General features: G+C 35.3%; 2 protein-coding genes across 4 annotated transcripts; one reads left to right on the plus strand and one right to left on the minus strand.

The window, feature by feature from the left end:
• The first annotated feature begins 21,876 nt into the window (after window positions 1–21,876).
• LOC136222116 (4-hydroxy-3-methylbut-2-en-1-yl diphosphate synthase (ferredoxin), chloroplastic) lies at window positions 21,877–27,926 on the plus strand. Of its 3 annotated transcripts, none has more exons than XM_066009604.1 (20): window positions 21,877–22,076; window positions 22,285–22,521; window positions 23,111–23,268; window positions 23,634–23,740; window positions 23,821–23,921; window positions 24,003–24,079; window positions 24,192–24,311; window positions 24,424–24,654; window positions 24,936–25,052; window positions 25,145–25,219; window positions 25,311–25,388; window positions 25,491–25,550; window positions 25,640–25,702; window positions 25,856–26,000; window positions 26,111–26,249; window positions 26,718–26,795; window positions 26,880–27,039; window positions 27,141–27,239; window positions 27,333–27,437; window positions 27,642–27,926. In XM_066009604.1, the coding sequence occupies exons 2-20, from the start codon at window positions 22,314–22,316 to the stop codon at window positions 27,741–27,743; spliced, it is 2,223 nt and encodes a 740-aa protein (XP_065865676.1). In that variant the 5' UTR covers window positions 21,877–22,076; window positions 22,285–22,313; the 3' UTR covers window positions 27,744–27,926. The 3 variants fall into 3 exon arrangements, with proteins under 3 accessions (XP_065865676.1, XP_065865677.1, XP_065865678.1); XM_066009605.1 differs by having other exon boundaries at window positions 22,289–22,521; XM_066009606.1 differs by having other exon boundaries at window positions 22,295–22,521.
• A 16,042-nt stretch (window positions 27,927–43,968) lies between these two features.
• LOC136221612 (vegetative cell wall protein gp1-like) lies at window positions 43,969–44,914 on the minus strand. Its single transcript, XM_066008998.1, has one exon. It carries the CDS (start codon window positions 44,745–44,747, stop codon window positions 44,208–44,210), a length of 540 nt encoding a protein of 179 aa, XP_065865070.1. The 5' UTR covers window positions 44,748–44,914; the 3' UTR covers window positions 43,969–44,207.
• Between the last annotated feature and the right edge of the window lie 18,107 nt (window positions 44,915–63,021).

Consider the following 63,021-nt stretch of genomic DNA (forward strand, 5'->3'; position numbering starts at 1 on the left):
TTGTTACCCAGGTTCTATACCTCTCGCTATCTTATCCATGTTTTATTTTTTATTTGTCTTTTTTTTCCAAACTGATAGCTTCAATTGAAGAAATCCGACAGGAATAGAAGATGCATGAACAACTAAAACCGGAAAACACAAAAGTGTCAAAAATTACAAGAAATTCTTATGTTTCTCAAGGTAATTATTCGATTTTTTTTCATATGTTGTAGTTATTTTTATTCTCAATTGTGTTGTTGTTTTCTTTTTATTAAACAATAGTTGTTATAGTTTCATTTTTCAAAGATGAAATTCCATTTCTGTCGTTACCCAGGTTCCATACCTCTCGCTACCTTATCCATGTTTTCTTTTTTATTTGTCTTTTTTTTTCAAAATGACTAAAATAAAGATTTTGTAAATTTGTATTCTTTTTTAGTATATGTTGCTAGGTGTTATCGTTTCGATTGCTAACTCTTAACTAAAATTTAGATTTTCGGCTTTATATGAACTCAATTTTTGGCTTTCTTAATTGTGCTGTTGTTTTATTTTTATTAAACAATTGTTGTTATAGTTTCATCTTTCAGAGATGAAATTCCATTTCTGTCGTTATCCAGATTCCATACCTCTCGCTACCTTATCCATGTTTTCTTTTTTATTTATTTATTTTCAAAATGACTAAAATAAAGATTTTGTATATTTTACATTCTTTTTTAGTATATGTTCCTTGGTGTTATCGTTTTGATTGTTAACTCTAACTAAAATTTAGATTTTCGGCTTTTTATGAACTCAATTTTTAGTTTTAATTGAAGTTAGATTAATTTTTCTAATTCGGAACATGTTGAAATCCACTCATTTTTTTAGTTTGAGTTTAGCTAATTGATATGAATTTTATTTTTTATTTTTATGCATTTTGGTATAAATAGATATAAACTTTCACACGATAGTTGTTCATTGAAGTTTGAGACATATTAAATAAAATATTAAAGAGATATTGGAATATAATACTTACAATGAAGTTTATTTGAATATAAATTATGTTATATTATTATCTATACTATATATAATAGCGGAAGCAGAGAGAAATTATGAGAAGTGTTTTAGAGACGTTTTTGATGAGTTGTCAACGTAGTAAAAAATCAAAATTAAAAAGATTTTATTAATTAAAAATAACAGATTTATATTTATAATATATTAAACAATTACTATCCCATTAATGAAAATAATAAAAGAAAGTAAAAGTTACAAATAGATGAAAAGACACAAAGCAAAGAAAATCCAAAAATCACAAATAAACTTCTATATAAAGCATGATAGATAATATTCCATCATTATATTCATTGGCCATGATAGATAGTATTATATTTCTGAAGGTAATTATTCGATTTTTCTTTCATATGTTGCAGTTATTTTGTTCTCAATTGTGTTGTTGTTTTATTTTTATTATACAATAATTGTTATAGTTTCATCTTTCAGATCCATTTCTGTCGTTACCCAGATTTTATACTTCTCGCTACCTTATCCATGTTTTCTTTATTATTTGTCTTTTTTTTTCAAACTGATAACTCCAATTGAAGAAATCTAATAGAAATAGAAGATGCATGGACAACTAAAATTGGGAAACACAAAAGTGTCAAAAATTACAAGAAATTCTTATGTTTCTCAAGGTAATTATTCGATTTTTTTTCATATGTTGTAGTTATTTTTGTTCTCAATTGTGTTGTTTTATTTTTATTAAACAATAGTTGTTATAGTTTCATCTTTCAGATATGAAATTCCATTCTGTCGTCACTCAAGTTCCATATCTATCACTCCATGTTTTCTTTTTTATTTGTTTGTTTTTTCAAAATGATTAAAATAAATTTTTTGTATATTTGTATTCTATTTTAGTATTTTTTTTTATTTTTATGCATTTTGGAAAAATAGATATAAAGTTTCGCAAAATAGTTGTTCATTGAAGTTGTAGACATATTGAATAAAATATTAAAGAGGTATTGTAATATTATACTTACAATAAAGTTTATTTCAATTATAAATTATGTTATATTATTATTATCATCATCAAAAAGTTATTTTTTTTTCAGTTCTCTAGATAGAGATTGTAAGCGTCTAATACACTTGATAAGATATTTATTCTTAAAAAATTTGGATTATGCTAGATACGAATTCAAAATAAAGGTAAATAAAAATAAATTTTGATGCTCAAAATCCTAAAAATGTACATTAATTATGAGATATTGAGATAATTGCTTCTGCAATATTGGCTTATATAGTTTTTAACTATTATATTGTGCTTTGTACAAAATTGTTAGTATTTCAAGAGTTTTTAATATATGAAAATGAAATATGATCATATGACAAGTTGTTGAAAAATATTAATTAAAAATATTATTATCTGAATCTCTTCAAATTCTCAAATGTAGAGCATAATGATTCTAATTAATAGAATTAATTTCAGATATTAATTATAAACGGTTTTTTTTGTACTGGGTGGTTCCAATTGCGATTTAATTCTATTTAACTACAATTAATTTATGGACTTAATACTTCATTAAGAAAAAATAAAAAAAATTAATTAATGGGCAAAAAATATTTCACTCTCCTCTTTATATGCTTATATATTTACATTCTCTGTTATTTTTTTTAAAAAAAAAAGAGGAATATAGTTCTCTCTTAATTATCTTTTTTATCCTTTCATTTTTATTTTCTATTCTTTTGTTTGTTTTTCTTGCTTACGAAATTCAAGAATATATAATTATTAAAAAATATTAATGAAGTCAAATAAGTGATATATGCGAGCGTGACTGATATTCTATATAGTGAAATAATGAAAAATAAATTAATTGAATGTCTTGATGAGATATTACGAGATGAAAATAGAAGAAATCATCACCTTAAGCTGGTTCAATTGGATATATTGAGTTATTGTAGCAGAATGAATAATTGAATTTAAATACTTGGTGATCATAAAATTCCATCCAAGTAAAATAATTGGGTAAATAATTATAAGATCCCTGTGTTTTTGCCTAATACACTACTTAGTCCATGTGTTTTTAGAAATAATTATATAGTCCATCAGTTTTTGTTTTTGTTAACTCTTTAGTCCTTATGCTTGGGTCAATGGTCAAACTATACTAAATAAATTTTAAAATACCAAAATTACCCTTTACTTTATGTTTTAATAATAAAACATCTATTTTTCCTATTTTATATTTTTTTTCTCTTTTTTCTACATAATCACAATCTCTCCAATATAAAGTAATTGATTTATTAATTTTTATACATTTATAAAATTTTAATTTAATAATGTAAAATTTATTGACTAAAAAAATGAATGAAAAATATTTCAAAAATTATTAAAATAGGAGTAAGACTATCATTGTAAAAAGTTTTTATAATTCTAATAAATTTTACAAATGAAGAAAAAAATATGATTTTTAAAAAATTTATAATAATATTTAATGTTAGTTTAAAGATATTATATTAAAAAATAGAGAAAAAAAAATTCTTACCAAAAAAAAATAATAAAGAAAAAAATAATTACAATTTAAGAAAACTAATTATAAATTTTTTCAAGTATATTAATTTTGGTGTACATGTAGTTCAAAAACTTCATTAAAACTTATTAGATTAAATTTAAAACTAAAAGATAAATTTTGTTATGTATATAACTAGGGGCAATTTTGGACTTTCATTTACAAAACAAATAGAAGGACTAAAGAATTGATTAAGATAAACTTAAGGACCTTATAATAATATAATGGACATACTAGCGTGTTAAGTAAAAACATAAGGACCTTATAATTATTTACCCAAAATAATTACCATCAAGATGAATTTGTGACTAATTCTTATCAATTTCATTTTTTTATATGTAACATATTGAATTTCTTCATGTGCAATATTAGAAAAGTATGGATTATAATAGTTTATAGCATAATATATTGATGTTGCTTCCATTTTAACATAGATTGTAATTCTTTTCTATCGTAGATATAATATTTCATTTTAATTGTAGTTTAATTCAATATTTGTTTAACATACATTGTAATTATTTTATATCGTAAATATAATATTTAATTTTAATTACAGATTATATTCTAATATATTTCTTAATTAATCTCCTATTTTATTATTATTGGTTATAAAAAATATGAAAATGTATTAAAATTACTAAAAAAAATACAAATCATTAAATTTTGTAAAAATAAATAAATCATTCACCTTTAATTAAAATTCTATAAGAAAATTAAACAATCATTTTCAAAATTAATTTAATATTTGAATTATCAATAAAAAATATATATTAATTTCAAATATATATAATATAAAAAATGATGACTAGTGCAGAACTCTTGATCGGAATCCTTCCCTGAGGGGGGCGTCGTTGGGTTCGACAGGGGGAAGCTCCGATGCCAAAGTCAGTATATGAGAAGAGAATAAACTGTATTGACAAAGTAGGGTTTAAGGAGAGCGTAAAGTGTGTACCTCAATAGCTTGGGATGCAAGCTATTTATAGTTATGTAATTGTAACTCCCAGTTAGGGGTGTTCATCGGTCGGTTCGGTTTGATAACCGAACCGAACCGAAATAACCGAAAACCAAATAACCTTAAAAATAAAAACCGAACCTAACCGAATAATAATGAATAACCGAACCGAACTGAATAATTCGGTCGGTTCAGTTCGGTTATTCGGTTTTCAAACTATTTATATAAAAAAAATTATTTATCTGAGATTGAAATTCATTCTGACCAGAAAACTAAATTAGCTCGTGTTGGAGTGAAACAATTGTGTGTAACTCACTCTTATATAAACTTAATTTAATCTGATAGGTTCTAAGTAACTATTAATTAAAAAAAATACATCTATAGGGTCTGCCTTTCAAAAGATTATATAGGTTGATTATATAATATATATATATATATATATATAGGTTTAACCATTAATTTTATAACTTATTTAGTTTTGAAAGAATATAAGTATCTGCCCATAAAATAAAACATAAAAAAATGATAAAATTTTATTACTAACCATTTCCTACAATAACCATTATACTATTTTCAAAAATTATAAATTTAATTACCAAATATCTGATTGGTGAATAGAGGTATTACATGACTTATTTTATATTTTAAAATACAGTTATCATAATTTCTAATTAAAATTAATTAATTTCGGTCGGTTCGGTTAATTCGGTAATTTTAGTTCAAAAACCGAACCGACCGAAATATTAGAAAAAATAAAACCAAACCCGAACCTAATAGACCGAAAAACCGAAATTCATCGGTTCGGTCGGTTATTTCGGTCCGGTTCGGTTCGGTTTTTGAACACCCCTACTCCCAGTAACCAGAAAGTCTCCATTAATGTCTCATTAATGGCGGTTACTAATCTCATTCAAGTATGGCCGTTAGCTCATTAATGAATTATTAATTGCCTTTATTGGGAATCGGCTCAACCGCTCGACGGGCGGATCGAGGCATGATGGCGAATCTCCCGTAGGTTTGACTACGGATAGCGTGTGGTGGAATCTATATGATCCGCCACTTGGATGACTTGCTTGATACGCCATTGCTTTCCGGATCGTCCGAATACGCAGTCGTTTTGGAAAATATCCTCTTTGATCCTGTAAATAATATCTCGATGTTATCACTCGTGCATCGCACGGGTTTTCGACTAGTATCAAATAATAAGTAAAACAAACTTTTAAATAAATTCTTTTATTTGATAACCATAACAGAAAACTTTTATTATTTCTGAAAACATATATATATATATATATATATATATATATATATATATATATATAACTGTATTTTAAAATATTAATTTAAAAATAATTTTTAATATTAATATCAATCGGGTCGGGCCGGGCCGATGAACGGCCCGACTCTACACTGTGCTGCTGCCTAACGGCAACAGCAAGCAGCAGATGCGTTGCTACCATTGCGGCAGCAGCCATCTGCCGCAAGGCAACAACCCGAATGAATGATTCGGATTGCTACCTCGCGGTAGCAACCCGAATTCATTTATTTATTTTTTAAATAATATATATATATATATTTGCTTTTAAAACGGTTTTAAAAACAATTTTCAGAATATCAGAAAACTTTCAAAGATTTTCTGTTTTATTTTTAGAATCAATAAAACCATCTTTTATTGATCTAACTATAAAACCTCAAGTTTTGTTACAATGATTATCAACCAAATTAATTAGGAACTCTTGCATAATCAATTTTAATTAACAAATTAATTAAAACTTATTTATCTTTAGATTAATTAATCAAAACAATTTTATTAATTAACCTAACAATAAATATTTATTCAATCTGATTGAAAAACCTTTTAATTTTCATATATGAAATAACGAATTTAACGCAGTCTCTGATACCACTAAAGGAAAATAGGAAAACGTTTGGCAGCGGAAATATAAAATTTTTAACCTGTTTCCTTTAAACCAAGATCCGTTAATCGTTATTTCATATAAAGAGGGATAGAAGGAAATACCTTTCTGAAGAACTATCTACTGTTGCTAGCAAAGTGCCCTCAACTCTAGATCTGAGTTCACGAGTACAAGATAAAAATACAAGATCAAATCAATTAGAATTCAACCAATGAATAGCAACCAAAATAGATTGCCTCTAATTAATCAACATAAGATCAAGGATAAAGAGAAAGAGATAGAATCAATTGAATGTAAGCAAGCGGTGGAAATCTCGTCCTCAACAGTGGGGGTCGAAATTTCTCTCTCCTCGGAAGGACTAGGGTTGGCCGAAATTCTCAGTAGCAGGGGGTATATATAGCCTCTCGTATCTAAACCCTAGTTAGATAGAATTAGGTTATTGAATAAGAGTTATATTCGGAATAATACTCTTATTATTATTATTATTATTATCTATAATTATATCTAAATATAAAGATAATAATAACTTATTAATAGGATAATAATTAGAAGCAATTTAATCTCAATAAACCTCCTAACTTATTTATCCTATAATTAATTTAGTTCATAATTATAATCTAATTATAATTGTCCGAAATTAAATTAATTCCTTATGTGTCCCTACATATGAAAATCGCCCCCCTCTATAATTGGGCCTTAGTGGACTGAGTTGGGCTTCCGTCAATTAATTAACATCTGTTTCTCTTTTGGGTTCCAAGTCTTATGTGTGACCCATTAGGTTCTTATTGCTTCTAGCCGTATACAACCATTAAATTAATTTCTCAAAATTACATTCAATCTTTATATAATGGAATGAGTATGCGAACTGTGATTGGCAGATCCGAAACATTCCCCCAAAGCTATAAGAAGACATGTTGATTCCGTCGTTGATCTTTCCGTATTAGTTCCAGTATAATTCGATCCTTTATCAACTACATCCTTGAACATAATCTTATGACTATGGATTATGTCAAGTCACATATAGCGAGACGTTCGTTTTACTTGTACAGGCCGAGTTAACTCCAATTCGATAGGTTAAGTGAAATCTCCATTTCAAGTCTTAAGCTATCACCTTGCAAAGATTTAGAGTCAAGTCTTCCACAAGCGATCCTTGGACGTATCTCCCATTTATCAGGAGTGACAAATGCTCAATCCAGTGTTAACTATCCTACAATTACTTCCTGTGATACCCAACGTCTGCCGTACACACCCCAGAGTCATCCATGTTATGGATCGTGTTACAACAGAATAAAAGCATCACATTCCATAATCCAAAATCACTAATTAACATTCCTTTGAGTCTTAGGATTACTTATACCTATTAATACCAATGAGATGAACATGCGACAAGGATAAATCTACCCATCCTGTTATTCAAGTCGGGCCCCCAATCCTAATGAACCCTTTCATTGGATCCATGTAACTGTCCAGATATCTACATATCTAAAGCTTGTGAGATCAGCTCTCTGTCTCGACATAAAACATTGTTACATGCAAGTCTTAACAGTGTTATGTCAATCCTTATTCAAAACATATCACTTGACTTTGGGTGGTTTTAAGTTTATTAGTTTATTATAATGTTTTGTCTCACTTTATGCTTGTATGAACACTTTATAATCACTTTAAATAAACTTAGGGATTTCCTTTTATTTAGACTTATTTAATTCTTTAAAAGTGGTTGCCTTTATACAGTTATGAAACTATATCTTATTAAAACAAATGACATAAAGAACAATTCATTTACAGTAGGTTTATATCATGGAACAATTGTCTATAGGACACTAAACCCCAACAAAGTTCAGTGGCCATACCGTTAAGAATTGAAGTTCAATGACCACAATGTTCAAATGGGTAAAGTTCAGTAGCCATGGGTGTAACTTACCCTAAAATATTATGTGTCCTGAAACCGGGGGAGGTAATGTATACCTGCATTAGAATATTGTTAATCATGAGACCATTGTGTATATTCCACTTAGGTCTAACTGACCCTTAAAAACGAACTTAATAAGTTATAGTTTTGTTGTTTGAAGTAAATCGAATCATGTACGAGATGCTATATTTGTATTTTATTCTTGATTGTTGATTGTATGATTAATCAAATATAAGATGCATGAAATTAATTTTATATATATATATATATATATCTATAAATATAGGTAATTATGTTTATTGAGTAGGCAGTTCACTCATTGCCACGTTGAAAATTGCGGGCTAAGTTCAAAAGATTCATGTTTGCTTATTTTTTCAGTTTCATTCAGGTTGGCCAATACAAGGGTCTCATTCCCATTAACAATTTCATGAACATTTATTATGATTTAATATATTGTTAAAATGAATTATTTTATTTAGATTAAGTGAATTTTATTGATCAATTAAATTGTTTGGTTGGTTATTTAGCTTTTTGATTATGAATTTTCGATACACAAATAAAGAACAAGAAGACTCTATTTAGGTATACGTTGCTATTTGTATGTAATTTAATTACTTAGATTTCTTTGTGTTTTTAACGTCACCCGGGAAGAGGTTACAATATACATCACAAAAATTTCATTAAAAAATTTTCTGATTAATTTTGAAACCTTAAAACATAAATTCTTTACTTATAAGTTAGAGTATTTTGTACTTTTTATATAGGGTTAAGGTGCAAAAATACCCCTAACGTTTTAGGTCAGGAGCAATTTTACCCCTAACGTCTAAAATGGTGCAATTTTGCCCCTAACGTTTGTAGCCAAGAGCAATTTTACCCCTAACGTTTGTAATTTGGGTCAATTTCAGACACTATTATAAAACACATATATTTTTATTCATTATTTTGCACCAATTGCATATCAATTCATTCTAAAAAAAAGATTTCATGTTTTTTTGTAATTTAATAATAGAATTGGAGATTAATATTTATAAATTCGGTGAATTTTTTGAATTTTTTTGTCTAATTCGTACAAAAAACAGTATATTTTTTTATTTTTTTTTACATCCCAACATATGTTTATGATTTGTTACTGATAAAATGACGTATATGTGAAATGTAGATGATAAAATTCATGACCAAGAAGACAATTTGATGAATTATTTCTGAAATTGACCCAATTTATCAACGTTAGGGGCAAAATTGCTCTTGGCTACAAACGTTAGGGGTAAAATTGCACCATTTTAGACGTTAGGGGTAAAATTGCTCCTCACCCAAAACATTAGGGGTATTTTTACACCTTAACCCTTTTATATATATACCTTTAATGATGTAAAATACGAAAAGAAACCAAACTATTAAAGAATTGATTAAGAAAGAACATGCATACACATGTAACATATAAAAATAAAAATAGAAACAATAAATTATTTACCCTTATAAAAATTACAAGTTATACATATCATTACGGCATTAGTATAGTATGTATATTCAAACTGGATAATAATAATAATAATAATAATCCAATTAAGATTGAATTGGGTAGTTAAAGGTTTCAAGTCGTTTAAACTAGATATCGAGTTTGAATTCTAGCATATGCAAAAAGCTTTAATTGGAAGAGAATCCGTCTGAAGGGTGCCTGACGAATCTCAAACCGATAAATCGAATAAACTATCAAATAATAATAATAATGATAAAATGTGTTTTGTAGCTTTCTCAACTTACTTAGGGCCCGTTTGGATACTTACTGTTTACTATTCATGTTTGTTGTTTGCCTTTCAAAAAGACTACTCTTACAAAAAGCAGAGATTCTTTACTTTTGTAAAAGCTACTTTTCGGCTCTAAAAGGCAAACAGAAAGTGTTTAACCAAACACATAAAACTTTGCATTTTAAAGTGAAAATGCAAACATAAGCTGAAAAGTAGGTAACCAAACATCATTTTAAAGTGTCTTGATAACTCCCTCAATTTGTAACAACTTTCCTTCCGGTGTACCACACCATTAAAATCTAACCAAAAGTGAACAATGTTATTACATAATTAATAAAGATAGGGCTTTTCGTGGTGAAGAAAATAATAATAAACTCTCTTTCTTCTTTCCTATATGTCAATTTGTTTGATTTTTTCGATGCACATACAACATACCGTTCATATGTATTTTACTTCTTTGCAATTGAATAACTAATTGACTATATTGTAAGCAAATTATGATGATTATAAAAATATTTTAATTAAGTTGATGGAGCTATCACCACATTTTGAAAGTTTAAGATAATCAATTTTTTGGATAAATTTATGAGTTGTTAATGTATTAAACCCAATTTAATTTATATAATCTTTCAATCTCTATAATTAAGATAAATTACACTGTCTAGTGACCTTTACTCTAACTAAATTATGATCATTAAATTTTAAAATATAATATAAAAGTTATTTAATTTTAATTTTTTTAATATTATTATCACTAAATTTTAATTAATGATTCAAAAATGATTGATGATAATGTTAAAATAAAAAAATTCAAGATTTAATGATATTTTAATTAATTTTAATTTTTTATTTTAAATTTATGTATTTTTTTTGTTAGAATTGAGAAAATAAATATTTAGAGAGAATAAGAGAAGGAAATCGTAATTTTAGAATTTTAAATTTTAAGGTCATTAATAGTTATTTTTAACTATCAATTCAAATTTAATGGTAATAATATAAAGTGTGAAATTTAGTGATTTTACTATTAAGTCTTAAGCTTTAGTAGTTATATCATATTGTTTTTTTTTTTTTTTTATAGTTGGAGTAAAATTGAATGGTTATATGTGTAATTTACCCATATTTTATGGGCCTCCCTTGCATAATGGCGGCTATGAATATGCTAATAGCCAACGTGGAAAATAAAATAGATTAAAATATTGTTAGAAATATAATACTATAAAAGAGTGACAGAGCTAGCCAGCCAAGTGAGACTCTAAAGTAAGACTCAAATTCAATCTATCTCACCAATTTCTACTTCTCAATTATACCCTTTCTATTTTACTTTTTTTTTTTTTAACAAATTAGAGGTAACTTGTATTGAAAATACAGTTTCAGGAGTTCCTTTGGTTCCCGAAGTCTCGGAAGTCCTGGATTAGAGATGGGGATCGTAATACCAAATACTTCCATCTCTCTACCCTCATCAGAAGGCAGAGAAATAGAATTGAGGCCATTAAGGATTCTAATGGTGATTGGGTTTATGAAGATGAGGTTATTCGGAACTTAGCCCTGGATTTCTACAGAGAGCTGTTCAAAGAGGAACCTGTTCTTTTGGAGAGGGCTCACTCTATTGCTACATTTCCTTTAATCAGTGAGGATTGTAGTCAAGAGGCCTTTCAACCTATTTCCCGAAAGGAGATTGACCAAGCTATCTTCAGCATTGGGGCTTCTAAAGCTCCTAGGATTGATGGTCTTCCGGCGGGCTTTTACCATAAGCATTGGGATGTAGTGAAGGAAGGCATCTATAATTTTGTCTTGGGGGTGTTCAGTGGTTCGAAGGATATTGAGCTGGTTAATAGAACCCTCCTGGTTCTGATTCCTAAGATTGATAAGCCTTCTTCCTTTTTGCATATGAGACCTATCAGTCTTTGTAATGTTCTTTACAAAACTGTTACAAAGATTGTGGCTAATAGAATCCGTGGCATTCTTCCTGCGATCATTTGTCAGAATCAGGGTAGCTTTGTGCCTGGTAGACAAATGATGGATAATGTGGTGATCGCCCAAGAGATGGTCCACACGATGAAGATTAGGAAGGGGAGGAAAGGCATTGTGGCTCTGAAGCTGGATTTAGAGAAGGCCTATGATCGAATTAATTGGGATTTCTTGATGGAGAGCCTTGAGAGAGCTAGAATCCCGGACAGCTGGAGAAGTTTAATTAAGGTATGTATTTCTTCTCCTGTGTTTCAAGTTATGGTCAATGGGGATATGTCGGAGGAATTTTCCCCGGGCAGAGGAATCCGTCAGGGGGATCCTATGAGCCCTTTCCTTTTTGTTATTGCTATGGAGAGGCTCTCTCACCTGATTCAGGATGCGATTGATAATGGGAGTTTCCACCCTGTGGCGATCAACAGCTTCTGTCCCCAGGTGACTCACTTATTCTTTGCAGATGATGTCCTTATCTTTCTTGAGGGTAATGAGGAGCAGTTGAGAGTCATTATGGATATTCTGGATTGTTTTTATTCGGCCTCTGGGCAGAAGCTTAATATCCAGAAATCTAGGATGATGTGCTCTAAGAATATGAATCAGAGAGTCTGTAAGAGATTAAGTGATCTCTCAGGTATTCCTCTTACTGATTCTCTTGGGAAGTATCTGGGCGTTCCCCTCCATAGTGAGCGTGTGTCTAAAGGCTCCTTCAAAGAGACTTTGGATAAAGCTAATTCGAAGTGTGCCACTTGGAAAGCCAAGACTCTGTCTCTCGCTGGCCGCCTCACGTTAATTCAATCTGTTAATTGTGCTGCTCCCAATCACATCATGCAGGCTTGTAAGCTTCCGGATCCTATGCTTAATGACCTTGACAAGATTAACCGTAGGTTCCTGTGGGGGGAAGCTGCGGAGGGCAGGAAGATCCATCTTGTGCCTTGGAGTGAGGTTTGCCAGCCTAAAGATTCTGGGGGTCTGGGTATTAGGAAAGCAAATGACAATAATAAAGTTTTATTAATGAAACTCCTTTGGCGTATGTGGCAAAACCCCTCCTCTCTTTGGGTTCGCCTCCTTTGTGGTAAGTATCGGAAAGACAAAATCTTTGGGGGCCCGAAAGAGAGAGTTGCTAATTGTTCCTTCCTCTGGAAAGGACTTAGTGCTGTGTTTGATGAGTTCTGCTCGGGAGTTGGCCTGGAGGTGGGGAATGGTAAGTCCATTAGTTTCTGGTTTGATAACTGGATTGGGGATAAACCGTTAATTGAGGTGTGTTCTTCCCCCCCGCCTAGTGATATACGCAACTGGAGGATTGCCGATGTGGTTGACTCGGAAGGGGACTGGATCTGGTCAAAGTTTGATACTTTCTTTAGCCTTGAGACTCTCCTTAGAATGCGGGGAGTGAAGGTGAGTAATCAAGAGGAAGACTTGGATAGGCACTGTTGGGCGCTGACTAACAATGGAGTTTATTCTTGCAAATCGGCCTTTGAAGCTTTCTCTCTCTTTAGATCTGATCCTCCCTCGGATGTGTGGAAGTCGATTTGGACCCTTAAAGTTCCTTTCCGTATTAGGAGTTTCCTGTGGCTGGGCGTTAAGGACAGGCTTCTTACTAATTCGGATAGGCACAGAAGGCAATTGGCTGATTCTGGAGCTTGCAGTAGATGCAGAGGCCATGTTGAGACTTTGTGCCATGCTCTTAGAGATTGCTCTAATAGTAAAGAGGTTTGGAGGAAAATTCTCCCACACCATATTTTCTCTTCCTTCATGGCACATTCTGAGGTCGACTGGTTCTCTGATGGTGTTAGAGGAAAGTTGCTTCCATACATGGAGCATGGTGACATTTTCTTTGCTATTATCTGTCACCAAGTTTGGAAATGGAGAAACGAGGAAATTTTTGGAGATAAAACTGTTTTTATGACAAACTTAGCTGATTTCTTCTCGAAAAAACTTTTCTCTATTATCGATAGTTTCAAAGGAGAGTCCCTTGCCAGAGCCTCTCAGTGTTGTGATGTCCATCTCGTGGGATGGAGCAGGCCAAGAGAGGGGGTTGTGAAGCTGAATACTGATGGTTCCTGTCTCAGTAACGGTAAGATTGCGGCTGGAGGTGTGCTTAGAGATGTAGGGGGCGTCTGGCTTTCTGGGTTCTCCCAGAATTTAGGGTTGGGTTCTTCCTTTTCTGCGGAGCTCTGGGCTATTCTTACTGGAATCAATCTTGCTAAAAGGCTGGGTGTTAAGAGGCTCTCTGTGGAGTCTGATAATTTGGAAGCAATCAAAATGATTTCTGAGAATCATTCTATGGGTCTTAACAGTCGCAACCTCATCAAAGCTATTATAAGGCTTTGCTCCTCCTTTGAGTTCGTAGAGTTCAGACACATTTTTAGAGAGCAGAATCGTGTTGCTGATTGCTTGGCGGCGGCGGGCCATGAAGGGACGTTAGGCGTTACTACCCTTCCTGTTTCCCCTAGTTTCATCTCTCATCTTCTCTTAGAAGATAGGATTGGGGTTAGCTTTCCTAGGCTAATTCCTGGGTAGTTTGTTGTTGTTCGTTTTTCTTTTCCTTTTCTACCAAAAAAAAAAAAAAAAATACAGTTTCAATAATTACAGTTTCATATTGTATATAGGTTGTGTCACGTATGAAAAAACAAACAAAAATATCTCTATTACAATACTTACTTCTAGTGTAATATATACAACTAAAGTTACAAATGGAGTGGAGTGAAGATGGAGAAATGGAGTGGGTTGAAGATGGAGATTGTTTCTCCATTCTCGTCTCCGCCTAAATATAGAATGTTCATTTTTATCTCCATTTATAAAATAGGAAAAACATTCGCATCCCTATGTACATAATCCACGTCAAGAGAAAATTTATTGTTTGAAGATCCGAAATCAGGAGAAATAAGATCCAAATGTGTGTTCTTCGTACGAGAGCAAGGAGTGAGAGTCATCAAGTGTTTGAGGCTACTTACTATCTTTAAATATGTTTCTTACAAAACAAACCTTAGTTGGATCCCCAATAGAGGATACTTTGATGTTCAAATCAGTTTTGATCTTAAAACGAAAGTAAGAAAAGAAAACGATTCTGGACTTAGAGAGAGAGAAAGGGAGTAAATATTCAAGAATACCTTATTCTAGAGAGTTTGACCCTTTTATATATAGGAGTGGAGACTCTTAGTTCAAATAGGAGAACACTAACTTTGCGTCCATTAAGGAAAGGAGACCGATAAAGTTGATATTTCTTAATGGGTGGCGCTATTTACGCTGGTTGTTTTAGGCTCATAATTAGGAGAGATTATTACTTTGATAGGATAAGAAATGAAGCTTTTGGAAGTTCGGGTCGGACATCCGGCTCAACATGAAGGGAAGATCCAAGTTGCTCAAGACTGAATCTCAATATTTACTTATATTATCAGAAGCTCCCCATACTCCAGGGATTTGGATGGAAGTTGGGTTATTTTGTATGAAATGGAAGAATTGAGAGGTGTAGAGATTAAATTTCAATCACAATATGGAGTATTAAGGCCTTAAAATGGAGTATTACTGAGGGACTCATCAAAAGTTGCAGCTTGGAGCTCGAGAGATGGAAGACGACGTTTAAGTTTGGGGCTCATCTCGACGAGTTGCATCCCAATCTCGATGAGATGGCCCCCTTTCTAGAGAGACTAAACTCTCCAGAACTTATGATTTTGGGGAGATCCTTGTGATCTAGCCGATATACACTGTCAATGTTTATTTTTATTGTAATTTTGTCCAAGATAACTAATGTTCGAAATGATCTAGGTCTAGATCTAGGGACGACAACGGATAGGGTACCCGCGGGTAGTGCCAATCCCAAACTCTTACCCGTTTATTTTTCAATTATCTGTACCCGTCCTATTACCCTAACAGGTATATCTTTTATATCTCATACCTGTTCCATTTAATTCACGGGTACCCATACCCTTACCCGTTAAAAATCAATACATAAAACAAAAAATTTACAAATTTAACAAAGTATAAATTTAATAAATCATCCATCTAAAAATTAAATAAATTGAACCTTAATCAATAAAAATAAAATAGCTTAATAATACCAGTTGAAGAACAAAAGATTGTGGTTTGAATCCAACATCTTACATCTAAAAGATAATAATATTTTTTAATATATAAGAGATTTATGACGGGTAACATGTATCGGGTACCCTATGGGGTATTTCCATACCCGTCTCGTACCCATCACGGGTAATAGTTTTGATTCCATACCCCTTTATACAGGGTACGGGTAGTCCCATTAGAGTCGGATAGTGTCGGGTACCCGCGGATATATTACCCGTTGCCATCCCTATCTAGATCCTATTTGTAGAGAGAGTGTTATTCCTAAATACAATGAGTATATAGAACTTGGTCAAGATGTTGTGAATCTAGATGAATACATGAAATTTATGTACTAAGATTTGGAGCCATATTGTACTAAAAGAAAAAAATTTGAAACGTCTGCGATTCAATATCGAAGGCTCGACCCTTTAGTAACTCCTCAAGAAGACTCATAGCCTAAAGCATGAATGAGGAACTCTCTAATTTCCTAAAAAGGATAAATGGATTAAAAAAAATTGAAAGAAGAAATGGCTTCAATGAAAGTCAACCATGATTGAAAACTGGTTGATTTACCAAAGGGTAGAAGGAAAATTGGGAATAAGTGGGTTCTCGATATAAATCGAAAGGCCAATGGCACAATTGAAAGGTACAAAGCTCATTTGGTAGGTAAGGGCTATATGTAACAGGAATGGATAAACTTCGAAGATACCTTTTATCATGTTGTGAGATTTATGTCTATAACACTCATACTAGCCTGGCAAGTTTAGACTTAGAGCTACATCAAATTGATGTAAATACTAAATTTTCTAAATGGAGAATTGGATGAGAAAATCTACATAGAACAACCTATATGTTTGGTCAAAAAATGTCATGAACTAAAGGTTTGGAAATTGATTAAATCGATCTATTGCCTTAAATAGTCTTCAAGGCAATGGTATATTCGATTTGATAATGAGATTATATCGAATAACTTCAATCTGATTGAACAAGACAATGTGTATATACCAAGCTCTCTTAAAATAAGTTTGTAATTTTGTCGTTATATATTGAGGACATCCTCATAGTGGGAAATGACGTGACTTATGTAAATAAATCCAAAGCTTGGCTCAACTCATGTTTTGAGATGAAAGATATGTGTGAAGTTGTATATATTCTTAGAGTCAAGATCACAAGAGATTGTTCAAGAAATTCTTGGCCTTGTCTCAATAGACTTATATCAATAAAGTTCTTAAGTGATTCAATATGCGAAACTGTAAACCCATTGGTAGCTCAATGAGTAAGGATTTCAAACTTAGATATGACATGTGCCCACAAACACAACAAAAGATGGAATAGATAAAAAGGTTCCTTATGCTAGTTCTATAAGTACTCTTATGAATGTTATATTGTGTACTAAACCTAATGTCTGTCATGACATTGGTAAGGTGAGTAGTTATCTGTCCAACCCTAGACAAGCACACTAGACTACTATAAAGAGAATCATTAAGTATCTCAAAGGAACTGCAGATTATTCTTTGTGTTATCAAGGAAAATATCTCTTACTAAGAGGATACACAAATGCTGATTGGACAGGAGGCTTGGATGAAAGGAAGTCCACATCAGGCTACGTTTTCTCCTTTGGAAATAGGGCCATATCATGGAGCAGTAAGAAAAAATTGTATAGCCTTATCCACCATGGAAGCCAGGTATGTATCATACTCGTATGAAGTTGAGGAGGCTCTTTTGTTGAATAGATTATTGGATCACCTAAACTTTACTATTGCACATACTCCAATAGTAATCAATAGTGATAGTCAATTTGTTATTGCTTTTGCTAAAGACCAAATATTCCATAGCAAATCCAAACACATAAATATTAAGTATCACTTTGTTAGAGATTTAATTATACGGAAAAAAACTTAGTATGAAATATGTTTCAACTCATGACTTGGTAACTGATCCTCTAACAACCAGAGGGATGTTTATGTAAAATGTGTTAGATCCCATGATTTATGTAGGATCTAAACATACTTTTATTTAATGTAATTTTGTGAACATGATTATTCAATAAAGTATTTGAATTAATTATATGTGAATATTATATATTAACCTTTACTGTTATAAATTATTATCTATATCGGACAAAGGAGCAATTTACTCACACAAATGTTTACCTTTATCACGGTGACAAAGATAAGTATGTGGTTGTTTTTTTAACAAACGAGTGCTTGTTTAATAATGGAGGTCATCTTGTTAAACTATAAAGCTAGCTTCATTGAAATACAAGACTACCATATACATGTACAAAGACACTTGTATATATGAGATTACGTGTAAACTACAAGGCCAATCTGAGTCATGACTTGGACTTTTTTGTCCTTATAGACGAAGGTAGTCCATCAATGGAGTGGACTAAGGTTATATGTTCTGGCCATATGAACCAATGGTTTCATATGGTCTTATTTAAGTAAATACATACAGTTTCAAATGGATGGAAATGAACATTATATCATATGTTTCATGCCATGTTTACTTGGCAACCACAAGATGAAAAATGAATGATCTCAATCTTTTCCTAGTGTGAGACTCACTTTGTGAAACTATGGTTTTTTGATATATTATTCTCAAGACCCTTAACTAGTTTTGGAAGTATATTTTAATGTGGATACCTTATACAGATGTTCTCATTAGCTAGGTGATAATTTAGCCCTAAAAGAGGCCAACTAGACAAACAAATTATGATGGAAAGAACATAGTAAGAGGGAAGGATTTCATATATTCACATATTCAATGTTCTATGTTTCACATTCTAGATAGTTATTCTCAGGGGCATAATTGCGATAATAGAAATATGTAGAGATAAAATTGATTATAATGAATGTGATGTGAAGTCTAAGATAAAACATACAATTATTCTATAACACATGTTCATAAAAAATACTATATATCTTCAACGAGTGTATATTACTTGTTTTGATACATGTTATACAAGAGATAATATATCTCCTACAAGTATACAGTACTAGAGCTCTCGATAGTATGCCGAGCTCCCAAACTATTTGCGAGTATGAACAAGATGAGGTAAGGGATATGTTTTCATTACTTGCAAGTGAGAGATGTAGGAATTAATTGGGTCAAGTTGGATGATTAGTTATCCGCCCATAATAGGAATGAGCCAAACATGATTATATTATGATTAAGTTTAAGTTTAATCTAGGTAAATTACATATGTAGTGTACAACTTGTACCTTATACCACACTTGATGTACAACTTTCAATTTTGCACACTAATATACACCACTTTATGGGTACTCCCACTAAAGTGCACAATAGGGAAAAATAACTGGTCAACACAAGTCAAACTTCCATGTCATCCATTTTCAATTCATCCCTTATGAAAAATGTGACCCACTAATAACTAAATTATTTTTATACCAATTAAAATTATCTTCTTCATCCTTCTATCTCCATCATTATTTTTTCTCTCCTTTAATTTTGTTTCTTCATCTCATTTCTCTCTCTCCCTCCCATCCTTATTCTCTCTAAATTGCATTTATCCTAAATCTTGTTTCTAATAATCAAAGTTGCGTTGAGTAGTGATTGTGTGGTAGCGCATAACAGTTCCAAGCGGGACATTGTGTGCTGTGCTAAGCAGATGGACAATTCCAACTATTCCATTCCTGAAATTGAATGTAGATGCATTAGTGGTCGAAGATGGACGACGATATGTGATGGGGTACATGGAGTTTTTTTTGATATAAAGACGACTCTCAAAGGCAGGTTCTACTACTTAAAGGTTGAGTCTGACAGTAAGATGGTAATGGATGCTATAAATAATACTATTTCTTCTAATAATTAAGCATACTGATTTTGGCACTTTAAGCATCATGATGAGTTCAATGTTAAGAGTTGTTATAAACTTTGGGCCTATATTATTCTTCCTATAATATCCGTTAGTGTAAATTATAGAATCTCAAGATTTCGCTCAAAGTTAGAAATCTAGTGAAGAGCTTGTATTGGGATCCTATCTACGGTTGACATTCTCATAAAAGGTATGTAAACGTTAATCACTAATGTTTTTTCTATGGAATTAATGATGAATCTATTATTCATGCTCGATTTGATTGTTGGTTTGCAATGCCAATTTGGAACAAATTGTGCATGGTTCCTTTGTCTACCTCTGAGTTTGCTCTTTTCGATTGGATGCTTTGGGTTTTTTCAAAAATTTAGTTTGGATAAACGTTGCCTCTGGGCGATGGTGATTTGAAGTTTGTGGTATAGAAAAAATAGTATGGTTTGTGAAGGGAAGTTTATTTTCGGAGGAAGTGATATTCACATTGACGTGTAATTCTCTTCGTGATTGACAAGATGCTCAATTGGGCAGTTTGAACGTGTGCGGGCAAAACAGTTTAGTTTCTGGTGTAGTTTGTGGTTCAAGGTCTTGGTTGTGTCTTCCTTGTCCTCGTATAAAAGTTAATGTTGATGCATCGATTATTGAGAGATCTGGTTTATAAGGCGTGTGAGCTGTGATCAGAGACATCAAATGTGTTTTCGGTGGTGCTTTCTCCAGGTTTTTTTTGTAATTATAATCCTAGAGAAGGGGAGCTATAAGCATTAGGGAGGCTCTGAGTTGGATAAAAGATAAATGGATTGATGGGGTGATTATGGAATTGGACGTGACTACAGTTATCAGCCATATTCATCAACATTCCTTTCGTTATGCTTACATTTTGATTATCGATAATGGCGTTTCTGTCATGTATATCATTCAAATAATAATGTCATTTAATAGTTTTAATAATACATATATATTTTTACGGTTTTGATATATGCAGCCCTTAGGGTTGTATATAAGCATTAAATACAATGGAATATTCTCTTGTATTTCCAATATGTATATTTATTATACATTGAATTTCTAAATACACAAAAACTCATTTAATACAATTATATATTCTTTTAAATTTTCTATATCTACATTTATTATACATTCAACTTCTAATGTTTTTAGAAAAGTGCAGATTTACCCGTAACTATGAATTTATACAATTTTACCCCTAACAATGTCAATTAAGTTCAATTTTATCCTTACACAACAGAAAATTTGAACTAACTGATTTGTCAGTTATTTGACTATCACATCAGATATTCCAAAGAAGTTCGTCGATGAAATAAAGCAGTTATTTGTAACTTTTATCTGACAGATTTAAATATTATCATTTCGACAGGTTATTTGCAACTGTGTTAGTAACAGAATAGATATTTTAGACATAATTGATGTTTGGAAGGTCTTATGCGACAATTAAATAACGAGTTAAGTAACAGTGAAACAATATGTTTAAATTCATAGTTATGGATAAATCTGCACTTTTCTAAATACGTTAGAAGTTCAATGTATAATAAATGTAGATATAGAAAATACTAAAAGAATATTTTTTTTTGGTAGAAACTAAAAGGATATATAATTGTATTAAATGAATTTTGATGTATTTAAAAATTCAATATATAATAAATATATATTGAAAATATAAAGGAATATTTCTTTGTATTTAATGCTTATGTACCGCCTAAGGGCTGTATATATCAAAACCAATTTTTTTTAATCGTTTGTGTTTTATGGGTGCTTAACCTTCTTTTTTGTAATAAAAATTGGACGGAGTAAATTATGAAAACCAAAAATTGTATGTAGACAATGAAAAGAAAACAATTCACATAAGAAAAGATAGTAAGGGCAAAATGGGGAACGCATGCGAAAATATTTTCATGGGGTAGGAATTTTCCAATTTCGACGGCCACTGGATAATTATTTATTAATCGGATTATACTACTAAATTAAAAGATGCTAATATAATGGTTTTGTCGTCTTCTTTCTTCCTCCTTTGTCTTCACTAATTCACTCTTCAAATACAAATTTTCTGCTGTTTTATTTTCCCTCAAATTCCTCATCAACACACGCCCTTCTCACCACCAGTTCCTCTTCAGATTCCTCGCTTCGCTATCAGCTTTCCCTGTCTTGCTCTCACCTTCATTTCTGTTTCTTTTCTGGTAACTTCTGCCTCCTCTGTTTCTTTTGTTTCTTTGCTTCTTTCTACCTTTTCGAATTCTGAAAACCTTTTTGATTCGGCAGTTATAGTAGTTAGTTGTGAAGCTAATCTTTGCCTGCTAAGGTCTAATTTTCAAATTGGTTTATGGATTTGTATATTTGATTGATCAATTGAATCTGGTGATCATTGTGTTTGTTCTAATTGGGAAGGTAGGTGCAGAGTGTTTTTTTGGTGAGGAATGGCGACTGGAGCTGTGCCGGCCTCTTTTACTGGTCTCAAGACCAGGGAATCCACCTTGGGATTTGGAAAGAGCTTGGATTTTGTTAGAGTTTGTGATTTGAAGAGGATCAAGTCTGGTAGGAAGAAGATTTCAATGATTCGTAACTCGAATCCTGGCCCTGAGATGATCGAACTTCAGCCTGCCTCAGAAGGAAGCCCTTTATTAGGTATTGTATTGGTGATATAATCTAGTTTCTTTTCTAATTGTGGAATTTAGGTGTCTTGACCGTTATATGTCCTGGCCGTTGGCGCTTTCTGTTTGCCCAGCGAGAAAATGAGAACTTTTTATGAAAAGAATACATATTGTTTTTGAGTTTGGTGGATCAGTTTGACTTTCCTTCTGGAAAATAGTATGGTTTCAGAGATGGATGGGCCATATATATTGTAAAAGCAAACAAAGATTCCTATACTTTTTTCCAAAATATTCAAAGGGCTTTTTAGCTTTATTATCAATCTTAGACATCCTAACTAAATGGGAATCCTGAATCTTTCTCCAGAATATATACCAGCTATATATGTATATATATGTGTCTGTAAATTCTATTAATTTTTTTTTTAACTTGGGAACTGAAGACTAAGTAAACATTAATGTATTTTATTCTTTCATTTTGTTTGCGATTGTTGATGCGTTATAGATGTAAACATTAACCACTACCAACTTTTTCATTAGCATTCCGTGAATTATTCATAAATATGCATACTTCTCCATCTTTTTCAACTCTGTTTTTGTCTGATCAATGTTAATTTTGAATGTAGTTCCTCGACAAAAATATTGTGAATCTATCCACAAGACTGTAAGGAGAAAAACACGAACTGTAATGGTGGGAAATGTACCTCTTGGTAGTGATCATCCTATCAGGGTCCAAACTATGACTACAAGTGATACTAAAGATGTTGCTGGAACAGTTGAAGAGGTTTTAAACTTTCTGTTTGTCTCTCTCTTCCTTTTATTTTATTTTTCCAATGAAAAATCTTGGTGCTCTGACACCCATCATTTCTCTGTTCTGTTTAGATAGTTTCATTTGATGCTAATTTCATGCACCAGCCGTCCAGGATGCAAATTGTCAAAATAATTGATGTTGGTCCGTTTTGTCGCTAAATGACTGTTATAATGAGAAAAAGAATTCTTGAGAAAAAGAATTCTTGGTGATTTTTCTGAGTCAGTAGCACTAGTAATACAAGGATTACCAGTTGAATCTTCTTATAGAAAAAGCTTGCTTGGCATATCTGTTTGAATTTGCTTGGCAGTTCCCTCAAACTAAGTTCTGCAATCTTTCAGGTAATGAGAATAGCAGATAAGGGGGCAGATTTAGTTCGGATAACAGTTCAAGGAAAGAGAGAAGCAGATGCTTGCTTTGAAATTAAAAATTCTCTTGTGCAGAAAAAGTGAGTCTGGTTCATTGTAAGCAATATTCTTTATCATCTAAATATGGATTAACTATTTCACTAACTTCCTATTTTTGCAGTTACAATATACCACTGGTTGCAGATATTCATTTTGCTCCACCTATTGCAATGCGAGTAGCAGAATGCTTTGACAAAATTCGCGTAAATCCAGGAAACTTTGGTATGACAATTGGCTTTTGGTTTATTTTGCTGTGAGATATAGAATGGAACTGCATTGTATCAACATGATGCTTTACTGCAGCTGATAGGCGAGCTCAGTTTGAGCAGCTGGAGTACACAGAAGAGGACTATCAGAAAGAACTTGAGCATATTGAACAGGTTAAATTACCTCTTTTTTGTTCAATAGTAATCTTTATAGATCTAGGTCTGACACCTTTTTCACTTAAGGCTGAACCTGATTATTTTTGCTCTTTGTAACACATTTTTCCAGGTTTTTACTCCATTGGTTGAGAAATGTAAAAAGTATGGAAGGGCAATCCGCATTGGGACAAACCATGGGAGTCTTTCAGATCGTATCATGAGCTATTATGGAGATTCTCCTAGGGGAATGGTGATTACTATTTCTCTCTCATGATGTGGAACAACTTACTATTTGTTCATTCCTTTGCTGTGTTTACTACCAAATTCAGTGGAATGTTATTGATTGGTTTCACTCCCAACAGGTTGAATCTGCATTTGAGTTTGCAAGGATATGCCGGAAATTGGATTTCCATAATTTTGTGTTTTCAATGAAAGCAAGCAACCCAGTCATCATGGTCCAGGCATACCGTCTCCTTGTTGCAGAAATGTATGTTCAGGGCTGGGATTATCCATTACACTTGGGTGTCACTGAAGCTGGAGAAGGTGAAGATGGGCGTATGAAATCTGCAATTGGCATTGGAACTTTACTTCAGGTAGCCTAAGTCACTAAAATTGCATATTTAATATTGTATGATGATAGAACCTTCATGCCATTGTTTCCACAGCTATCGTACTTGCGTGTTCATATTAAAATATGCATCAGGCAATGTCCTACTTGAAATGAAATGTAATGGACAGATATTGAACTAAATAACTGTAGCAAATAAGTTGCAAGAGTTTGTGTCTGTGTGATCTTGCATTGCTGTCCAAATAAAATCTCAGAATAAACTATATGTAGCCTGACCATTGTGAGAAAATGCAATTGAATTTTCAGGATGGTTTGGGTGATACAATCAGGGTGTCACTTACAGAAGCTCCAGAGAAGGAGATAGATCCTTGCAAGAGGCTGGCCAACCTTGGTATGAGAGCATCCGGTGTTCAACAAGGAGTGGTAGGGCTTTGCTATATCTTTTGAAGATAACATGCTTAACAAATTCTTCCATATAAGACTTACTGATTCTCATTGGAAATTTCCCCCATCAGGCACCCTTTGAAGAAAAGCACAGACACTATTTTGACTTCCAGCGGCGATCTGGTCAATTACCAGCTCAAAAGGAGGTAAGGCTTAAATTCTTAAGAGATGTAGCCATAGCTGTCTTATGTCCTATCAGGCTTTGCTTATAGATGGTTGATTCTCATTTAATTTCAGGGTGAAGAGGTGGATTATAGAGGTGCCCTGCACCGTGATGGCTCGGTTCTTATGTCAGTTTCCTTGGATCAATTAAAGGTAGGAGCAACCTTTTTCTTATACATTTGTTTTTTTTTTAAATAAAAAAAATTGGGGCTTGCACTATGAAGTTGGATTTAGCAATCTTTTCTCCTTTTTCAGGCACCCGAACTTCTATATAGGTCTCTTGCAGCGAAGCTTGTTGTTGGAATGCCTTTTAAGGTCTGCCTTTCATTTTATTAAAGGCAAAGTCAGGATTACATTGCAATTGATTCTTACTATCATGTTATTAACTCAAATATCTTTGTTAGGATCTGGCAACTGTTGACTCAATCTTATTGAGAGAGCTCCCACCAGTGGATGATGTTGATGCTGTAAGATAACCAACTTTTTGATTGATTTTCTTAGTGAAAGATTCTCTCTCTCTCTCTCTCTCTTATTTGGCTGTGCCTTATTTTTGTGATAAACAAAATTATATATTTATATTAACAAGTGCAATGACTTGTTGTTCTTTGTGTTGTGACCAGCGTCTAGCTCTTAAAAGGCTGATAGATATAAGTATGGGAATCATTGTCCCTCTGTCAGAGCAGCTAACAAAGCCATTACCCAATGCCATGGTTCTTGTAAATCTTAAAGAGTTGGCAAGTGGTGCTCACAAGCTTTTGCCAGAAGGTGCCACATTTTGACTTTGCTCACATTATGGCTTCTTGTTTAATGTTTCCTTTTATTGTTCCATTTAAGTAGACTATATTGATAGAACTTCATCTGAAATTACCTATTAGGTACACGCTTGGTTGTGTCTTTGCGTGGTGATGAGTCCTATGCAGAACTGGATATCCTCAAAGACATCGATGCTACAATGATTCTTCATAACCTACCATTTGCAGAAGATAAAATTGGTAGAGTGCATGCAGCAAGAAGGTAATTGGTGACTCTGGATTTTATTTATCTTTTATTAAGCGAATCTTGAAGCAAATATGAACCAACTAGTCCACATGTGGGCTCATTTTCCTGCTTTTATCTGGTGGAATATAAGAGGAAGGAGAAGCATGAAATATAAATTTTCTTTTTGTGAGAACTTTTTTAGGACAAAAAGCTTTTCTCAGTGAAACCCAGTTTATTACCAATTGTTTGAGCATGCACACCTTGCTAAGGATATCTTTTGAAAGTGTGCTAAGTGGACCACATATTTGGTTAACTACTGGTATATTTGATTGCAGCAGAAATTTGTCATTGTTGATATGCATTTGACTTCTGGTCTATGATAGTCATTTTCTATCTTATGCCATTCTAATATTCTATTTTGCAAATAGAAATAGGCAAATAGCTGTGGTAATTTCCGAAGCTTAATGTGCATCACTGACATTTTGAAATTTCTGTTAACTGCAGATTATTTGAGTTCCTAGCAGACAACTCTTTGAACTTCCCAGTAATTCACCATATTCATTTTCCAAATGCAATTCACAGGTGAAACACATCCAATCAATTATCAATTAAAATGCACGAGAAAAGAAGTTACAGCTTATCTGATATTTACTTTACTATTTGCAGGGATGACTTGGTCATTGGTGCTGGTACAAATGCAGGGGCCTTACTAGTAGATGGGCTTGGAGATGGTTTATTATTAGAAGCCCCAGACCAGGACTTTGATTTTCTGAGAAACACCTCTTTCAACCTATTACAAGGTTGCAGAATGAGAAATACAAAGACGGTACGAAGCGTATTTTCTGGAAGAAACATTATGTGAGAAATGATATAACAAATGATTGTGTTTACTCATTTCTTAATTAAGTTGCCAAAATCTAATTTCAGGAGTACGTCTCATGTCCATCTTGCGGTAGAACTTTATTTGACCTGCAAGAAATAAGTGCAGAAATTCGTGAAAAGACATCTCATTTGCCTGGTGTCTCGGTAGATATCTAATCCTTTTCTGCCTTGAGTGAATAAATTCACTATATTCTATTCTGAGACTCACATTGTTTTCTTTTGGCTTGTGAATGTTAGATTGCAATTATGGGTTGCATAGTAAATGGACCTGGTGAGATGGCTGATGCTGATTTTGGGTATGTTGGTGGTGCTCCTGGAAAGATTGACCTATATGTTGGAAAGGTATTACATTCTTTCCTCCTTTAAGGTTCAAGTACCAAGTCATGTTTTAGGGGTTTCAAAACAGGATCGCGGGTCATAAACAGGTCGTGTTGACACTGACACGGCCCATTAAGGGACAACCCTGACACGACCCATTTAACATGTTTAACCCGTTTAACCATTACTGAAATTGATGGAAAGTTGGGGATGTTTTTTTTCTTTCAGACTGTAGTAAAGCGAGGAATAGCAATGGTGGGAGCGACTGATGCGTTGATCCAGCTAATTAAAGACCACGGGCGCTGGGTAGACCCACCTGTAGAGGAGTAAGATGGAATATTCCTGAATCGGCTTATACAAAGAAAAAGAGGGTTTGAAAGGGAATTCAGAGTTGCAATCTTATCCATTGTAGAAATGTTTCCCTCTAACTTATCTACAGTCTTAATTTAGCATACAAGAAATAATAACAATGTAATTTCTCCAGAAATAAGAAGTCATTTGATGATTGTTCTAGTTGGCAAATCAAGCAATGTTTTTTTTTTTTTTTTTTTTTTTTGATATGTTTGTACAGTAGAGTCAATAAACTATTTATTTAGCTTCTCATTTGAGGTGATAATATTTTATGCTAAGAAATTGAGTCTCAGTGTTTTACATTTTGGTTGTGCAAGGCAGAGACATACAGGAATGAGTGTCTTGATAGTGGACAATAAAGTTTTATGAATATTCGTGGAGAAGTAAAAACTTGGAAATCAACCGTTTGTCTGCACATAATTGACAAATTAAAACTTGCAGATAAAAGTCTTAATTTCTGAAGATGAATACGAACAGGACTCAGGAAGCCTACTCCTAATTTCACATTACTTAACAAGACTAGTGTCTTCTTTCCTAATGATTGAGAGTGTTTCTTGTTTCTTGTATCTATTTCTGATCCTTTCCTGTTTCTATTTCTGATTCTTTCTTGTTTCTACTCGTGCTCCTACTCCTTCTCTACCTATTTTCGATTATGGAAGACAGCATGATCATTCTACAAATTAATGATGATTGAGTTTGAGAGTCTTGACCTCGGACTACCTCAATCTAATGATGATGTTGTTGTTGACAATGGCATGTGCCTTTGTAGGTCGCTTTGTTACTAACAAAGTGATGAATTTCCTTGCAATGAAGAATAAGATGAACAGTTTGTAGAGGGCGGAGCGTGGTATTGCAATCCAAGAAATTACGGCTAATAATTTCTCATTTGAGTTTCTTCACGAGGAGGATGTGTTATTGCATTGGCCCCTTGGTCCTTAGATAATTAACTCTTTATTATGGGTAAGTGAAGGCAAGGTACAATTTGAGAGAATGTGGAACTGGATTTTATGGAGATTTGGGTTTAGGTCTCTGACCTACATGTTAGTGTTATGTCAAAATATGTTGGGAAACAAATAACAAATTTGATTGGTGCTTTTATTCAGTATGATCAGAATAGCAATACTGGTTTATGAAGGGAGTGGCTTAAGGCTTCGGTAAGGAGATCGCAGTGATCACAACAATGCTAGGTGATTGAGGGAGGGAGGCGGTAGAGGTGGGGAAAGGTTTTCAGGAAACGAGATTCCTAATTGTGAAAATCCTAAAATCTTAGAATTTGGGGTATGCATGAGTTTGGTTTACACAGCGAACTCAACTGATTGAATTCAGTTTGCCCCGAACCATATCGAATTTGGGGGTATGCATCAGTTCGGTTTATAAGTTTTTTTTTTTTTTTTTGTAGTATTGTTGAGATAAACCCAATATAGATATGTTTTGAAAGTATTTCATTTTTTTTTGAGCTAAATTTTTTGAGGAAATACAATGATTTTATTTTTTATTTTTTAACTAAATTCGGATTGTTCATTTTAAATCCAAACCAAACCAAATTTTTCGGTTTGATTATATTTCAGTTTTATATATTATTTGATTCGATATTGGTATCTATTATTTTAGTAATTTCAGTATTCCGTTTTTTTTGTTCGGTACCCAACTTAGAATATTTATCCCAAGATACCGCACATGCCATTATTCAAGGAGGTAGGTCGTAACGTGAATGTCCAAATTGCAAGTTACTATAATCTGTGGAAGAAGGTATGTCCTAATGTGAATGCCCAAATTGCTTCCTGTCATTGGTACAAAATTAGTAAGGATGTACCTGGTGTCCACAGAGCATACACCATTAGGGATAGCCACCCGAACAGTCATGATGAAACACATGTAATTAGTAAGACAAATGATCTATTTACTCAGAGATACTAAAATTTTTACTTACGTTCACTGTTGGGAAATCCTCAAATGGCAACCTAAGTGGCATGAGTTTTCAGATAAAAACAAGGCACGAGGTTCTTCAAGAAAAACAAAAAATTCTGCTTCAGGTGCCTACACTTCTTTAGGCTCAGCTTTGGAGGCGACTGAAGATGGAACACAAGAAGCGGTCGAACAATGTCCAATGGGTCAGAAGGCGGCTAAAAAAGCTGCTAAAGCTAAAAACACTACCAATAAACCTGATGTTTTAGTGTGGGACCAGTTAAAAGTGGATAGAGAGAAACGACAATCATCTCTTAATATTATTGCTTGTTCAGTTCAGAAGCGGAAAAAAAGTCGTCTAGAGGGAATTCGTTTACAAGATTTTGCAATCTTCGGTAAAAATACATCGACTATGGATGAAGCCACTCTAGCTAATTACCATAAAATGTTCATATATATTAGGACTAAGTATGAATTTTAAAAATTTGTGCTATCTATTTAATTTGGAATTATTCTATGTATGTACTTAATTTTATGTATAATATGTATTTATTTTAATGTATTTTAGGTATGTTATGTTAATTATTTAATTTGAAATTATTCTATGTTAAGTATTTATTTTAAAATATGTTGTGTATTTATTTTATGAATTTTAATTTAATTTTTTTAAATAAATACATACTTCATTAAAAATATATTGAAAATACTGTGAAAATTACATTGAAACTATCAGCAGCTGATTCCCAATCCTTTCAATTGAGGGGCTCATGGTTTGGTGACAAATTCATATTTTTATAATCGATATTGTCGTCGTCATCTTCATAGTACTTCATGTTTTCTGAATAAGAATAAACTCCAGCAGACTCCTCTGCAAAATATATCTCTTTATATTCCTCAGTTGTTTCTGAATAATCGTTTGGGAGATTTCGCCATGGACCACCGTTCCAGTTTTAACCAATGAGGTAGTTGTTTTTCTGTGCACAAGCTTCTTCCAGTTGTTTCAATATGGGACGATGTTCATCCCATTTTCACAGAAAGAGAATGGAAAAGCTTCATAAACCTCGTGAAATGAATTAGATTTTGACAATTTTAAAAAGAAGATGACATAAATTTTCCTTTTAATCACACACAATGATATTACCTCATTTTCACACCTAACAAATTGGTGAACATATCTTTCCATGCATCAATAGGCATAAACCATTTTAGGAATGTCTTAACATTCATAGGAATATCACCCCCCCAGTGAAAGTCTTACACCATTCTAGCATGCAAAATTCAAACGGAATGTAATGCATATAACATAGAAACCATAACATGTGAAGGGATCATACTAGAAATTGGTCATCTAACGGAAGTTTAATATAAACATATATGGGAATAAAGGATGAAAAAGTCCTGGAGTAACGAAAGTATCTCTATGAAAACGAACAACATCATACTGATAAGATAACACATGTGTTTAGTGCAAGCTGGCTGGTTGATGGTTTCATCTGTATTTGCATTAGAGTGAGATGCAGCCATTGATACTAATGCGATTGAAATGATACAACTGTTGAAACACAATTTCCACATAGATTTTGATTATGACAAAAATATTAATTTAAATTTATATATCTATAATTAATAACACATTAAAAATAAAAAAATGATTTATTTATACTAATTTGTTTGTTGAAGTGTTTGATTAATATAAGCAATATTTCAAAGATATTAAATTGAGCCTTAAGGCTTAAATCCAAGCCCATTGTCAAAGAAGGCTTATGAATCAAAACATTAAGCCCAACTCATAGAAGGATCCAGATGTCTTCCAGCTATCTCAAAGATAAAGGCATTCCGGAAGACAAGAATCAAGCCACGTTGGACAAGATCATCAGACGTTGGATAGAGACAGAGTTGACCTGCACACGACTGACATTGCTCATACCAGATAAGGTAAGTTTCAGAACCACAGACGGATTCTCTCCCGGTCAACCTAAAACATTTGCCTGATTTGGTTAGACCAAGAAGACTGACTCCGACCAACTCTACACAATAGCGCACCAGAAAAACCAACAGACAAAAGATAGAAGATGATTGGCTGTTGGCACTGACCTCTGGAAAGTGAAAATGACAGCTGAACGTTTTCCCTCTCAACGGTTATTTCGAATTTCGAAATGATTCCTATCTCAAGTGTCAACTATAAAAGGCCTCTCATTTGCAACCTTGGAACATATCAGAAGAACCAGAGAAAATGATCTTCAACGCAAAAAGCTCTGAGTGATTATCTTTTGTTCCAAAGCAAAGCAAAAAGCAAGAATTGCTTTACACACACGTTCACATCTCTTGTGTAATCTTTTCTTTAGTCCATTCAAAGTGTTCTAAGTTTAGAACAAAAATTATCAATCTTATAGATTAATTTAGAATCTCTATTTGTTCGGTATTTAGCAAATAGAGTTATATAGTTGAGTGTAGGTTATAGAGGAAGGTACTCTATAAGATCTCAATATCTATTATAAGGGTTTGTGCTCTACCAGAAAGAGCTCAGTAGTGGATTAAAGCTCAGAAGATGAATTCTAGGGACTGGATGTAGGCAGGAGGTCGAACCAAGATAAATCTGTTGAGTATCATTTTCTAACTCTTACTCTGTATATTTGCTTGCTTATTATTTAAAACTGTTCAACGAACTAAAGTAATATATTAAACGTGCAAAGTTCGGAAGCCCTCTAAGTGTTGCCTTCCAAACCAAGGACAGAAGCAATCTTAGTTACTGATTAACTAAAGTTGCCTCTGAACCTCAATCCTTGCACTCTGAGTTGTGCTATGTAGTGTGAGAAACATTTTAAATGATAAAAAGTTTTAAATCCTTATTAGTTCCATTAACCCCCCTCTCTGGAACTAATTCTCATATACCCAAAGGACTAACAACAACAACTTTTGATAGTAGTGCAGAATTCGATAAAATGATACAAAGTGCGATTGAAATGATTCAAGAGGCTGATGAACTTGATCTTTATCTACTTCAACAAGTACAACAACAAGCCAACCAAAATTTTGAACCTCGACGGAGAAAATATGTAAGACGTGATCGTGAAGAGAGGGAATTTTCCCAATGAAAATATGTAAGACGTGATCGTGAAGAGAGGGAAAATTCGAAATAACCAAAATTTTGAACCTCGACGGTTTATTTAGATGAAGTTTTTCGGAGACGATTCCGGATGAGTCGAAATTTGTTCCAACATATTATAGAGGAGCTTGGAAATCACACATCATATTTCTAATAAAGGGTTGATGCGGAAAAAATAAGTAGTTCGTCTCCACTACAGAAATGTACAACAGCTACGCACATACTTATGTATGGATCTCTTGCTGATGCTTTTGATGAATACATATATACTAATGAGTGTATACCATTAGAATGTCTGGAAAATGTTTGTCGTGCTGTTATCTTAGTGTATGGGCCTGTGTATATGAGGAAGTCTAATTTTGCCGATGTACAACGTTTAATTCAAATGCACGAGGAACATCAAAGGCCCCCTGTGATGTTGGGCAGTCTTGATTGCATGCATTAGGCGTGGAAGAATTGTTCAGTTGCATGGAAGAATTGCTCAATGAGATTATAGATATCCAACAATCATGCTTGAAGCATTCGCTTCAGTAGATCTTTGGATTTGACACACATATTTCGGTGTTACTGGATCCAATAATGACCTTAATATTTTGAGCAGATCCAATTTGTTCCAAGACAATTTAAAGGGAACAGCACCGTCATTGCAATTTACTGTGAACAACAAGACATATAATATGGACTGTTAATGGGCTGCTTTTTTAAAAAGCTTTTCACATGCTAATGACCCTCAACGAATATGTTACAAACAAAGGAATGAGGGTGCACAGAAAGATGTTGAACAAGCGTTTGAGGTACTTCAAGCCCGCTTTGCAATAGTGCGTGGACCAACACGTACTTGGCATAAAGAAAAAAACTTCACAACTTAATGGATGCTTGTGTAATATTACATAACATGATTGTTGAAAATGAGAGACACACTTCCTCAAAGAAACTTTCCAACAAATGAATTTTCTCAACCCATAATTCCCAATGACATTCAACATAGACTTATTCCGGATTTTGCTGCTTATATCGCAAAGAAATTATAAATCCGTGATAGAAACATGCACATTCAACTAAAATTGGATCTAGTCACCTTTGGGAATGTTTCAGAATCATCGACCTTATTGATTAATCATCACCAAATTTTACTCTTTCAATCATGTTATCGTTTTAATTTAATGCATTTAGCTTGTTTTTTTTCAAATATATGTTTCTTTAATATATTTCTCGTTTTTAATAGTGTTATTAGGCTCAAACCGGACCAGTCGGTTCGAAAACCGGCTAGATAGCCGATCCGAACCTCTCTGATTTGTTGAATGCTCAACAAACCGAAGTGACTCGAGGTTGAACCGGAACCTGGCGGTTCAGTCGGGAACAGGTGTGACCCCAGGTCTCTAACATTTTTTTTTATTTTTCAAATTTTAAAAATGTGAATAAAAGGCGGGGAATCAATTTTTTTAAAAGGTAAAATAATACATATTATAACTTTTAAATAATAGCAAAAGTGGCCGGTTTAAAGGATCTTATCTCGGTGCAGCATTTAGGTCGCTCACGTCGTGCATGTGTGCCCCTAACCCGGTGGTTAAAGGCTTGTAAAGGCTATTAACTTACAAACTAGTTAAGATTCTCATTTCTTTCCTATGTGGGATGAGAATGCTTAATTTCTTTTTATTTTTTTCGAAACTATTTGAAGTGATTCATTTTGAGCATCAATTTCTTATTCATTACTTGTCCATTTTGAGTTTATAATATATCGTTAAAAAGATCTAATGACATAGAACACATTGACATATTTCAAGTTATTCTTATTGGGATAAGCATATATTCACAACATATATATTTATCCGAATAAGTAAACGGGTTTACGGGTTACCTCTTGTAGCGCAGATCCCGTTCTTGATTTGCAGCGGAAGGATTTCGGATCAATCACCCGATCTAGTATCACCGGTCAAGCCTTCAATCACGCCAATAGAATTGGGAGAGGAAGACAATTGGTTCACGAACTAAAGCGACAACGAATCCCAAAGAGAGAGGGGGGCGGCGGCCAAAAGGAGGAAGCAGTAGAGAAAAATTCTCTTTTCTGTGTTTTTGAGATACTATATCTCTAAAACCTTATTCCTTATTCTCTTCTAATTCTCTTAGAATTATGATAGATTATGGTTTCTATTTATACTGAATAAATAGATCAACTAACCCTAATTTTTATTGGGTTTGGGCCCGTTCCATTTCGGGCGGGCCTAATTGGATCCATATCCAATTAATTCCAACATCTCCCACTCGCACGCAATGGAACTTATTCCAAACGTTCTCAATCTTGGTCTCTATCATACTCTTGCAAATAGTTTGTGCGACCGGCATACTATCGAGAGCTGTAGTGCTATATACTCGTTAGAACATATAGCTGCTTGATTTTCATGTAACAAACTTGGAGCTATGTACTCGTTAGAGATATATAGATCTTAGATTTGAACACGGATCATCGGTGGTGTATGCTTTTATCCTAGACTCCATATCATATCCACTGTAGTCTTCGAATCTCTACAGTACATCTATTTTTCACAAATATGCACATATGCATAAGTGTCCGGACGGTGAAGAATAGAAACACTTAGATATGATTCGAATGGATGTCTTTCCCTCTTAACATTATTCTGTCCATTATAATTTGATTCGCTTATCCAGTCAGGGTCTCTTTGGTTGGTATTATCTCATCAACCTCGAGGTATCCCTTTCCAAGGTAGCTACATCAAACTAAACTTCTTAGAATAAGTCTAGGGTCTATAAGGATAAACAATAGTCAAGAAGCGCATCTTCATGACGTGAGTCTCACATTAGGAAAAGGCGAGATCAATCTACTTTTCCATCTCATGGTCGCTAAAGCACACATGGTATGGGTCATGTGTTATGGTGTTCAATTCTTTTCTGAAGAAGAGCATGTTATTAACACCATACAGAAGCATAGGTCTAGATGTGCCTGAACATCTAACTTTAGTTCATCACTTATGATGATCACTTCTGGATATGACAGAAGGCTATAAGTTATCGCAAACTTGCCCTTTTAGATTACTTGTTAATCTTTTTCATGTATTTGTAACACATGTTATCTTGCACCGTAATGGAAACACTTTTCCATGTCTATAGCAAGACGGCTTCTATCATTGAACAAGCTCTCGAAATTTCTCAAAGACAGCCTCATCCTTCATTTATCATCACATTGACGAAATGGGGGAAACTGCTCATGTGAGTGAGCTACATTTTGTCTAAACATGCATTTTGAGTTCATAACAGCAAATATTTACAATTAAATACTCGCACTTGTGTATTGATGAAAATTCATAAAACTTTTATTAATAATTCATGTGTTACAAATAAAACAATGAAGAATGAGAAGTATACTTAGATCCTAAACAATCCTTGGGATCTAACATGTTTAACATAAGCATCTCTCTTGACTGGTTTGGTGAGGGGATCTGCCACCATGTCATGAGTAGATATATACTTCACATTAACTTCTTTGCGTGCAATTAAGTCCCTGACAAAATGATACTTAATCTCTATGTGCTTTGATTTGCTGTGGAACCTCTGGTCCTTAGCGAAAGCTATAGCAGATTGACTGTCACTGTTAACTATGACTTGGGTTTGACAATTGGTTACATTCAAGTTGTTTAGGAACTGATTCGGCCAAACAGCCTCTTGAACTGCTGATGAATACGATACGTATTCAGCTTCCATGGTGGACAGGGCTACACAAGTTTGTTTCTTGCTACTCTAGGAAATCGTGCCATTTCCTAGGAAGAACACATAGCCTGACGTGGACTTTCTTTCGTCCAAGTCTCCTGCCCAATCAGCATCCGTGTATCCTCTCAGATTTAGGTCTTTACCTTGATAGCATAGAGAATAATCTGCCGTTCCTTTGAGGTACCTCAGTATCCTCTTCACAGTTGCCCAATGTGCTAGTCCTGGGTTGGACTGATATCTACTCACCATCCCAACGGCATGACAGATATCAGGTCTTGTACACAACATGGCATACATTAGACTACCTACGACACTTGCATATGGAACTTTTTCCATCCTTTTCTTTTCGTTTGGATTCTTTGGACACATTTTGGTACTTAGGGTGATGTCCTTAGTCATCGGGCTATCTACAGGCCTACTTCCACGCATACCGAAACGATCAATGACTTTGTTAACATAAGTCTCTTGAGACAGTGCTAATAGTTTCTTTGATCGATCCCTTGAAATCTTAACCCCAAGTATGTATGCGGCTTCGCCCATATCTTTCATTTCAAAACTTGAGTTTAGCCAAGCTTTGATTTGGTTTACAAATTCTATGTCATTTCCTGCTATCAGTATGTCATCTACATACAGAGATAAAATGACAAAATTTCTACCTGACCGTCTCGTGTAGACACAATGGTCCTCTTCAAGCATCTTGAAGCCATTCGAAATCATTTGATTGTGAAAACGAAGGTACCATTGCCTAGAGGACTGTTTAAGGCCATAAATTGACTTTTTCAATTTGCAGACCTTATGCTCGGAGCCTTTTACCACGAAGCCCTCTGGTTGTGACATATAGATCTCTTCGCTCAATTCTCCATTGAGAAAAGCAGTCTTAACATCCATCTGATTTAGCTCTAGGTCTAAACTTGCTACAATAGCTAAGATTAGTCTAATAGATGTAAACCTTACAACAGGTGAGAATGTCTCCTCGAAGTCTATTCCTTCCTATTATGTATAGCCTTTAGCGACAAGGCGAGCTTTGTACCTTTCGATACTATTATCAGCCCTTCGCTTCACTTTGAGAACCCATCTGCTCCCAACAGCTTTTCTACCCTTTGGCAGATCAACCAGTTCCCAAACATGGTTGGATCTCATAGAATCTAGTTCCTCTTGCATTGCTATAGTCCATTTGTCTTTTTCCGGAGAAGTGAAAGCTTCTTTAGCATTTCTAGGTTCCGCGTCATCATTTGGAGTTACTAAAAGAGCTGTTCCTTCGATACCAAATCGTCGACTATCAACTCTTTGCCTTTTAGTACAACGCGGTTCCGAGTTTTGATAAACTTCTCTCATGTATTCATCATAACCCGGAATCCTATCTCTTAGACTTTGTCCCAAATTCTCACAAGAATCAGGAATCAAACTCCCACTTAAATAAGGATCTGTGACATTCGAAACGTTTTGAGGTTCGGAACTTTGACATTGTTCTTGTTCCTGGTAGTGATCGGTATCATTACCTTGATCCTCAAAATTCCTCCCACTCGAATGGAGAGGTCCGTTTGAATCTATTTCCTTAAACAGAGTGAGATCAGTGTCAACTTCTCCTAGCTTAGGAAACTCATTCTCTAAGAAGACGACGTCTCGTGATTCAAATTCTATCACTCGGCCTTCACTATTTTCTCCCACTAGGACATATCCCTTTGATACGTCAGGGTATCTTATAAAGACACACTTTTTACCTCTTGGGCCTAATTTCCCAAATTTGCTAGAGGTATCATGGGCAAAAACAGTACAACCCCAAGGTCTGAGCATACTCAAATCGGGTTTTCTACCAGTCCACAGCTCATAAGGAGTGGAAGTGACAGTCTTGGAGGGCACTCGGTTTAGAACATATGTAGCTGTTAGCAAAGCATCTCCCCAATAAGTAATAGGCAAGTTTACTTCAGCCATCATAGATCGAACCATATCAAGGAGAGTTCTGTTTCTCCTCTCGGCAACACCATTTTGCTGCGGAGTGTATGGGATAGACAACTGATGCTCTATCCCTTTCTCATCATATAAAGCTTTGAATTCATCTGAAAGATATTCTCGATCTCGGTCAGTTCTCAAAACTTTGATCTTCTTATCTAGTTGGTTTTCAACAAGGTTCATAAACTTTCTGAAACAACTCAAAGCTTCAGACTTGTGAGACATCAAGTAGATGTGACCATACCTTGTATAGTCATCTATGAAGGTGATGAAGTAGTAGGCCCCATGCCTAGCCCTCACATTCATTGGACCACAGACATCAGAATGAATTAATTGCAGAGGAAATTCTACCCTAGTACCCTTCCCGAATGGTTTTCTATGCATTTTTTCTTTAAGACATGGTTCGCATGGAGGTAATTCAACTTTTCTTAAACTACCTAGTAAGCCCTCTTTGGCTAAACGATTCATGCGATCTTGGCCAATATGATTTAACCTAGCATGCCATAAACTAACATCTTTATCCACAAAAGAAGAAGTAGTAACAGAAAAATTATTGGAGTCATATAATTCAACATCCAAAATAGTCAAACCATTCAGTACATATCCTGAACCATAGAATTCATTATCCAAACTTAAATGCAAACTGTTATTAGCAAAAAGAAAGGCAAATCCAATTCTTAACAAAGAGTTCATAGAAATAAGGTTTCTCCGAATATTCGGAGCATAGAGAATATCTTGTAGGAGGAGAGTTTGACCGCCACGTAGACTCAATCTACATGTGCCAATCCCTTTGACTGCAACTCTCGAGTTGTCTCCCACATAGATCCATATTGAACCGACTGGAATTCGTCGGAACTCGACATAGGTCTCTCTTTCCTTCGTCACATGGTCCGTTGCACCTGAATCAACAACCCATAAAGGATCATGTTCAGCTATGAGAACAGTGCTAGATACATTTATTTCACTCACACGTGAGTTAGTGTAGTGTACCTTAGGAACTTTGTAATCATTTGCATAGTGTCCTTTTTCTTGGCAGTTGAAACATTTCACACGTGAAAGCTTCAGTTTCTTTCTGTTCTTTGTTCTCTTTCCCTTTCTATTTTCTGTATTCACAGGCTCTTTGGCTTGCTCTTTGCCCTGGCCATAGAAGCGCTTACGCTTTTGCCTTGGAGGATTGGAACGCCTCCCACTTGAGTGGGCTCCCACATAATGGGCTTCAGCATTGATCTTAATCGATGCCAGACGATCCTCCTCCAGCTCAAGGTGGCGACAAACAGCATCGAAGGTTTGAATTACTTCGGTGTGGGTTAGGTGCACCTTCATGTGCTCCCAACTGTTTGGCAAAGAGCGGATAACAGCTTGCACTTTCTGCTAATTGGTCAACTGATGACCTGCTTCATTCAGCTCACTGATCATGTTGGACATTTCTCTTAAATGCTTTTTCATTGTATGATCAGGCCTCTTCTTGTAAGTGTCAAACTTAATTGTCAATGAGCGGAGCCTAGTCAGAGACACACCTCCGAATTTCTCCTTCAAGGCATCCCATAGGCCCTTAGCTGACTCAATCTTACAGAATTGCCTAGTGAACTCATCATCCATGGCACTCAACATGATGATGCGGGCAGTGGAATCCTTTTTCTTCCATGCCGTATAATCTCGGCGAAGCTGAGCAGTTGCACCATCCTCAGGTTCGGCCATAACCGTATCCAAGTGAGCAAGCACATCTTGCTCTTCAAGCACATACTTTATTTTTATTGACCAAACCTCATAGTTATCCCCATTTAATTTCAGGTCTTTGTTGAGTTCAGCAACTATAGACTTTCTAGCTGCTGCCATTGACGACTGATCGACAATGGTATTGCACGACTTAGTAAGAAGTTATTAAAGGTTCAATACACGCATGAATTCTCTAGACAACTTATATCTAATCAATCAAATTTTTATTCTAAATTTCAATTCGAAAATGAGACCGAAGTGGCTCAAATCACCCTTTACACTTTAGTATTAGATCCAACTAATTAGATACATTAATGCTTAGAGAATTTTGTTACTCACAAATAACGATTTTGCAACTTATTACAAAAATATGGTTGTTGTAAGGAATTAAGATGACTTTTGATTTATTATTTCGATCTTAATGTTGACTAATCTTAATTACTAAGGTCGAAGATAATCATTAAATCAATAATAACTAATCACTGATTTAATAAATCGCAATTAAATGCTCACATAAAATTATTCAAGCTCATCAATTCCAATCCAACATACCAAAAATTATCCAATCAAAATCGAATAATAATTAAATTAGGATCCTAATGGTTATCCAAATATATTTGAATAATCACACCATAAATAAAAAATTATCCAAACATATTTGAAAATTTTTTTTTATTAAAAATCCATTAGAAAACAAAAATTCCAATAGAAATCCTAACAAAAATTATAACACTGGAATAATAAACCCCAAAGAAAAAATTTGTTCCAAAAATTAAATCCACAACCACACCAAAAACAAAAATGGTTCATTTAACCAACATAAAAAATCTTCCATCTCTTCCATGTAGGGAATTTCTCCTACACGGAACGGGCGAGGGAAGGAACGAATCACAGATCTCCTTAACATTTCAGGCATCTCCCCGAAAACCCTAATTAAAAGAGATTGTATAAATTGCTCATCCAAAAATTTTGAAAAAATACCCAAAAATTCAGAAACGCATTTCTGTAAAAAACGGAAAAAAAATTGGTCACGAGAAGAGGCCCCACGCGCCCACACGCGCCTGACGCGTGTGGAGGGTTCTTTGCCACGTGGCGCGCGCTGGTTGGTCCAGCTAGCGCCAGCGCGGCACCGGTTGGCCAACCAGCGCCTGCCGCGTGGCGGGCTGGGGGGAGACACGCATTTTCTCCCCCCTAGGTTGGCCAACCACGCGCCGCCTTCCCGGCCGATTTCGGCGACGAAAAATATATGGAACCTAGGGTTTTTGGGGTCTCTAGACTCGATGGTGTGGTCGGTTTTTCGATTTGACGAGCGGAACGAAAAATCAGAAGGTAACAGAAACCTAAACGGGTTTAATTGAGTAAAAAACGTTTAAATCGAACCCTAATTCAATTTAATCACGCAATCAATCAATTCCAGTGTATAATCATAAAAAAAATAATAACAATGAATTATTTTTAATCTTTCAAAAAAGATTCAAATGCAAACGGATTCGCGGTAAAGACGGAATACTAGATCCAATGGCTCTGATACCAATGTTGGGATAAACATATATTCACAACATATATATTTATCCGAATAAGTAAACGGGTTTACGGGTTACCTCTTGTAGCGCAGATCCCATTCTTGATTTGCACCGGAAGGATTTCGGATCAATCACCCGATCTAGTATCACCGGTCAAGCCTTCAACCACGCCAATAGAATTGGGAGAGGGAGACAATTGGTTCACGAACTAAAGCGACGACGAATCCCAAAGAGAGAGAGGGGGCGGCGGCCAAAAGGAGGAAGCAGGAGAGAAAAATTCTTTTTTTTTTGTGTTTTTGAGATACTGTATCTCTAAAACCTAATTCTTTATTCTCTTCTAATTCTCTTAGAATTATGATAGATTAAGGTTTCTATTTATACTGAATAAATAGATCACCTAACCCTAATTCTTATTGGGTTTGGGCCCGTTCCATTTCGGGCGGGCCTAATTGGATCCATATCCAATTAATTCCAACAATTCTAAACTTCATTTATCCTTTATATATTTAAGCCTCGGGTTGACAAAAAATAACAAATCAAAAGTTATTTATAATTTGTTTTGGATATATATAATTTATAAAAATAATTTTAAATTAAATATATATATATATATTAAATATATATAAGTACTATTTATTTATTACGTCATTCGGTTCGACCAATCTGAACCATCCGGTCTGATTAAGTAACACATGACCCAGCTATCAATCTGGTTTGATGTCCGATCCGGTTCTGATAACACTGACTTTTAATATATTTCGCACTTTCATTAATTACTAATATCGATTAAAATTGAAAGAAAAAATTATATTACGTATTAATTTTTTAATCTAATTAAATAAATTATTCAAGTCATAAATATTAATAGATCTTTTTATTCTATTAATATTAATTTATTATTATTAAAAATAGTTTAATTAATTAAAAGTAAATGAAATAAAATATTATATGACATATGAGACTTATTGAATAGTGCGATTATTACTAACCACTAAATAGAATTATTGGTAAAACTTGTTTTGAGAAGATAATTGTTTGAAATTGATGAGGTAGAATGGTTAGAGGGTGTGCAACCAACCAATATATTTTCTAAGAGATTGTTTGGATAATGGTATTCGAAAGTAAGTGATGGTAAATGTAATTAGATAATCTTGTTTGTTTTGAGGTGTAATCGAAGACCATAGCAATGATGGTAAATGATAGTGAATTTGGTGTAATTTTCCTTACACCTCAAATTGGAGGAGAACCATGATACATATATTTTTCTTCCAAAATTACTATTTGTTTTTTATTTTATTAATATAAATGAAAGGATATTGAAGTAATTTTATATATAATTATATTATTCCATCACTTACGTTACATTCCATCTAAATTGTTATTTCATACCCCATTTACTTTACCATACATTTCCTTACTTTAAAATACATTTCCTTACTTTACTTTAAAATACATTTCCTTACTTTAAAATACATTTCCTTACTTTACTTTAAAATACATTTCCTTACTTTAATTAAAAGATGGAGAGAGGTTGAGATTTGAAGTAAAAACTATCTAATGTTAGAATATGGAGAAGTATTTTTTTTTTTTGAACCAAGAATATGGAGAAGTATTAATTGAAGTATACCCAAATTGTTTTAAGTAGTTAAATATATATTATAAAATGTTTTAAATAGTCACTTCACTTTTAGTGAATGCATGATTCGTACATAGTAAGTTCTTAAGCTTACATTATTTCTTCGATAAATTCATTCATATTTATAACTTTATTATTTTTTACATTAGGAAAAAATTTAATAGCTGGTCATTTCCATTTTTATTTATTAAACTTTTGATTTTTTTTTTTTAATTTAATACATTAATTAATTGTAATTCCATTTATTAAACTCCTAGAGATAACAAAGACAATTAGCTATATAAGCACAGTAATTTTAATTAAAAAGTGCATAACTCATTTCATTTTAATGTTTAACAATTCGAATTTTTTTTATTTATGTGATGGACTGTCACCGTTAACACCCCTATTCTACCAAGATTTGGGGGCAGGATTTGCAATATCTTACTATATTATGTAACAACCAACTAAAATTATTGACTGGTCATCTTTTTATTCAAAGTTTAAATCTCTCATAATCATTAACTCTGAAATTCTCTGAGTTTCCATGGATTTACAGCATGCTTCAATAATTAACAATAATTGTTAACAAATAGCAATTCGTTTTCAAATTGTATTGAATCGGAATCAATATGTCTGTTTGGTTAACTAGAAAATACTGCGATCAACAAAAGAAAGTGAAACACTCATTAAATCATCAACTACAATATATTCATTATTGACTACAATAATAATTAGCTATCACATAATTCAAATCAACTATAGAAAACAATGAATGAAAGAAACCACTAGTCCTCTCAACTCAATCTAATAATTTTAAGAACAAATGAATCTAAACAAAGATCTAACCATGTTTATAATAATAGTTTTCAAGTTTTAAGTTCACAACCTCTTTCCTGATCTCTTCACAGCAATTCTCTCCTAGCCGCGTAACCGTATTGAGATCTTCTGATATTATCTTGTCTCTTCTTATAAACTAATGCTCCAACTCCTACAACAACCGCCGCCGAAATCACTCCAACCGCAACTCCCGCCTTCTTTCCGCCGTTCATTCCGGAAGATCCATTCTCCTCTTCCACATCGCCTGCTTCTACATTGTTACTGTGATTAATATCACTCATCAATTCAGATGGAGACGGCGATGGCGATGGAACTTCAGAGTTGTCAGGAGAGGGAGAGGAAGGCGGCGTAGAGTCCAGATCTGATGGAGGAGGCGCTGGAGGCGATGAGATTGGTGAATCAGACGGCGGCAACGAAGGAGATGCAATTGCAGGTGAAGGAGATGTAGGTGCAGATGCAGGTGAAGGAGATGAAGCAGGAGAAGGTAGTGAATCAGCGGGTAAATCAGGGGAGGGGCTCGGAGAGGGTTCAGGCGGAGTTGAGGAAATAGCAAGTGGTATAATGAAAAAAGCAAAAAGAAGGAAGGGAAGAAATCTAGTCGCCATGGAAGAGAATGGCGTCAAAAAAGAAAAGACTGTTTGGCGGTTGCAGATCTGAGGGGAAGGAAAATACGGTTTTTGAAAAGCTGGAGACCGAAAAAGAGAGAAAGAGGAGGAGAAGAACAGAGGTAGGATATGAACTTCTCTATTTTGAATCTTATGATTTCTCGATATGTTTCTTTTTCATTTATATATATAAATATTCTAGGTTAAAAAAAGAAAAAGAACTAGAAATGTAAAAAGAAATATGAAATAAGAAAATAAAAGAATGTTGAAATATTTTATACATGTTATTTAGATTTTTATTATTTATTTCCTAAATTTTTATTATTATTATTTTTGAATTAAAGAGATAAAGATGTTATTAATGATCCGATCCCATCAAACCGAATTTATAATGAAGTTATTCAATCAAATGACTTGAATTGCTTGGACGGAATAACGTAATAAAAAAATAAATAGTATTTAGCCTAGTGGTTTAGAGTATACCTATGACTAAGGAGGTTATGGGTTCGAATTACATCCGGGTTGGGTGGAAATTTTTCTTTCTTCTTTAATGTAAGCGCATTATTTGCTATTATCTGTCACCACCTTTGGAAGTGGAGAAACGAGGAGATCTTTGGTGAGAAGACTGTTTTTATTCAGAACTTACCCGAGTTCTTCTCTAAAAAGCTCCTTACCATTACGGGGAGCTTCAAAGGGGACCCCCTTGCCAATTCTACCCAGAATAAAGAGGTTCAACTCGTTGGGTGGTGTAGGCCGAAGGATGGGGTGGTTAAGTTGAACACGGATGGCTCCTGTCTCAACAATGGAAAGATCGCGACTGGAGGCGTGCTCAGGGACGCGGGAGGTGCCTGGTTGTCTGGATTCACCCATAACCTGAGTTTGGGCTCATCCTTTTCAGCGGAACTTTGGGGTATTCTTTCTGGAGTCAAGCTTGCCAGAAATCTGGGTATTAAAAGGCTTGCTGTGGAGTCTGATAATATGGAGGCTATTAGTATGATCTCTAATAATCATGCTTTTTGTCTTAGTAGCCAGAACCTTATCAAAGCAATAAGAAGTCTTGGCTCATCCTTTGAGTCCTTAGAGTTCAGCCACATCTACAGAGAACAAAATCGAATTGTGGATCGCTTGGCGGCGGCTGGGCACGAGGGGATGTTAGTGTTGGTCCCTTATAACGTTACAAGTATAGTTCCAAGGGGGGGTTAGGAACTATTTAAACTTTTTATAATTTAGGGCAGACTTCTTTTCTTAAGAGAAAAGGTTTTAACAGCGGCGCTGAGTAAGCAGCAAGATACTGGCTTAGTCAACTGGTGACTAGGTCAGTTTCTTAACTTGAGTCAGGATATAACACTTAGAGTCTATTCCTGAGCTCAGATGTTCGATGCGCACAACTCAGCTTGACCTCTTTACTTGGTCAGTTTTTGGTTATTTAAGCAAGCAATATATATAAGGAGTTTAAGGTAAGAAATGCGTTACTCAGCAGATTTATCAAGGTTCGGCTTCTAAGCCTACGTCCTGTCCCCGGAACACGTTCCGAGCTTTCGAATCCTCTACTGAGCTCTTTAAAGGTAGAGCCTCAAACCTTTTACAATCTTAGCAACTGAGTATAACAAGAGTACCTTCCTCTATACCTCTACTCAATCCTAATCTCTCGCTGAGTACTATAACCGAGTACTCAGCCTCTCCTTTCTAATCTCTAGAAATGATAAGTGTTTGTCCTAAACAATGATTGCTAAGACACCTTAGATGATTGAATAATCACTCTAGACTTTTACACAAAAGATATGAAATTTAGTGTAAGATTGCTTTGCTTTTTGCTTGCAGAACTTGCGTAGAAATTTGGTCAGCGTAATGGCTTGATCAAGTTCTGTGTGGAATGAAGCAACTGATGGCACTATTTATAGAGATGTCTTGAGGCATCGGTCATTTCGAATTTCGAAATAACCGTTGGAGGGAAACGGCTTCCTGTCGTTGTCATCCTGACTTGCTCAGAGCTCTCGGCCAATCAGATTTGAGTATCTTCTGTCCTCGGTCAGCTTTTGGTCAGCTCGGTAGAATGTCTCTCCTTTTATGGTAAAGTCAACTGGACAGCATACTGTGTCGTCTGAACTTTACCCAAAGTGGAAATACTTTGTCTGGAAGTTTTCCTTAGCCAGCTGCTGTCTTGTACGCTTTGTCGAATCAACTCAGCAGCTTCGTTCCGAAGTTGTTCCCTGAAGGTCTTCTAGATCCTTCTTCCGCTGAGTTGCGTTTTGTCCATAACGGCAACGTTTTGACATACGCGGGCCGAGTTGCTTTAAACTGTTTGACTTGGGCTTTGACTTCCGTATTGGGCTTGGGCCTTTTAATCCTTGTGTCTTATAAACAATTTAACTCAACATTGAACAAACACATTAGTAGAATAAATTAAAGCATTTAAACTTAGTGTGTTTAGAATATTATACTTAAACAATTTTGTCAAATCAAAATTATATGGAAAGGTGTTTCAACAAACTCCCCCATTTTGATGTTGGCAAAACTATTCAGCGAAGAACTCAATGTTGAGCTCCCCCATGATAGTTGACCTAATATAACTTAGTGAACTCCCCCGTCAGGGTTGAGCTACTGACTTAGTTTTACTCTAAACATTCAAAAGTTTAATCGAGTAAGTCTAAGGTCAGTTTTCGGATATAGGTCAGCTCATGGAACATATTCTATTTTACTCAGTATTAAGCGGAAGGTTTTAACATTCAGAGAGCGCTGAGTAATTTGTTGTTCAATGAGTTTTATAAGACAATGTTTTATAAACATATAGGTCAATGTCAAACATGTTATCAGCATTTGGTTCAATCAATAAATTTTATAAGCTTTAAACATAGCTTATTCAATTGAAGATACATAATGACTTAATACACAACATCGTATAAAAATAATTCATAACTCAGGGTTTGAACAGAAGATGCAAGTATTGATATTTAATATAGGTAGTCAGCGTTTACAAACAAAAGTTGAAGACAGGCATAGAGACTACATACTTAGCCTATACTGAGCTAGCCTATATCTATTTCTTTCTCTTCTGTTTGGACTGACTAGACTCATGCTGTGTTCTCGCTTGTTCTTTCTCCCCCGTTTTGTCAGCATCGGGAGGAGGAATTCTAAAGGCGTCGGTTAAGACGGCTCTGGTCAGTTCTGTGGACAGCGCTTTAAGTCTATCGGCGCTTTCATTGACACCATCAAAGATAGCCACTCCATTATCTGAGACATCGGAGGGTATATTAAGCTCAGCAGCGCTGATCATGCTGACTATGAAAGCTTGAGATTTACCTACCCAAGTAAGTGCATCAGTCAGACCAGCAACGACTTGATGGAATGTCTTGAGTAAGGAGGTGTCATAGTATTGACGCTGAACATTGCTGTGACGTATGTGGTTGAAGGTTTGTCTGGTGATAGATAGCATTTCATTTTGCTTCATAGCGTCAGTATCCATCTCTTGTTTGTTCAAATTCATCAATCGAACGGCCTCACCAATTTGCTCCACTGAGCACTGAGAATAGGAGACCATTTGCTCGTTGGTTTTGATTTGCTCGGTGTGAAGCTGAGCAAAGAGCATTTTAACTTCATCAGAAGTAGCATAGCGTGTGTTCGCAGCTGACAAAGTCTGAACTTGTTCTTGAAGAGCGTTGAGATGTTGAACTGTTGTCAGCTGGATCTCAGCCAGCTTTGCGATGGAATCCTGCTTAGCTTGCTGTGCTTAAAAGGTAATGATGAGACTCAGCAAATCCTTGAATCCCTTAACTTCGTTGAGAAGCTGAGTTACATAGGAGAGCTGAGTTGTCTCAACAGTAAAAGACTCAGCAGCAGCAGGAGTAGTTTGTTGAAGGTCTTTGATCAATGTCTGCACTGAGTCGATGATTCATTTACTAGACTCAGTGGCATTCATGTAGCTTAGGGAGCCTTCATTAAGTTGTCCAGTGACATCAGTGTGACCGGTTGGAAGAGGTTTAAGTGGGATGACCTGGTCAGTGACTGGAGTTGTGTTTTCAATCTGCACTTGGTTAGATTGGGAAAGAGTTTCATCGGCAGAGATGTTGAGTGGAGAGGAAGTAATCCGGATGCTATCGGTGCTAACTGAGACAGGAATGTTCTGAGTCAGTACAATGCTTGGATTGACAGCATCAACGGGAATGGATTCCACTTGACTCGTAGAATTTGCGGAAGCATTCAAGTCGGCATGTTCCTTTAGTGAAGAAACAGAGGCTTGCTTTTCTAGAGAGGCCGGTGGAGTAGAGGATGGTTGCTTTCTGAAAAATTTCAGCTTAAGTGCAGAAGGGTCCTTAGTTGGCTTCTGAATAACAAAGTCAGGAAGGGTTGGTTGTTGAACAGGAATGTCACTGACTGTCTTCTGACTTGCCTTAACCAATCTTCTTCTGCGAGGAGGAGGGTCAGCTTGAATAGACTCTCCTGAGTGAGATGGAGAAGTTTCTTCTTGATCAGCTTCTTGATCAGCATTAAGCTGGTCAGCTTGTTTTTGTACTTGATCAACATTGTGTTGGTCATGTTCTTGTTCTTCTCCAGCAGCCAACTCAGTATTGGCTTGTTCAGCTTCAATCTCACTAGCTGTCTCCTCGGAGTCAGCTTCATCACTGTTTTCTTCTCCCTGTTCCTAATCTTCTTCATCCTCCCCATCCAATTCTTCCTCAACTTGTGCAATGAACTGATCGTCCAGATGCACCTCATCTTCTTGATGCTCAGCTACAGTTCCTAGACACTGTGTGTAGTGAGAATCACCAGGCACAACAACGTCAGTAGGGATAGCATCAATGGGAGTCAGTGTAGAAGACTTCTGCTTCTTTTGAGGCTGCACATCAGCATCTGTTCTTTCCTCAGTTTCAGGCTCATCTTGCCTGCTCCTTTTCTCAGCTGACTTAGGTCTCTCCTGACCTGGTTCAGCAGCTGACTTAGGCTTTTTGGCCTGAGGCTCAGCCTTTTTTGAAGGAGTTCCAACAGCTTTCCTCTTGCGGGCAGCTGGAGCCTTTGTCCTTTTCCTTTGCTTTGGAGCTGTTTCCTCAGCTTGTTGTTCACCAGCAGCGGCAGCTTTTGCTTTCTTTAGGGGCTGATTGAACTTCAAAGCGCTCAGCGAAGCAGCTGTGATTTCAGATCCTCTAGCTTTAACTTCATCAGTTAGGTCTATTTGATGATCAATGAGGATCCTGGTGATGAGCGAACCCAGCAATCAGGAATACTGGCATGTTGATCGGTTTGTATGTCAGCATATACCATATGAAGCATTGCTCAAAGTTCGTTGCTGAGGTGGTGCAGTTGATCTTAGGATAAATGAAGTAGGTCAGTAGATAGTGAGCCATCTTTTGGTGCTGACCTATAGAGGAACTGGAGACTTCTCTTGAGTGGCCTTCAGGTTTACAGAAGGTGACTTCGTACCCAGTACCGTCATGATCTCCAGATCTTCTCAGCTTTGCTCCTTCATTTTTCAACTTCAGCAAGTTTGCCAGATAGTTAGGGTTTATGAAAATGGTCTTTTCTCTTACCACAGTTGCCAGATAGTCCTGGTTATCATCAGCAACTCGGAGATTGTGGTAGAACTCCCTTACTAGGTCAGGATAGGTGTGATCTCTAATGGAGAACAGTTCTGTCCACCCATTCTTCGATATCAATTCGCAGAAGGGTTGCTCGGATGTCATGAAGTTCTCAGAAACCCATCGTGAGAAGTCCACTTTCCATTCGCTAATGTTATCAAAAACCTTGGTATAGGTTCTGGCCTTGGTCGGTTTTCCTTTGGAGGAGGCAGGTTGCCCAGCTTTGCCTTTGCTCGGCGTAGTGACCTTGGCAGTTTCAGGCACAGAAGTTTGCCTGGAGGGTTCATCGGAGCTGGTCTTAGGGTGACCGGCACCGGAGATGTTGACGGAAACTTTAGTCATAGTTTCAGAACAAGTTTGGGAAGCTTTGAGAGTTTTTAGAGAGAAAGCTTTGCCTTAGAATTCGGTAGGTGTAAAGAAAATAAAGAATGGGGATTTACCGATTATTTATAGCGGTGAAGAGTGGATCTTATCGAATCCATGTGTCAGTTTTGCCTTGGGATTGTCAACCGACAAAGATCCTGGCTTTTATGACACATTCGGCGCATACGTCATCCTAGGTGGCTATACGCGTGCTTTTGCATTTAATGCAACGGATCTAACACTCAGCGTTTAGAATACTAAGCGTTTTGGATTCTGAGTGGTTAGTAGCATATGAAAGGATGATTTCTCAGTTTAAGATTACTACTCGGTGTGCATATTGACTCAGTATTGATGTGTATTTTGTGTTAAGTACTCAGCATAACTATCACTCAGCATGCATTTGCATAAATCATTCAGCATAGTAATTCACTCAGCATAAATTTACATTTTAGAATAGGAATTTACTGAAGAGGATTAAACATACCAATGGCTTCTCTCAGTATGCTGAACTATTCACGAGCCAGTGGCTTTGTGAAGATATCTGCAAGCTGCTCATCTGTTGGGACGTAGGTCAGCTTTATCTCACCTTTGAGTACATGGTCTCTAATGAAGTGATGCCTTATGCTGACATGCTTCATTCTGCTGTGTTGAATTGGGTTCTTTGATAGATCAATTGCACTTTTGTTGTCGCATTTGACCTCAATTGTCTTTGTTTGAACACCATAGCCTTCAAGCTGTTGCTTAATCCATAGGACTTGAGCAACACAATGACTAGCAGCAATGTACTCAGCTTCAGTGGTAGACAAGGCTACTGACGCCTGCTTCTTGCTGAACCAAGATACAAGACAGCTTCCTAAGAAATGACATCATCCAGAGGTGCTTTTTAGTTCTAGCTTGTCTCGGCCATAGTCAGCGTCAGTGTATCCAACGAGTGTAAAGCCATGAGTGTTGGGATACCATAAACCTGCGTTCACTGAGCTTTGCAAGTATCTAAGGATTCTTTTTACAGCTATGTAATGAGATTCCTTAGGGTTAGATTGATATCTAGCACAGTAGCATACTGAGAACTGAATGTCCAGTCTACTGGCTGTTAAGTAAAGTAGAGAGCCTATCATACCTCGATACAATTTGCTGTCTACTGACTTACCATTCTCGTCAGCGCAGAGGACAGTGTCAGTGCCCATAGGAGTGGATATTGGCTTGCAATTTTCCAAGTCATATTTCTTTAATATCTCCTTGGCATATTTAGCTTGACTGATGAAGATGCCATTCTTTCCTTGTTTTATTTGAAGTCCGAGGAAGAAGTTGAGTTCTCCCATCATCGACATTTCAAACTCAGTCTGCATTTGTTTGCTAAATTCCTTGCACATTGATTCATTAGTTGCACCAAATATTATATCATCAACATAAATTTGAGCCAACAGGGCATCTTTACCCTTTCTCTTAATGAATAAGGTTGTATCAGCTTTGCCCCTGACATAGTTTCTAGTCAGCAGGAAACTGGTCAGCCTCTCATACCAAGCACGTGGTGCTTGCTTGAGGCCGTACAGAGCCTTTTGAGCTTATAAACGTGGTTTGGGAATTTAGAATCCTCAAACCCTGGAGGTTGATTAACATAAACTTCCTCGTTTATAACTCCATTTAGAAATGCACTCTTGACATCCATTTGGAATAATTTAAAGTTCATGTAAGACGCATATGCACATAAAATTCTAATTGCCTCTAGCCTTGCCACTGGGGCAAAGGTCTCACCGTAGTCAATACCTTTTTGCTGACTGTAGCCCTGAGCTACAAGTCTTGCTTTGTTTCTGACTACATTTCCTTGCTCATCCAGTTTGTTGCGGAAGACCCATCTTGTTCCAATGGTCTTCTGACTCCTTGGATGTGGCACTAGCTCCCATACATCGTTTCTTCTGAATTGGTCGAGTTCCTCTTGCATTGCGCTCATCCAGAATTCATCTTCCTTAGCATCAGCGAAGTTCTTAGGTTCCTGAACTGAGACGAAGGCTACATTGCTGAGGTACCTCCTGAGTTGATTCCTCGTCATCAGGGTATTCCCAACAGAATCAAGGATTGCACTCTCTGAGTGCCCTCTTGGAATCCTTATCTCTTTAGGTAGATTGATGTCTTGTGCTGTCTGTGTTTCAACAATCTCTGCAGAAGTAGACTGGTCAGTGAAAACAATCTTAGGTTCACTCTTACTCTTGGTCAGCCTTTTAGTGAATGACTCAGCAGCTGGTTCTTGGTCAGTGGTTGCTGAGTGTGGATCATCCTCGGTCAGTGGCTGGTATCTACCTGCAGGGTTAGTCTCGTCGAACTCAATATGTACTGACTCTTCTAAAACTTGAGTTCGTTTATTGAAAACTCTATATGCTTTGCTGTTTGTTGAGTAGCCTAAAAAGATAGCCTCATCAGCTTTTGAGTCAAACTTTGCTAAGCTATCTTTGGTATTCAAAATAAAACATTTACAGCCAAAGGCACGAAAGTATCCAATGTTAGGCTTTCGTCCTTTCCAAAGTTCATAGGGGGTTTTCTTTAATATAGGTCTAACTAGAGCCCTATTAAGAATATAGCACGCTGTGTTAACAGCCTCTCCCCAAAAATACTTTGGAAGCCTATGCTCATCCAGCATTGTCCTGACTATTTCAACCAGAGTTCTGTTCTTCCTTTCAACAACCCCATTTTATTGAGGTGTTCTAGGAGCAGAAAAATTGTGGTCAATGCCGCTGGATTCACAGAATTCAACAAACTTTTGGTTTTTGAATTCTCCACCATTATCACTTCGGATGTGAGCCAATTTTAGGTCTTTATCATTTTCAATTTTTCTAACCAAATTTGAAAATGTCTCGAAGGTCTCATCCTTGCTACTCAGCAAGATGACCCAAGTGTACCGAGAGAAGTCATCTACAATGACCAAGGAAAATCTTCTTCCACCCAGACTCAGCGGCTGGACTGGACCGAAGAGATCCAAGTGTAGTAACTCTAACGGACGCTTAGTTGAGACAATGTTTTTGCTGTGAAAAGATTGTTTGGTTTGTTTTCCAGCTTGGCAAGCGTGGCATAATTGATCTTTTTCAAATTTAAGTTCAGGCAGTCCCTCAACCAATTGCTTTCTTGCTAATTTGGCCAGGAGGTCCATGCTTACATGACCAAGTCTCCTGTGCCATAGCCAGGAATTTTCTTCCTTTAATACTAAGCATACAGTTTTTGAAAACTTTTTCTCTAAGTCTAGCATAAAGACATTATCTATGCGAGGGGCAGTTAAAATTAACTCATTTGATTTACCCTCGTATATTTTACATCCAGTAGCATCAAATATAACTTTTCTCCCATTGTCACATAGCTGAGCTACGCTGAGTAAGTTATATTTGAGTCCGCTGACTAGGGAGACAGATTCAATAGTAGGATTACCTCCAATGGTTCCTGACCCTACTATCTTACCCTTCTTATTGTCTCCAAAACTTACGCTTCCTCCTCGTTTACGCTCAAACGTGATGAATTGAGTTTCATCACCAGTCATATGCCTCGAGCATGCGCTGTCAATATACCACATCTTTGACTTTTCAGCACACCTCAGGCTTACCTGCATTGTAACTAGTTGCTTTTAGGTACCCAATTCTTTTTGGGTCCTGGCTTGTTAGATTTAATAGGTAAAGCATCATATTTTATTTTATGGCGGCATACTTTGACAGTATGGCCATTCTTTCCACAGAAGTCACAGCTAACCTTCTGTTTAGGTTGTCTCACTGACTGGTCAGCACCCCAGTGCTGAGCATGCCAGCACACCTTTGTGGTGTGACCTTTCTTCCCACAGAAGTCACACTGGACATTCCGCTGGGCATTCCATCTCTGCTGAGTACCTTGGTACTGAGTTCTCAGAGGAATGTTTCTTTTATTTGGAACCTTTAATTGGTTCTGGATAGTTGTGACGTCCTTTCTCAGTTTCTTTGAAACTGATTGGACTTCAGAGACAGACTCATGTATGATCTTCATGTTATCATGCAAAGTTGAGTTGTCCTGAAGAAGGTATCTGAGGTCACTCAGCTTGACCTCTTCAACCTCGTCACAGCGCCTGCTGAGTGCTCTAATTTTCTTATTACACTTTTTGACAAGTGTATAGAGATCACTCAGGGCATTACCCATTTCGTTTCTGAGCTGGGAAAGTGATATTACCTCATTTGATTGCTCCTCATCGTCAGATGCAACGGAGGGATCAGCATGCTCAGAGACGCACGGCTCAGCAAGTTCGTTAGCCATGAAGCATATCTTTGCTGACTCGCTGGCCTCAACTTCTGTTGATGAAGACTCATCACTGTCGCTCCATGTAGCCACCATTGCCTTTTTGCCGTTCTTCTTATCTTTCCTCAGCGTGGGGCTGCTTGACTTTATATGGCCAGTTTGATGACATTCAAAGCATATAATGGGCTTTGAGTTGTCTTTCTTGTATTTGCTGTCGCTGGACTCAGCTTTATACTTATCAAACTTTCTGTAAGGCTTTTTAGAATATTTGTCATTTTTCCTGAACAGCCTTTTCATTTTCCTTGTGAACATAGCCATCTCTTTATCATCTGTTGAGCTCCCATCAGTGGAGTCAGCTTTCATGACAAGAGATTTCTGCTTCTTGTCTTCAGACTTTTCCTTCACCTCGAAGTTTTTCATTGATATCTCATGGGTCAGCAACGAGCCGATGAGTTCGTCATATTTGTAGGTGGTTAAGTCCTGAGCTTCCTCAACATCGGTCTTCTTTGCTTGCCAGTCTTTAGGAAGACTCTTGAGTATCTTTTTGACTTGTTCTTCCTTAGTGAAGATCTTCCCAAGTCTCTTGAGCTCATTGATGATGTTGGTAAACCTTGCATTCATGTCAGATATGCCCTCATCATTGTTCATCTCGAACAGCTCGTACAGTCTCATCTGCTGGTTCACCTTGGACTCCTTTACTTTATTGGTTCCTTCGTAGGTGACCTCCAGCTTCTTCCAGATCTCTTGCGCCGACTCACAACCTGAGATTTTATTATATTCTGCAGCATCGAGCGCACAGTGAAGCATATTTATAGCCGAAGCATGATTTTGTAGCTTCTTGAGATCATCCTCTGTCCATTTGGCCTCAACTTTTACAACTGTTTGGCCAGCCACAACTTCGACAGGTACAAATGGGCCTTGGACTATGGATAGCCAGGCACTCATGTTTGTAGCCTGAATGAAATTTTTCATCCTATTCTTCCAGAAGGTATAGTTAGACCCGAAGAATAGGGGAGGCCGAGTAATGGACAGCCCCTCAGGTAAGATCTGAGTTGTTTGGTTTCCTGGGAGAAACCGAGTGCTGTTTTCGCCCATAGTGGGGATCAGCTCAAGGTGGTTAAACCTTTTACAGTGAGCTTTTAAGCTCTGATACCACTTGTTGGTCCCTTATAACGTTACAAGTATAGTTCCAAGGGGGGGTTAGGAACTATTTAAACTTTTTATAATTTAGGGCATACTTCTTTTCTTAAGAGAAAAGGTTTTAACAGCGGCGCTGAGTAAGCAGCAAGATACTGGCTTAGTCAACTGGTGACTAGGTCAGTTTCTTAACTTGAGTCAGGATATAACACTTAGAGTCTATTCCTGAGCTCAGATGTTCGATGCGCACAACTCAGCTTGACCTCTTTACTTGGTCAGTTTTTGGTTATTTAAGCAAGCAATATATATAAGGAGTTTAAGGTAAGAAATGCGTTACTCAGCAGATTTATCAAGGTTCGGCTTCTAAGCCTACGTCCTGTCCCCGGAACACGTTCCGAGCTTTCGAATCCTCTACTGAGCTCTTTAAAGGTAGAGCCTCAAACCTTTTACAATCTTAGCAACTGAGTATAACAAGAGTACCTTCCTCTATACCTCTACTCAATCCTAATCTCTCGCTGAGTACTATAACCGAGTACTCAGCCTCTCCTTTCTAATCTCTAGAAATGATAAGTGTTTGTCCTAAACAATGATTGCTAAGACACCTTAGATGATTGAATAATCACTCTAGACTTACACAAAAGATATGAAATTTAGTGTAAGATTGCTTTGCTTTTTGCTTGCAGAACTTGCGTAGAAATTTGGTCAGCGTAATGGCTTGATCAAGTTCTGTGTGGAATGAAGCAACTGATGGCACTATTTATAGAGACGTCTTGAGGCATCGGTCATTTCGAATTTCTAAATAACCGTTGGAGGGAAACGGCTTCCTGTCGTTGTCATCCTGACTTGCTCAGAGCTCTCGGCCAATCAGATTTGAGTATCTTCTGTCCTCGGTCAGCTTTTGGTCAGCTCGGCAGAATGTCTCTCCTTTTATGGTAAAGTCAACTGGACAGCATACTGTGTCGTCTGAACTTTACCCAAAGTGGAAATACTTTGTCTGGAAGTTTTCCTTAGCCAGCTGCTGTCTTGTACGCTTTGTCGAATCAACTCAGCAGCTTCGTTCCGAAGTTGTTCCCTGAAGGTCTTCTAGATCCTTCTTCCGCTGAGTTGCGTTTTGTCCATAACGGCAACGTTTTGACATACGCAGGCCGAGTTGCTTTAAACTGTTTGACTTGGGCTTTGACTTCCGTATTGGGCTTGGGCCTTTTAATCCTTGTGTCTTATAAACAATTTAACTCAACATTGAACAAACACATTAGTAGAATAAATCAAAGCATTTAAACTTAGTGTGTTTAGAATATTATACTTAAACAATTTTGTCAAATCAAAATTATGTGGAAAGGTGTTTCAACAGTTAGGTGTTTCCACCATTTCTGATCCTCCTATCTATCTTTCTTCTCTCCTTTTAGAGGACAGAGTTGGGGTTAGCTTTCCTAGGCTGATCCCAGGTTAGCTTTTGTCTCGGTGTTGGTTTGTTTTCTTTCCTGTTTCTACTAAAAAAAAAATATTTTTATAAAATATATATATGGGATATGGTGCAAAAATACTCTTAGCGTTGACGGTCAATAACGATTTTACCTCTAACATATAAATTGATGCAATTTTAACGTTGGCAAGTTCAGTCAATTTCGGAAATAATTTATCAAATTGTCTTCTATGTCATTAATCTTATCATCTATACTTCACATGTGCATCATTTTATCACTAATTAACAACAAATAACAAATATATGAATAGCCATGAAAAAAAATTAAAAATTATACATTGTGTTTTGTACGAGTTGAAAAGAAAGCCAAATATTTCATCCATTTTAAAAATATTAATCTCTAATTCTATTATTAAATTGCAAAAAAAAATTTGTAAAATTTATATTTTTTAGAATCAACTGATATGTTACAGGTGCAGAATAAAAAACAAAATATATGTGTTTTATAATAATGTATGAAATTGATCCAACTTGCTAATAGAAAATCTGTCGTTTCCTTGATTTTGCTAACGGTGAGAACCTCGAGGTTGCGTTTGCAAAAAAAAAAAAAAATACCACACGTACCACATCGCAAATCGATCAAACCACATGTTACTTTTTTTGGGTTAATTTCAAATATAACCCCTGTGGTTTTAAGTTTTAGCAAATAAATACTTGTGCTTTGATTTCGAGCAAATAAATATCTGTGGTATGCTCCGTTTTTCAAAAACGCGGAAACGGATGATGACACCGTCTATATGCTGACGTGGCCGAGGGTAATTTAGTCAATAAGAGTTAATTTCAAATAAATTATTGTGGTTTGGGTATTTTTTGCAAATAGGTACCCGTGGTTTGAATGTTTTTGCAAATAGGTACCCGTGGTATAACAAACCATAAACAAAAGCTTAATTTAGACAAATACTCGTGGCATAACAAACAATAAACAAACGCTTAATTTAAGCAAATAGATACCCGTGGTATAACAAACCACAATATTTGCCTAAATTAAGCATTTGTTTATGGTTTGTTATACCACGGATACCTATTTGCAAAAACATCCAAACCACGGGTGTCTATTTGTAAAAATATGCAAACCACATGTACCTATTTGCAAAAAACACACAAACCACAACAATTTATTTGAAATTAATTTTTATTGACTAAATTACCCTTCGCCACGTCAGCATATAGACGGTGTCTTTACCGTTTCCGCGTTTTTGAAAAACGGAACATACCACATGTATTTATTTGTCAAAACTTGAAACCACAGGGATTATATTTGAAATTAACCTTTTTTTTATAATTAATCCTAAAAAGTATAAGATACAACATAGCTGTTATAGAGCTCACCATTATAGAAGAAGAGGATCATTGAACAGAAAGGTGAGAATTTAAGGTTTTTTACCTTTCTTTTTGTTAACTTTTAGTTTTAAGTATTTTAATTTTTAATTTTAAGTTTTTTTAAGTTAATTTTCTAATTTAAAAAAATGAAGTCATACATTCCTGGTTTGATCTCGATTTAGTTCGGTCTATTTAAGATTAAGAAAACCAGTAAGATCCAGACTAGAGACCTGGCTGGTTTTCGGTTCGATCGGTCGAACCTGTCCGATCCGGATCTAATAACATTGTTAATAACATCCGAATATAACTCATGGGGTAGAAGTGTAATAAGACGAGGAAATAAGGAGCCACCAACATCATAACCAGCCACTGTAGTGAAGTAAGAACACGCCATAAAAGGAGATACTCCAAGATTCATAAAGGGAGATACGTCCAAGGATCTGTCATCTCATATGAGTTAGGATCCGCCATCGTATCACTGGCCTGTTATAAGAACACTAAAGGATTAAACTGAACAAATGTCCTTGATGCTGAGAACGATTACATGATAATAAATAGTCACTGAATAAGCATTGAAGGCATGACTGTTCAGCTATACATCCATTAAATGCCAAAATGTTACAAAAATCTGTATAAATACTCAAACTCTATGGAATTTAAGGTACATGAACTAGATTCTAAATACTTTTGTGATTATTCTCATTATTTACGAATACAATACTAATTTTGGCATTGCAGTGTCTACCGCCGAATCCAAATGACACCTCACAGGGACGATATTCCGATCAGAGGTATTTCTACAATAATCAATTATACATGTTTATGTTTAGTGCAATTATTTGGGTTTACTATTTATTATTATTGTTTATTATTGATTGTTGCTAATGTTGGGGTTTAGTATCCTATAGTCAATTATTGTAGGATATCAACCAGTTGTAAATGAATTGTTCATTATCGTTTGTTTTATAAGATATAGTACTTTTAACTATATGAAGGCATTTATCTTTTATCAAAACTAATCAAGTTAAATAAAAGAAATGTCAAAGTTTATTTAAGTAATCATAAAGTGTTCATACAAGCATGAAGTGAGACAGAACTTTATAATAAAACTAATAAACTTAAAACAACCCCAAGTCAAGTAATGTGTTTATAGGATTAACATAATGTTGTTGAGACTTGCATGTAATAATGTGTTCTGTTGTGAATAGAGAGCTGGTCTCACAAGCTTTAGATATGGAGATGTCTAGATAGTTACATGGATCCGGTGAAGGAGTTCGTTAGGATTGGGGACTCGACTTGAGATAACAGGATGGATGAATTTATCTAGTGTCACCTATTTCATCTCAAATGATATTAGTAGGTATAAGTAATCCTCATACTCAAATAAACATAATTAGTAATTCTGGATTATGGAGTATGATGCTTTGATTCTGTGCGAGCAGGATCCGTTATAGGGTCCCCTGGGGGGTGTGAGAGCAGGGTTGGGTATCACATAAAGTAATTGCTGGATAGTTAATGTTAGATTGAGCATTCATCACTCCTGATAAATATGAGATATATCCATGGGCCTCTTGTGGAAGAATTAACTGGAAACTCTTGCAAGGTGATATGATTTAGAGTAGAAATGGAGATTTCACTTAACCTATCTATTCAGAGTTAATTCTACCTGAACAAGTAAAACAAACGTCTCATTATATGTAACTTAACATATTCCATAGTTACAGATTCATTTAAGGATATAGCTGATGAAGGATCGAATTCTACTGGACCTAATACTGAAAGATAAATGTCAGAATCAACCTGACTTCTTATTGCTCTAGGGGGAATGTGACGATTCTGATAAAACAGTCTGCGCACTCAATCCATTATATGTTTAGGATTAAATTAGTTTGGTTAAATTAATTTAAATAAACATATACGGCTAGCTGTGGTAAGAACCTAATGGGTCACATATAGAATTAAGACCAGAGGACAGAATGGTAATTTAAGAGGGAGACATAGGGGCCTGAAATTCATAGTGTATTAATTAGGATGATTTAATTGACTAAAGTTGGTTAGGATTTTAATTAACTAAACCTAATTGAATTGGGATTCAATTAATTGAGCATTATAAAATAGACCCCTTTACCTTGAGATTTTCGGCCAACACAGTGATATAAATAGGATTTCTACTCGTCTCTCATTCGACTAAATTATTTCCTCTGTTCCATATTGATGGGTTCATAATTGACCCTAATAACCATATCTTATTTCACTAAAAATGAGCTTATGGGCTGTTAATTGTTATCAATTTAGGACTAAAGGACCCTTATTGCAGATTTTGTGACCCCAAGTCCTATAGGGAATTGCATTCCCTTTACCCCATTCCCTTTCCTAAACATATCCAAACACGTAGGGGAATTAAAGCTTATTCCTTTCCTTTCCTTTAGTTTCCCTTTCTTGATTCATTTTCCCTTACCCCTTGTGAACCAAACGCCCCCTTAGTTTTTAAATTAAATTTTAATTTATGAAAATATAAAAAAATTTAAAATAAAAAAGGTAAAAATATTATAAGTTTTTAGAAATTAGCATTGAACTAATAGAAAATTAAATATGTTTACTATTTTCACGTTGGACACTCTTAATGTTTATTCGAACACACCATCGAACACTTTTAATGTTTTAGCGAACACACCAAAACGATGATGTGCTCGCTAAAACATTAAAAGTGTCCAACATAAAAAGAGTAAACGTATTTAATTTTCTATTAGTTCAATGATAGTTTCTAAAAAATGATAATATTTTTACAGTTTTAACGTGTTGGACACAAAAATAAATAAATAAATTTGTCCAGCCCTAACGGGCTGGACATTGAAAATTTACCCTTAACCCCCACGGCTAAAATTAGCCCCCCCAAATCTAAATTCCTGGCTCCGCCACTGTATGAGTGAGTAGTCAACCGAACTGGTTAGGCCAGCAAGGGCTGGTTATCTAAGTCTTCTATTTTCCTTTTTATGAATGAATGATGATATATGATGTTGTGTTTGATAAAGCTTTTACTCCATTGCTATATGCATGTATCTTAGTGTTAGATGAATGATAGGGAACTGCTTTCATCTTCACGAAACTTCTTATCAAACGTCCAACACCCGAAACAGGAATGTTAGGGGATTGTATCAAGGGTTTTCTTAAATAGAAATGTTGTTTCCCCCGTAATGCAAGAAAGAACCAACATTAAGGACGCTTAAGGTTGTAGTACATCTTAGAATCTTAAAAACACACGAAAGTTGACTTAAGTGAGCTTTAAAGCAGAGACCTTGACTTCACTTTATGTCATTCATGAATAAATAGGATGTTTAGAGGCTGAACGTAACCTGTTCTGTCATGGCTTAACCTGTTCTCTCTTTTATTTATAACAAACACATTTTCTTAAACTGAATCTTTATCATTAGTAGTTATATTTCACCATATCAAATCATTTCTCAACTAAAGAAAATCACACACCATGAACACCCTGTTCTGCAAGGTTTTTCTAGTAAAATTTGGTCATCAATCCCTGAGGAGACGATACTCTACTTATCATTTTATTACTTGTATCTAGTGCACTTGTTAGAGTCTGTTCAAAGGACAACAAGTTTTTGGTGCCGTTGCCGGGGATTGAAAGCAACAATTTTATCTGAAAATTTCTGTGAAACAAGGTGTTTTTAATCCGTTTGTTCAATAATGCAGCCAAAGGCGGTTTTTCTTATTGTCAATCTTGAGTTAGAAAGAAGAATGGCCGGAAGAATACTAGAACAACCTACTCCAGAAGGAGAAGGTGAAAACAATAATCCACCAGTCATGAGAATCAGAGACTACTCTAGACCTACCACTGAAGGGCACTCATCATGTATTGTGCTGCCTAATGAGGGGAACAACCTGATCGAAATCAAGCCATCCATGATACAAATGCTTCAATCCGTTGTTCAGTTCGGTGGATACCACAATGAAGACCCCAATGCTCATATTCAGGATTTTGTTGAAATGTGTAACACTTTCAGAAAAAATAGGGGGTAGCCAATGATGTTATAAGGTTAAAGTTGTTTTCTTTCTCTCTAAAGGATAAAGCAAGAATTTGGTTGAAGAACCTTCAACCCGGATCAATAACTACTTGGCAAGAGATGGCTAGTGCCTTTTTCGATAA

This window comes from Euphorbia lathyris, chromosome 3 (genome assembly GCF_963576675.1).
Source record: "Euphorbia lathyris chromosome 3, ddEupLath1.1, whole genome shotgun sequence".
NCBI classification, from domain to species: domain Eukaryota; kingdom Viridiplantae; phylum Streptophyta; class Magnoliopsida; order Malpighiales; family Euphorbiaceae; genus Euphorbia; species Euphorbia lathyris.

Excerpts from the sequence above, each read along its gene's own strand:
- LOC136222116 (XM_066009604.1), top strand. The coding sequence starts at position 22,314 with ATGGCGACTGGAGCTGTGCCGGCCTCTTTTACTGGTCTCAAGACCAGG. Across the intron at positions 25,389-25,490 it reads TTTCCTTGGATCAATTAAAG|GCACCCGAACTTCTATATAG; the intron begins GTAGGAGCAACC and ends CTCCTTTTTCAG. Across the intron at positions 27,438-27,641 it reads TTGACCTATATGTTGGAAAG|ACTGTAGTAAAGCGAGGAAT; the intron begins GTATTACATTCT and ends TTTTTCTTTCAG.
- LOC136221612 (XM_066008998.1), bottom strand. The coding sequence starts at position 44,747 with ATGGCGACTAGATTTCTTCCCTTCCTTCTTTTTGCTTTTTTCATTATA.